The sequence below is a fragment of a genome, unplaced genomic scaffold (assembly GCF_019419815.1).
Source record: "Pyrus x bretschneideri cultivar Hongxiangsu unplaced genomic scaffold, Pyrus_bretschneideri_v1 Contig3, whole genome shotgun sequence".
Taxonomy (NCBI): Eukaryota; Viridiplantae; Streptophyta; class Magnoliopsida; order Rosales; family Rosaceae; genus Pyrus; species Pyrus x bretschneideri.
Genome location: NW_025999612.1, coordinates 8,057,351 through 8,118,298, shown reverse-complemented (window position 1 = coordinate 8,118,298; position 60,948 = coordinate 8,057,351). Strand labels below are relative to the sequence as shown.

General features: G+C 36.8%; 6 protein-coding genes, 1 long non-coding RNA gene and 1 pseudogene across 12 annotated transcripts; 4 read left to right on the top strand and 4 right to left on the bottom strand.

The window, feature by feature from the left end:
• Positions 1-2,435: 2,435 nt before the first annotated feature.
• Positions 2,436-4,783, top strand: LOC103936159 (MADS-box transcription factor 23-like). 2 transcript variants are annotated; one of them, XM_048590021.1, is made up of 7 exons: positions 2,436-2,641; positions 2,733-2,820; positions 3,608-3,669; positions 3,793-3,892; positions 4,029-4,070; positions 4,191-4,232; positions 4,377-4,783. In XM_048590021.1, the coding sequence occupies exons 1-7, from the start codon at positions 2,460-2,462 to the stop codon at positions 4,467-4,469; spliced, it is 609 nt and encodes a 202-aa protein (XP_048445978.1). In that variant the 5' UTR covers positions 2,436-2,459; the 3' UTR covers positions 4,470-4,783. The 2 variants fall into 2 exon arrangements, with proteins under 2 accessions (XP_048445978.1, XP_048445977.1); XM_048590020.1 differs by having other exon boundaries at positions 4,371-4,783.
• An 830-nt stretch (positions 4,784-5,613) lies between these two features.
• On the top strand, positions 5,614-9,383 carry LOC103964037 (gamma carbonic anhydrase-like 2, mitochondrial). Its single transcript, XM_048589821.1, has 2 exons — positions 5,614-6,062; positions 8,714-9,383. Exons 1-2 carry the CDS (start codon positions 5,690-5,692, stop codon positions 9,088-9,090), a joined length of 750 nt encoding a protein of 249 aa, XP_048445778.1. The 5' UTR covers positions 5,614-5,689; the 3' UTR covers positions 9,091-9,383.
• Positions 9,384-12,445: 3,062 nt separating this feature from the next.
• LOC103964036 (F-box/LRR-repeat protein At5g63520-like) lies at positions 12,446-16,898 on the bottom strand. 3 transcript variants are annotated; one of them, XM_048589723.1, is made up of 10 exons: positions 16,602-16,897; positions 16,397-16,504; positions 16,189-16,281; positions 15,947-16,090; positions 15,646-15,747; positions 15,494-15,533; positions 15,031-15,312; positions 14,279-14,460; positions 13,960-14,078; positions 12,446-13,138 (listed from the first exon to the last, which is right to left on the bottom strand). In XM_048589723.1, exons 1-10 carry the CDS (start codon positions 16,842-16,844, stop codon positions 12,703-12,705), a joined length of 1,749 nt encoding a protein of 582 aa, XP_048445680.1. In that variant the 5' UTR covers positions 16,845-16,897; the 3' UTR covers positions 12,446-12,702. The 3 variants fall into 3 exon arrangements, with proteins under 3 accessions (XP_048445680.1, XP_009375191.2, XP_048445681.1); XM_009376916.3 differs by having other exon boundaries at positions 15,157-15,312; XM_048589724.1 differs by having other exon boundaries at positions 12,890-13,149; positions 16,602-16,898.
• Positions 16,899-20,021: 3,123 nt separating this feature from the next.
• LOC103936162 (squamosa promoter-binding-like protein 13A) lies at positions 20,022-23,282 on the bottom strand. The gene is made up of 4 exons (XM_048589779.1): positions 22,995-23,282; positions 21,997-22,538; positions 21,238-21,371; positions 20,022-20,867 (listed from the first exon to the last, which is right to left on the bottom strand). Exons 2-4 carry the CDS (start codon positions 22,422-22,424, stop codon positions 20,182-20,184), a joined length of 1,248 nt encoding a protein of 415 aa, XP_048445736.1. The 5' UTR covers positions 22,425-22,538; positions 22,995-23,282; the 3' UTR covers positions 20,022-20,181.
• A 4,177-nt stretch (positions 23,283-27,459) lies between these two features.
• On the top strand, positions 27,460-28,602 carry LOC125479850. The gene is made up of 2 exons (XR_007260327.1): positions 27,460-27,927; positions 28,027-28,602. It is a non-coding gene; the product is annotated as an uncharacterized LOC125479850 (long non-coding RNA).
• Positions 28,603-32,042: 3,440 nt separating this feature from the next.
• On the top strand, positions 32,043-35,528 carry LOC103964034 (SUMO-activating enzyme subunit 1A). 3 transcript variants are annotated; one of them, XR_007260341.1, is made up of 12 exons: positions 32,043-32,158; positions 32,251-32,346; positions 32,465-32,516; positions 32,608-32,803; positions 33,015-33,094; positions 33,200-33,316; positions 33,555-33,605; positions 33,938-34,004; positions 34,547-34,650; positions 34,726-34,830; positions 34,921-35,116; positions 35,261-35,528. XR_007260341.1 is itself a non-coding variant. In XM_009376914.2 (11 exons), exons 2-11 carry the CDS (start codon positions 32,264-32,266, stop codon positions 35,026-35,028), a joined length of 963 nt encoding a protein of 320 aa, XP_009375189.2. In that variant the 5' UTR covers positions 32,043-32,158; positions 32,251-32,263; the 3' UTR covers positions 35,029-35,528. The 3 variants fall into 3 exon arrangements, 2 of the variants coding, with proteins under 2 accessions (XP_009375189.2, XP_048445988.1); XM_009376914.2 differs by having other exon boundaries at positions 34,921-35,528; XM_048590031.1 differs by having other exon boundaries at positions 32,082-32,114; positions 34,921-35,528.
• A 2,053-nt stretch (positions 35,529-37,581) lies between these two features.
• LOC103964033 (probable WRKY transcription factor 75) lies at positions 37,582-38,528 on the bottom strand. The gene is made up of 2 exons (XM_009376913.3): positions 38,248-38,528; positions 37,582-37,906 (listed from the first exon to the last, which is right to left on the bottom strand). The coding sequence occupies exons 1-2, from the start codon at positions 38,511-38,513 to the stop codon at positions 37,720-37,722; spliced, it is 453 nt and encodes a 150-aa protein (XP_009375188.1). The 5' UTR covers positions 38,514-38,528; the 3' UTR covers positions 37,582-37,719.
• Positions 38,529-39,513: 985 nt separating this feature from the next.
• On the bottom strand, positions 39,514-41,756 carry LOC103936177 (annotated as a pseudogene).
• Between the last annotated feature and the right edge of the window lie 19,192 nt (positions 41,757-60,948).

The window sequence follows — 60,948 nt, the reverse complement described above, 5'->3', positions numbered from 1 at the left end:
TGCTGGCGATGGGTCTGGTGTTGCGGTGGTGGTGCATATGTTGGCGATGTGTATGGTGTTGCGGGGTGATATATCTACGGTGGCGGGGTGGTTTCGGGAGAGAGATAATACAAAAGATGAGAAAAAGATAATGAAGAACAGAGAAGGGAAAGGAAGAAGGTGGGTGCGAACCTCAATAGAAAAAGGAGTTGAGTAGATTTAGGAAAAGTAGTGGTAAAATATTTTACCTTTTAAGTTAAAATAGCTAGTAGTGCTGGAAGATGTGAATAGCTAAATTAATATTAGAGAACTTTAACAAAAAGTTTTCGATATTGTTCATTTTAATGAAAAATTATATTTTTACACTAAAAAGTCAATCCTGGTATTATTCACTTTATCCTTTATTTTGTCCTTATCGTTAAAACTCAAAGTTTTTAAATCATTTTCATTAATTTCCTTAATATCTAAGCCATTGCTAACTATAATAGTAAAAATTTAGCTACTATTGTTAGAGATACTCTTAACATATTAGATGCTTATGAGCTTAATTTCTAGTACAAGTATAAATTTTAAAAGTATAAATATGTACTTATTTATCTTCACTGGAGGATTCCCACTTTTGTTTTTTGTAATGTCCTATCAAAAAAAAAGTTTTAAGGTTGTGGTGTCCTAGGTTTAAGTCCATCGCCATCATATTGAGGTGGACTACCATTGAGGCACAGCTCCAATCATGACTTAACATGTCTCCATTCATCTCCCCTAAGATAAGTCATAGTTTGACGCTTGTCACCACATTTTTCATGTAAACCCAACAAAAGGGAATTGGATCTCATTAGGATGATCCTCTTTGTGCCTCTTTGTGATAATCCTCACATCTTATTCGTTCTTCGTATATCGTATAGTCAAAAATTATTTTGAATTTTTTTATTTAAAATTAAGCACAAACAGCATTTAACGAAAATTGATCGCAAAATGATAAAATGTGAAAATCCCTAATATCTTGAGAAAGAGGATCCGGAACGATCCTCTTCCCAACAAAAGTTCTTTACCTCTCATTTTATTTACGTATTTTATTCAAAAGGTGTTGTTAGGTTTCACGAGCCTTTTGAGTTATAAGTTTTACGCATCAACAACTGATTGATATAATCTTGAATGCAATTTATATATACTAGCATATGAGCACACACAAAGTGTGTGTGTGTGTGAAATTTTTTTATTTTTGTTTTTGAAATAAAGGAGAGTGGAAGAGAGTGTGAGAGTGGGAAGTTTTTTTTTTTAATTAGAGATATGTTAGGATTACATGTAGGTGAAGCCTTCAAAAAAAAAAACAACAAAATTTGATTGTGTGAAATTACATTTCTGCCCATATTTCTTAGTCATGTTCTGTTTTAATTAGAAGGTTAAACTTGTAATTTCATAGGGTTTTGGTTGACAATGAGTGTTTTATTAAGTAGTAGAGATTAATGGAGAAATTCTTCTTATGCATTTAATTAATAATTACTAACTACATAGTTCATCACATTTTCTTTAGAGGGGTTTCATTGTTAAATCACACTAGCTAGTAATTAGCTTACACGATACGGTATTTAATCAAAATTAGTTATGTTTAGTAAGTAACACTTCATGTGGTCAGCTAATATTTATTAACAATATGGTCTACACAAAACTTATTCAAATGTGATTCATAATCTATTGATTTACAGTTGAAGGAGAAATCAAGTTCGAATTTCTCATTTATTTAATAAGAAACATATATACGAGGTTAATTATCATTCTATCTTTATAAGAGAAATGATGCTTAGATGTAACCTATAGCTAGAATGATATAATTTTACATACATATGCTCGTTAATTTATTTGAGGGTTCATAAACATGGGCACGTAGCTGGGGAATAGCACAACTCAAGGATCCGATGCCTTTTCGACGGAGATAGTTTCTTATCCAGTTAAGATTTATTTTCAGTGACGTCACCATCCAATAAATATTTGCCACTTGTTGAAAAAGTGCACTAACTGTCTAGTAACGATTAATACAAGCTGAATTTGTGACATAATAAAATCTCTCATTTTCCACAACATTTTTGAGTTACTGCAGTAGTTTTAGCACAGACACACACCCCGCAAGCCAAACCATAATATTAAAGAGGTTTGTGAGGAGAGGACTGAGGAAGTTAGGTTTGAGAAAGAGGCCGAAGCTTCACATAACTGAATGATTAGGGTTCTTAACAGTAACAGATTAGGGTTTGTCATTATATATATAGTACCAATAATAATGAAAGAGAGTAGGATGATTGCAAAAGGGGAATTTGGTAGTGACGTCGTGTCAAAAATTAAAAAAAAATTATTAACCAGCACCTTCATCTGCGCTAATCACAAATCAATCTCCTAATTAATTACAAATTAACATGAATATTCTTCTATATATAGTATGGAACGGTGAGTAAGTTGCAGTGGACCAATATAATAAGGTATTAGTAAAAATGGGGAGGGGGAAAGTGGAGCTGAAGAGAATAGATAACCCAACAAGCAGAGATGTGACCTTCTCCAAACGCAGAAATGGACTGCTGAAGAAGGCTTTTGAGCTCTCTATCCTCTGCGATGCTGAAGTTGCCGTCATCGTCTTCTCTCACTCTGGCAAGGCCTACGAATTTGCAAGCCACGAGTACGTTTAATTAACAAGTAATTAAACTAGCTAGGTAGGTTTAATGATGATCATATTGATTAATAATTTGTTATGTTAACTTGTGATGCAGCATAAATAGGACCATTGCCATGTATAGACGTGAAGTAGGGTTGCCTGAAGCAAACAACTCAACCTTCAGAAGGGCCAGAACCATGGAGGTATAATACATTTATATATTGCTCTTTTTGGTAAAAATTTTATGGCATGACCGTACATAACACCTAAACATGGCAATACTAATTCACATGTCATGAAGTTCTGAAGAACACGATTAATATTTGGGTATTTCATGTCCTATCAGTGTGACCACTAACAACATCATGTGAACTATGGAGTAATAGTAAATAAAAAAGAAGAAGATAATATATCAAGAAAAATAATCTAAATTCTTAACCGGTACGTTTAGACGAAGGACTCCAAAGTTTCATGAAAGTTAGGCTAATTTTGTTATAGGATATATTGCACTACAAAAAATTATGTAGAGGGACCTAAAAATGACTAGAAGCATCATGTGAGAGAACTTTCAAATGACACCTTTCACGTGGTGGTTTAACTGGTACTTGAAAGTTCTTTGTTTAGTTTCCTGCATGCATTACATTAATTTTTAACAATTCAGTCTGAAACTCTTTGGTACTTCCTCGTCCATGGTAAAATATTTTATTCTTTCAATTCAAATGGGTCCCTAATGTAGATCCTAATTCTGTTCAACCGAGATAACCACTTTGATCTTTTGTCTAAGCTAAACAAATAAATGAGAGTTATTCCCAATTGGTCCCTAGAGGGAAGAAAAACATCTCTAATTATCTAGTTATTAATCACTTCTAAAGGAGTAGTGAACCAAAAAAAACTTTTTCAGAGTTAAATTTGCTGTCATTATTCTATGACATCTCGTCTCTGCAACAAATGGTAAATAAATTACTTTGATCTGCGGTGTTTATTTTGCAGTATTGGAGGAATGAAACCGAAGGGTTAAGAAGATCAATACAGAACCTCGAAATGCGGCTCAAGTAGGCCTTCTAGCAACTACAACAATTTTATTCCGTTCATCGTATAGGAGGTTATGTATATATATGGTTGTTCTCAACATATTTTTAAATAATTAACATGGTATTACGAACATCTATCTGTAGGAACTTGGCTGGAGAAGAGCTATCAACGCTTGGTATGCAAGAATTAAAGCAGTTGGAAAGACAGTTAAAAACTGGGGTTGAACGCATCCGCTCTAAATCGGTATATGCTCATAGAAAAACAGTAATACATAACTAATCAGTCACAACTAGTACTATAATTTAGGTTTAGTTTGTAGTACCAAAGTGAACACCTACAGATTTATGCTTAACTGATATGTGATTAAACTAATTAACAGAGACAGATCATTTCGGAGAACGTCAACTTGCTGAAAAGAAAGGTAACAACCCTCGTAATTTCCTACTTAATTACGTTGTTTCGATTAATTCAAATGAATTGTTACTTTGGACGTGCGGAAATAGTAGTTCGTGTAATTAAGTTGTATAAAATGCTGCTGCAGCATAAAGAATTGCAAGAAGAAAACAAGTGTCTGCAAAAAAGAGTGAGTAAACATTGCCCTAATTTCCTCTACTAATTAGTTTCTAATTGCTTTGCAAATTGCAATCAAGCATATAGAAATGCATAGTTAATTGGACATTTTCGTTTGGTTAACACATGCTACTTTGTCTTGTGAATTGAGGTTAAGTTGAAGGAGTTTCATTTTGCTGATGTCACCTCGTCGACCTCGACAACTACTTCGGGAGCAAATGCATGCATGAGTGCATTCCAAGTTACATAGATTTGCTAAACTAAGTATTATGTTAATTATGTTGATCGCTACTTAAGCTTGCTGTTAATCAATTATAATCTTATTGTGTGAGTGAACTAATTTGAAATTCAGGGTTATGTTCTCGCAGCAACACCAGCTGCTGCCTAATTAATTTGAAAAAGCTGCTTATATATAATTAGTGGCTGCAGCTTTTGCTGTTGTGAGGGACTGCGATCATAGCTTTTGCTGTTGTGTGTTTCTAATTTCTTGTGTACGAACTATATGAAGTTCGTGGAAATTAATGTACATTATATGATGTTGTGGATCGATGTTATGCATAAGTTTCTATCTTGCCTACGTACGTACATAATTTTTATCTTCTTATTTCAAAGAAAAAAGACCTACAGAAAGAACTCATACAAATTAGACTGATTAAGATCAACTAAACTAAAACCCAAAGAGAAAAACAGAAAAAAGTTCTTATTAAATCACCCAAGAACTTCCACAATCCATGAATGGAGAAGTACTTCTGCACAAAACTCTTGAAAAAGTAATGATTCTCGACATATTGGCTACTGGCTCAAGCATGCCATAACATTAGAGAAGCACGAATTAAATGGGTAAAGTTGCAAACAAAATTCTGTAGAACATAAGAATATATGTATTCAACACGAACGCTTTTTATCAACTAACTCTTAATTTATCAAATTTTTCTTCCAAATGTTGAAAGATTCAAATTTGGATTGCCCTCCCGAAGACAAATGAACACTTTTTCGAGTATCAAAGTAATATATTCACTTTTAATGCTAGAGTTTAAGCTTGATTCATGAGAAAATTTTCAGTGTGACTGTCACACCGCCACGTGATATTATTAATTCACTTATATTATAATCCGTATATCTACTTATCAACATTATACCATGTATCCATGACATATTAGCGTTTTTTGTTCATTCATATGTTAATGCATGAGCGGGTATGGTAACACTACGTGACGGAAAATTTCTCATCGTCGTATGCAAGAGTATTCTAATTCCGCTTGGTTGGGGCTTACATTGATTGGATCATAATAATTGGGCTTTTGGCATAAAATTTCCCGGGCTTCCGCCCATAATACACACATCATAATCTACGGCCCACATCCAAATCAAACCCCCACCCGACTCGCCCACCTCGCTCTCTCCTCCATTTCCAGCTCCCACTCCCAAGCCACCTCTCTCTCTCTCTCTCTCTCTCTCTGCTCCTCTCCAATGGCAGCCATAGCTCGCGTCTCCAGGAGAGCCTTAACCTCCTTCTCCAGCTCAGCCCAGCCATCCGCCTTCCACCGCACCTTCTCTGCCGAAGCAGCAAAAGCCGCGGCAATAACACCCTCGCCGGATCGGGTCAAGTGGGACTACAGAGGCCAGAGAAGGATAATTCCACTCGGCCAGTGGCTCCCGAAGATCGCCGTCGACGCATACGTGGCACCCAACGTGGTCTTGGCGGGTCAGGTCACGGTCTGCGACGGAGCATCCGTTTGGCCAGGGTCGGTCCTCCGCGGCGATCTCAATAAGATCACCGTCGGATTCTGCTCCAATGTTCAGGAAAGATGTGTCCTCCACGCCGCTTGGTCTTCCCCCACAGGTAGGTTCTTCAATTTTCTAGCTTTTCGATTTTATATTCCATTTGATTTCTTAATTTTTGGTTATTTCTATTTTTTTGTTTTGTTTGAGATTCTGTTAATTGTTCGATTAAAAGTGAGTTGGTAGCTGAATTGTAGTTTCAGATTGCTGCAGTGACTATAATTGTTGTGCATTTGTTAAGCTGTTGAGGTTAATTGGCTGAGAATTCGAAGAAAAATTTGAAACTTGTAAGTAAATACTGGAATTTCGTAGTACATTTGGGCCTTTCACTAGGTGTAATGTAACTCGCGAGCTGTTAGTTTTTCGGGTTCGGTGGTTGAGAAGATGGATAAGAGGAAGATGGCAAGAGGTGTACACATTTAAAGGAGATGAATTTACACTAATTCAGTGAATTTTTAATGGCTTTTAGTTCAGTTTTCTTCTCTTCGTTTGAATTTCGAGAAAAGTGATTTAAAGAATGGAGAAACAGATACTAGGGGTAGATTTTTTGTAGGAGAGAAGGAAAAAAGGCATCTTGTGTTGGGTGGGAAATTGTATCTTGTTAATGTAAGATGGATCATGTTTTGTGGAAGGTGTAGGCAATTTTAAAATCATAAATTTTACTCCTTTAGGATAAGGTGGCTGCGATTTCATTTTAGAAGAAAAAAAAGGGTAATTCCCTTTCCCATAGTGTCATCACAAGAAAATATAGATATGTCAATAACGGGCAATATAGTGGTTAGACCGGTAGAGGTTTGAGTCAATGTCCTTGTAAAGACACTTCAAAAGGTTGTTACTCGTTATTTCCTCCTGTCCCACTCTTCAACTTGTGGGGATTTCAATAAAATTAGACGGGAAGGATAAGTGGATTGGAAACTCTCCTTTGTGCGAATTAGGGAAGTATTTCCTAATCTGCCAATGTGTACGCTGTCTCGTCTCTGCTGAGCGGTTGAAGTTTTACTTTTTGTAGAATTTGAATGATTTGGAAGTTAGGCAGCTTTCTTCTTTACTTTCATGGATATAAATTTCTCCTTACTATTTAGAAGGAATAAAATATTTTGGGGAGTTGATGCTGGCTGTCTATTTTCATGCAACCACTGTTGAGTAGTGACTCTTGAGATATCCTTTCCTAGTTTTAATTCTTATGCAATGATTCGGAAGGAGTACTTTTGATGGTACAAATTTGTGCTTGCATTATTGCTCATGGTAGGAATTGGGATATCATTCGGAGGAAAGGCCTTAATTTTTTATGTCACCCTGTTGGTACATTATATCCGAAAAGGTTGGCAAGAATATTGACCTTTTTTTCTTGATTGCAATATTGCTTTGAACGTATGCCACAAGTTGATAAGGGAAACAAAGTTGTTGTGGGTGGTACGGGCTTTATGCATTTCTTTGTTCTTTGAGATTCATTGTGCTTTTGTTGGTGGGAAGAAAGCGACTGTCTTGTAGAAATAGTGTGATGGCTGTCACCTGGGTGGTATGGGCATAAATAAATAGAAGGGGATTTTTAAAAACAAGGGAGGGCAGGAGGTAGTGTTCTTTTAGAGGCAGTGTGTAATTGCCTCTGTCATTTGGAGTTTCTTTTCAGATATGGGGCCTATTAGATCATCCTTAGTCCATTCTCCATTTTCTGAGTTCATGGGTAGAGAGATATGCTAGGCATGGCTGTCAATCATTCAATATACAATATAGAAGTTCTCTTCGTTGTGAGGAACAGCGGGTTCCAATAATTATTGATGGATAAGATCAGTGGCATTTTTGCAGAGTTTTTTTATTTCAAGTGATAAGTAAGAAAGTTATAGTGTCGATTAGTTGGCATTTGTATTTAATGTTTTTAAACAGGTGACCGTTTATGGGCATCTGGCCATTCCCGAACTTATATCCATGCAACATCTCTTGCTAGAAACTTATTGAACGTTAAAGACTTACTTGGGATGTAAATACTGAGTTGGAATTCTTTAAGTTCTAACTTTGAGCATATAACCCTAGAGCATTGTATTTCTAAATTCGTTTTACTCCAAGTTTCCACAGATCTCTACATTGTTCCTGGTCCTAACCAGAGACTAACCTTATGCAAGTGATCTGATCTATCATCTTCATTGTCTTTGTGTAAAGAGCAAATGTTAATATTATCAATTTGTTTTAAAAATACATCGGTTGTTTGTGCATCTCTGAAGGCAGTAAGTGATTCTTTTGTATTCCATTGTTATTAGTTGATGTTTCTTGACATGCATATCAGGTGTTTTTCGGATTTTTTTTTTTTTTTTTAATTTTTATTGTTATTAGGGGAAGGGGGAAGAGTTCGAAACTATTACAATAATTTAGGGGAGGGGGAGTTTCAAACCCAGGATGCATGGGTAGGAACTTAGCACCCTATCCACTAGGATATTGGACCACATGCAAGAAATCATTGTTAGGATATGTTTAAATATGCAAGGAATCTATTGCTATTTGATCTGCTGGGATTTTCTGAGGGGAGTTTTAACAAAAAGCCCACTGCACTGTTCACTTTAACGAAAAACCACATTTTTACACTAAAAAGTCAATCATGGTACTATTCACTTTACCCTATATTTTGTCCTTATCATTAAAACTCAAAGTTGTTTTCAAGCCATTTTCATTAGTTTTCCTTTTTCTGGTTTATAATACGCAACACTTTCATTATCTCAGGACTTCCAGCAGAGACATCCATTGAGAGGTTTGTGACTATTGGCGCATACAGTCTGTTGCGGTCTTGCACGATTGAGCCAGAATGCATTGTTGGGCAGCATTCGATCCTAATGGAAGGTTCCTTGGTGGAGACCCACGCTATCCTTGAAGCTGGATCTGTACTTCCCCCGGGGAGGAGAATTCCAACTGGTGAACTTTGGGCTGGAAACCCGGCAAGGTTTGTCCGAACCCTAACACATGAAGAGACCTTGGAGATCCCCAAACTCGCGGTCGCGATAAATGATTTAAGCAAAGAATATTTCCAAGAATTCCTCCCGTACTCCACAGTATATTTGGAGGTTGAAAAGTTCAAGAAGTCCTTGGGGATTTCCATTTGATCAGTTTCATCATCATGTTTCCTTGTATCGTTTAGTTGGAGGCTTTCGTTGCAAGGAAGGAAATAAGCAGCTCCGAGACAGCAGAGCTATCTTTTTTGGGTGTCTACCTTGTATTTCGATCGAATTGTTTGAAATATCAACCGACAATCGGATGTTTAATAGTAGTTTCCAGCCAAGACTTGTCCGAAAATTCTGATCACTTGTTTCCCCATTTGTTTAGCTCTTTGTTTAAGCTCAATGTGTGTGGTTGTAGCTGACTTGATGTCATATATAAAAGATTCACCATTGCTGTTCTTCTAAAGTCATATAAACATATCGGCATATTGCGATGGCATCCAAAAAATTTTTGAGTCGTTTTTAATTCAACAATTATCGTCCATGAGATTCTCGTTATTCGTTTGTATGGACTGGGATTATAGATTATTAGGTTTGGTGGAAAATATTCCATCCAGCTGACCACGTCCTCTCCCTTTCCCCTTTTGGTTGGTGTAGCAATCCAGAACACCAACTAAACCATTATCTACTTTTCATGGAGAAATCATTTGTTTCACTACTTAAAGCAATAATTTACTCGAACGTTCACTTCTGCGTCTGAGATTCAGTGTTCGACTCTTCCTCCAACAAACGATATCAAAAGACTTAAATTACTTGATCATATCCCACAATGCATCCGAGATACTGATATCCCACAATGCAGACAATGATTGACCCAAATACACTTGAATACTGAATCTTGGAGGGTTTAAATCTTTTTATTTCCCCTCTTCAAATTTTTTTGTGGCCTAAGTGTGAAACTTGAAAGATGGATAACTTTTATTTTTGGTTGACAACAGGGCGTAAGCCCGAAAGAAAAAGAAAAATTACACAAGAATATCACGAGGCCACGAAACTCCAGCTATATTTGCAACTAGTAACCGACGACACGAAGATGGAGCTTGCTAAAATGATATTGGACATTTTTCTGACTGCTTTGTTTGTTTGTTTTTTTGTCGGCTGCCGACTATTTATTAATTTCCATTTTTCTTTTTGGTCAAATGCCGGCTATAACTTGTTTTTATGTTTTTGATTTGATTAATGGAAAATGGCTATTTCCGATTCTTCTTAAATCACTATTATACCTGCAATGTATAGTATTGCAACATTCGATTAGTGTGGGGATACGCAATTTTATATTTTTGCAAGAAAAAGGGTGAGACTATATTGAATTCCGTTCATTTGTATTAAAAGAAAATAGAGAGATTTTTCAACTAAGTTAAGCGTTCAATTCTCTTTTATGATGACAAAAGTTAAAGTAGGATTCGATTTCAAGAGCAGTGTCAAAGGTTAAACAAAGAAAGCTCTTATAAAATCTCTCTCTCGCTCTCTATTATGAGTAGAAATGGGAGCAATAGTCGATTTAGATCATCGTGTAACGTTACGGACAAACAGCAATACTGCAACCACTTTCTTCTAGAGGGTGGCTCTAAGTAATCCTGAGGTCAAATCTAGTTTCGTTTTCAGTTGGGTTGTTAGTTGTAGATATATTCATTTTTTCTTCACAGACATGCACTAAATCATGAAGAAAATGGGACAAGAAATTAGGTCAAGTCATTGACTGTTTTGGCTTAGTGGGTTGGCGAATATGCAAACGTAGTTTTTGTGTCTTTTGTGAGATAATGAACACGCCATTGCCATGCATTATCAGACGGCCTCCGCAACATCTACTAAACATAATTAATTCCAACTTGGATTTTAAGCCTATATTTAAGTTGTGTGGATTTCGACTTGTATTTGATTTAGCGGACTGCTAGCAACCTTTTCATTCAAACGTTTAATTTATTAGCTTTCTCTACATCATACAATGTTGCTTGATGAACGAAAAGTTTAGGTTACATTTAAAAATCAATTCTGAAGAAAAAAGCAACCAAACTAGAAACCGTTTGATTAACGTTGTCAAAATTTTAGCATTCAAGTAAGAAATATGATTCGTCTATTTATTGGATATAGTTAATTTATTGGAATAATGATTTTGAAGAGATGACACAGAAAATAGATAGTTTGAATCATCAGTGCAACATGCAGATTGAGAAGGATAGCCGAAAAGATTAAACCAAATGAAAGTATTCCCTCTAAACTCTTCAAGCGTGACAATTTGCACCCCTACAAAAATGATTTGGTTAGGTGAAGAGTTTCAATTATCTTCCATTTATAAACCTATTTAACGTATGCATTTTAAAGTCGTAGTTATGAGAATCTAAGAACTTTTCAAAGCACCAACCACAAATGAGACCTTCACTAGAACACATCTATCTCGGACGGCAATGAATTTCATACAATATTGTTGGCTGTTTAATTTCATGGTTTGCCTGTTCAACCTCACTGTTTTTCATTGATAATACTATAATTTGAATTCGTTCATTAGGGTTCTAAACAGAACCGGCTTTGAGGATGTGCAAGTGATGACACTGCACAGGGCTCTTCGTTCGGGAGGCCCATCATTTACGATTTTATTTTACATGTATGTAAAGTATATATATCTAAAGGTGCACTCGAACAGTTATATTTCTATTTGTTTGCAACCCCTCTCTATAAATTCCACTCTTTCCCTCATCACATTTGCAAATTCAATGGCTTCTCCACATCCATCACCTCTCTTTTTCCCTCTGCATCATCGACTACCTCGCGGTGGATATGTCACGGCGGAGACCAAGGCGATCGATATGTGTCACGGCGAAAACCAAATAAAGAAGGAAGTTTTTGAGAGAGTGATATGATCCATGGTGGTGGAAGTGATGACTCGTGCCCTTGTGGTTTTGTGTTCTTGTTTTGCTGGAAAATGTGGGATGTTGGAATGGTTCAATCAAATAAAATCTCCCAGAGGATTGGGTCATTTAATTTGATTGAGCCGTGCCAATATCTCAGTTGCATTTTAACTTTATCGTAATTTTTTTTTATAAAAGTAAGTAAATATATACAAATAGAATAGAACCAGTTATAAACAAAACAAGATAGAATTAGAAGCCGTACTATGGAGTACTTGGAAGACCTACAAAGACTTGGAAAGAGATTTGAAGAAAAAATATGGAATATTTAGAGCTAATAGAAGACTTGGTGCAATACAGAGCATCTTTATTGCTTTTTATTGTTGTCGTACACATACGAGTTGATGCCCTTCTATTGTATGTTTAGAGTAGGGTTTATTGGATGTTTAGTGTCATTCAAGAAATATTTTTGATTAAAAGTTTATAACCGATTCTGCTTTTGCAGCTTTCCTTGTTTCTAATTAGTATATATACACACATACATAGTACAACATATACGTATACATAATCATAACTGAGAGAAATCATGTTTTATATCAGAAATACACCAAACATGATCAACGCACTTTCCCATTCATGCTTTTCTATATTTTCTTGAAAAATAATCTCGCACATAATAATATAAATGTCTGGATCATCAACTGTATATAAAGCCTTTTGTGTATTGCATGAAAGCGTGCTATGCCGAAAAGAAAACACCTAACTGCAAATTGAAGCGTGCTATATCGATCACCGACTGTATAGCCGAAACGTATATAAACAGTTAGTGTACTAAAACAAAGAGATTCAAGGGAAGAGCAGCAGGCAACATCTAATGCTCCAATGGTGCTGGTGCTGGAGTATATGACAGCACAAGATAAATGGTGCAGTAGACATGCAGAGTGCAACGAGCATCGCTATCTTTCTGAGATTCCCCGGTCAACCTCAAAGAGCCACGTGCAATTTCTCCCCCGCAAAATATTCCTGCCAACGGAACCGTGGAGAAGTTCTCCACAAAAGGAGAGCCATCAACATTGGCGCGTCCAAAGAATGGCTCACCACGGCCACAACAAGCAAACATAAAACCCCCAAATACTTCGCTCATGTGACAGTGATGTTTTTGAGTTTGATTGACCTTCAATTTTTTCAGGCTTGAAGAGATGCAGCTACATGAAGCTAATGCAGTTTCGGGGTCTGAACGGTAGAAGTTGAAGTAATCGCCAGTTTTTATGCCAACGCCACTGACATAAAGGTACTGATCATCTCCTCTGCAGAATAGCTTCATGTTAATAGTTAAATCAAAATCAGAAATGATTTATCAAATCATCAAACATACTTCAATCAACTATCCATGTGGAAATGTGCAGGAAATGCATTTTCATGCCAAGATGAAAAAGAGTTATAAAAGGATAGAAAGAAGTATATTTCCGATCAAACGATCAATTAGTTCAATTCATCCATTGAGATCTATTACTAGTTTCCTAGAAATCAATCACTTTACCGCAACCAGGAATTTATAGTCATTGCCCACAATAGAATTTCTAGGTTTAGGTTAGACGTAGAGGCTTTTATGAATTCCATTTCTGAATAGTTCAGATGGAGCATAATAAGAAAAAAGCATGTGTGTGTGTGTATATATAAGAACAATTCTGAAGCCCATTAAATGACAGTCATTATTGAAAATAGTTGTGGCATTATACATGTTATAGCCAGTGACCCGAGACCACACGATAACACAGATTGGTCTCAGCAAAGGCAGATGCAGATGATGGAATATATAATACATGAAGAAGAAGATCTTAGTACCGCCTCCGAATTAAGGTCTTTTACTTGACATTCTTAAATTGATTTTCCAGCTATGATCCTGTACTAACCACTATTTGATAGTGGAAAACAAACAGTAACAACAGTGAAGTGGCAGATGGAGCAAGGAGTTTGACAGGGATGAGCAGACGAACCATAAATCAAAGCGTAGGACACAGTGAAGGATGATCTTGTTTTAAAGAATTTCATATTTCTTCATTACAGGAACATATGCAGCAACAATTAGACAATACTAGCCAATTAAAAAAGTAGTCCTGAGTATTACCCTACAACTCCATGGTATTCCAAGGACGTGATCCACCTTGGCTTCTCTGACCCAATAGAGATTTTTCTACGTTTCGTAACCCCAATGTACAGATCCGAAGAATCAACGTGATTTGCTAACTGTCAAATATTCATTTGAAAAACAAACACAGGCACTTGTAAGAAGCATGATAGTTCTAAAATAATCAGATTTCTTAAACAGAACTCACTTCTAATATATTTAATTCACTAGACTAACGTAAAACAACGCTTCAAGTCAACTGGCACTTTCAGCAGACTTTTGAAATGCACCACATGGAAAATTTAACTGTAAGTTTTACCTCATCGTTGATATCATCGAGAATTTGTTGACCGTCCAGAATTTCTGGGTGTCCTTCTCTTCTAGCAGTAAGCCAAGTAGAACGCTCACAGTCATTCACTTTGACAGAAACAGCCTTGTGCCGGGAACCGACTGTGGACACTCCATTTGATAATGCAATTTGGAATTGAATGTCTCCAATACCTTTTCATTTATACAAAACCGAATAAGTGCCTAACAAAACACATTGGGTAGTTTGACATGATAACTTTACAGAACAAGAAAGCCACCATAGATATGTTGTTAGAGTAAGAAGGAAGCAAATAAGTTTCAAGGAAAAAACGGAAGCAAATGTGTATGAAACCTTACGAGTGCATAATGAGGCATACGATATATCTGAAAGTGCACTTATAAAATAAGAACTATTTGGAAAAAGCTATGCATGAAAGAAAGATGAAAAATCTTCACTTGTGAAAATTAAAGATCAGCATGCATCTCTCAAATACGAGAACCCTTAAAGTTATTCAATTTTGATAAAACATGGTTCCAAAATTTGGAGATATACTGTAATTGAAAGTTTGAAACCGAAAGAAATTTTATAAAGCATGAAAGCATTAAACATGTTTACCTAGGAAAAAAGCATTAAACACGAAAAGGACTAGTTCACAAATGAATACATCTTGATGTGTTTCAAATCTTCTAGGGAGATTGCAAAATAGACTGCATCTGAAGTGGCTCTGATATTGGAAGGCCCTATCGAGAAGTGATATGTACCTTTTATTTCTTTCTTTACTTTGTATCTGACACTTCTGAAGGCATGCAAGTAGCTAATTGAATAGAAACCTATGCTGGAAACAAGGGAAAAACGATGCTGTATAAATGAATAAACCAAATACTTACCATGTGGCTTGTCTTTATCCTTGGCAAATACAAGAGTAACAGCATCGGTAAAGTATTTTGCACTCCCACAGACATTTCTAGACTCGTTCTCACTTCTATATAAAAAGCGACCTCTCTCATCACCCACAATGACAGTTTCCGCAGGCATAGCATAATCTGCAACAAATTGAGACATTGAGATATAATCAACAAAAATTGAGTCCCAGCATGAGCATGCAACATTAAAGTTTATCACAACACAAAATCTGAAAGCAGCAGCTTATCTCCCTAATGTTTCGAGCGGTAAATAAATGATTCCTTGTTTTTATTTATTATGTCCTCAGGACTCACTACTCACCCAATGCATCAACAATCGGTTTCATGTCACGAAGGCCATCCTGTACCATTAATCATTCACATGTTAGCAATGCGGCAAAGGGAAGCTACATCTGATTGAAAGAAAGAATGAGTGAAATAAATAGGCAATAAAGTATGAGGACAACCACTCACTCCAAACATCATAATTCCAACCGGGGACGTGCAATCTGAAACTGAGGCTGTGTAATCCTTAATATCCATGATGAATTTATCAAGCAAGACTTCTCGAGGATCCTGATATCATTAGAAACTATTTATGTGTCAAGAAAATCCATTATTCAAACTACAGAAAGAGCTTGAAAGATTCTACAAATTCCCAAAAATGACAGTAAAAATCCAAAGACCGTATGTCTTAAGTTTCCCTCGTTTGAAATTCACCGCTGTGGAATTCTCAAAGAAATCAGATTTGTAGTTATACTGTAAAATTTGGCACCTTTATTGTTCGTAACAGCGGGATGGCATCAACTTTCAATCCTGGCACAAAGCCAACAGTCAAAAGGATGCCGTAGTTCGCATCCTTTGCTGGTATAGAGCAATCTTCATCACTTCCATCACCACAAACCTCTCCCCACTTAACCTAAACAATCACATTTCATCTGAAATCAGTAAAGACTTAAACTTGCTGCAAACTAATGAACAAAAACCCAGCAAACCCGAAAAACACAACCACGAAACCTCCTTGAATTCATGGGTAAGAGCATCTCTTCCAAATATTCCACTTGAAGTAGAAATGATGAATGGAACACTGGACCCCAATTTTTTCGATATCTGCAATTTCAAACATAGAACAAAATAAAAATCCATAATTTGCTTCTCTTAATTCAAATGCATCTAATTATATACTAATTAAGATTAAGGGGTTCATAAGAGCAAGAACACATACAAGCTTGGAAATGTCATACAATCCAAACCCACTTCCAATATTAGCTACAACAAAATGAGGCCGTATCGGCTCAGCTAGAACCTTTTCGATAACCTCCTTCACCGCAACCTATCAATTCCAACACCAAAATTGAGAAAATGTGGGACAAAATTTGAGCTTGTGATTTTCTCGGAAACCAAACAGGGGTCTAGACCCTAAACCAAACCTTAGGCGAGGGGTGGAGAGAGAGGGCGGAGGCGAGCTTCGGGCGAGTGAGGATTCGGCTGCAGATTTGGTTCCAGGATTTGCTAACGCACGCCGCTGATGCGAAGGATAAGGCGGGTAGGCGCGAGAGGATTTTGTGGAGAAGGTCGTCGTTTATCGGCGAAAACAACCCTGTCGCCGCCGTTTGGGGCCGTTTTGTGTCGGTTTTTATCGCCGCAGCCGCCGACGACGATGCCCCGTCCATCGGAGAGCTGCTTGTTTCGTAAAGATGCCGACTTTCAGAGTCTCAAGTCTCAAGTAATTGTAAAAGTCTGAAGCTTTGGTGTGTGCATGTTTTGGTTTGGTTGGAAAAATCGAACACGTCTGAAGCTTTGGTTGGAAAAATCGAACGTAAAGGTAATTTTCTCATTTTTTTTTTAATTTTTTTATTATTTTAATACGATTGATATTTTACATTAATAGAAAAGAGAGAATTTGATTCCAAGATGGCTTGGTCGAATAAAAAAATTCAATTTTACGTATAACTAATATTACATGTCAAATAAAGCTGATAAATTTTCCTACAAAAATTGTTAGATACTTCAAAACTTATCTACATAAGACTAACTATTTAAAAACCGACGTGTTACGAACTGTTAACCATAAAATTAAGCAAAAAAATACACATCAATTAACTGTACCACTTTTTATTAAATTTGTAAGAAACATACATAAACATAACACTACTAATTATCAACACTACAAGCACTTCTTATTTGACTACAGAAGCCATAGTGAAATGCTTGCCCTAGACCTAGTACATAAAAACACTCACAACATATGACAACACAAACACACCAACTTCTGCCCAACACCCCAACAAAAACAACAAACTTTATTCTTTTTCAATGGGAGAAGACGGACCAAACATCTACTCCTCCAAGTAACATGGAGCTTGGGGAGGAACCTATGTAATGGCCAAGTACACAGAGCTACAAGCATGGACACAACAACGAGGATGACCGAGTTCTTGATCTTCTTCTTCACCAAGCAAACCACCACACGCGATCTCCCCATTGCCAAACATTCTGGCTACCGGAACTCCCGGGAAGTTGTCAGCAAACGGCTTACAATCAACATTAGGTCTATTGGACATCGATGTGCCGCATTTCGTGCTGGAGAAGATAAACCATCCGACCACCTCTGGCTGGATTTCGGAATCATTGTGGACCAAAGTTTGAAGGTTATCACATGTATAATCAATGGTGTTCGATGCAGTTGCAGCATCTGAATGGTAGAAGAAGACGTCGTCGGGTTGGATTCCCACACCATCAACAAGAATGAAGTCCCAATATCAACTGTTGCAAATTTCAAACATCAACATAGATATAAATACATATATATATATGTGTGTGTGTGTGTGTGTGCTTTCTGTGTTCCATGCAGAATTACCCTGAGCCCAGTTCACCTACACAAACGTTACAATGTTCAACAACATGATCTTAATTGGTGCCCAAATGTTATTAACCAAACTTTAAAATTTTCATAAACTTAAGAACATGCCTCGTTCAGATTATGAGTTTCGACATCAGTGCCGATTAGTCCCATAGCTCTGTTGGTAATGATTGGAACTCCAGAACCTATTTTCTCAGTGATCTGCTCGTTAATACCATAACAATTAATAAAAAATAAAAAAAACTTAAATTTACAAGTTGGTGAGTTGGGTCGAGAGAGCATTTGGCCACAGTTCTTGTTCCAATTTGTGTTGACGCCGGCTGCTGATGAGAACTCAACCCCCGGTAGCCTCCCCAGAATGTCCTGCAAAATTTCATCGTCGACCCGAGAAAACACTCCTTGTTCACGATCAATGTTCAGTTTTGCAACCGCCATCGAATTTCCCTTACCACCTCTGCTTTGTCTATGAGAACAGAACATGAGTTTGTTTTGAGTAGCTCTGTTCTAAGGTGATAGTGGTAGAGGGAGGTCCTCTTTTATAGGCGTTTTATTTTGAGTTCAGCACCAAAAGGTGGTGCTTTTTGCTTGAACACCATAGACTTTTCTATCTACTCTGGAAAAGAGAGCAATCCAATAAAACCGTACATTGATGTACGGTTCAGATTGTGCGCTCCAATGCAGTGTTTACCTGTGATTCTACTATAACCATATCTATATTCAATTGTCGCATATTTTGTCTTAAAATTGTTTGTCGGTTTTTACCTAAATGTCAGAAACACAATTAATCCGTATCTGGTCGTATTGAATTCTTTAAAAAGTCGTCTCTCTTTTTCATCACGGACGTCTGATAACGTAATAATCGAATATAGACTCACTGAGTTGTTTTTAACTCGTATGTTGGTTTTGACAGAAATGTTAAAACCCAGTTAAATAGTAATTGTTCTTATAGACTTGTGTTTAAATCCTTTGTTCCACACAAATAATTTAATTTTAAGCTCATATTATGCTTAAGATTTGAACATAAACGTAATTACATGATTTTAAGTGTTAATAGCACGATCATTGCGAATTTCAAAAACGAAACTCTAAAAACATGTGATTATTGGAGCTTACATAGGTGTATTATGAATGATTTATGTGCTTTAGGCATTTAAGAATTGGATTTGGCATGTTTTTATCAACTTCTGCAATTTAGGGTTTTGGAATCGTTTTCTTTTCTTTTCTTTTTTGATATACCCACACATATAGATCAACATATAAAATGCATATAGCGTAGAACAATAATCATAGTATTCATAGCATAAAATAACTTGAAACCGAAGAGATTAGGGTTTAGTATTTCTTGGATGTTGATGAAGATGGTGAAAAGCTTTCGCGAGGTTTCTTTCAGGGATCTCTCCTTCTTGCAAAGAGAGACATTTCGTGCTAATAATGTGTTGTAATACTAATTTTGAGAAGGGTGAGAGACGAGGACGACTAAGAGAAAGAAGGGCCAAGGTGTTTGAGAATTGTATGTTCACCCCCTGATTTTTTACCTTTATTTATACTAATCATGATGGACATTATTGCCTTAAAAGTAATACAAACTCTATAAAGATTTGATCTCCAAAACCTATTGGGACTCTACTCTAAGTTTACACAATCATATTACTAAATAAACACATTAATGACAACAATTCTTCACTCAAGACATCTATAAATTTTCACAATTATTTTTAACATCTTATTCACCTCTCTTTATTTCTAACCATTAGATTGAATAAATCAAAGAAAACAACAGACATGATTAGTATAAAAAGGAAAAAATGATGCGTGTTTATCATTTCTCTAGAAATATAAGAAAAAAATATACTTAAAATTAGTCTATTGATTTTTTTTAAAATGCCAATAACGCCGCCCTTTAAAAAAAACCACCATTTCAATTTTGCACAAAAGTAATTGCAAGGTTAAGAAATTGTGAATGCAAAAGCATTTTTGTCCATCACGATTAATAAGGAGCCCATATAATTAATCATAGTTGAAGAGTACATAAATAAATGGTATACTTATGTTTACATGAACAAAAGAAAAGGCATCCAAAATCATACAAAGAGGTTCTAAATTCCACTCTGCAACCACTGATCTAGAAATCCTGCAAATAATTTTTGCTACTGCCAATGAAAAGGAAGTGTTTGAGGGGATTGATGGTGTTGATTCCCATTGCCCTGAGAACCATCAGAGATTAACCGAAACATTCCGGGGCAATGAACATTTGCATCACCACTTCCATTGGAGACCAAAACTGAATCCATGGGCTCCATGGCACTGTTGTTTCCGCGTAGACCGTTGGGGCCTAGTCGTTGTTGCATCAGAGAGATTGAGTTAGGCTGCTGCACTGTGTGTCTCAAACCTATTTCCGATGTCTGCTGCGTCTGCGGTGATGACAGAAGAGAGAGAGCACAGTCCGAATCATGGATTTGAGTTGTTAACCTGTCACAAAACATCTTGCTCTTTGTTGTCCCACCACCACCACTAGCAGTTTCGGAGAATGAAATGTTGTTGAGAAGGGGTTGGCAGACAGAAGTGCCATGATGATGAGATGTTTGGTGGTTGTGGTGGAGTGGAGAGCTGTTGCTGCTGCTCTGGAAGAGCGAGAACTGCTTTCCTCCCTTGTAACCGCTGCTGCTAGTGCTACCTGAGGACCCAAGGAACATGTTTTGCTTATCGATCAATGGCAGCTGGAGGTTATGAACCCCGGAATCTGGCTCAGTTTTGACAATGCCGGCCCAGGCAGGGTTTATGACATTGGTGGAGGGGTATACAAGTGAACTAGAGAATGGCAACAATTGGGTACCTGCAACAAGTGGAAAAACAAATTTTAGTGCAATAAATCCACTTTGGTTTTTTCTCAGCTTACCCTCTCAGCATCCGTTCGTGCGAAAGTTTAATTTAAACACTCATACAAGGTTGTGATTTATGATCAGTTTAGTGACAGCAGAGAAATTAAGCAGCACCTGACAGGAAGATTAATAGTTCCAAAGAATCTTAAAAAAAATTGATTTGAAGAGAAGGATCTGCTAGTGGCCACTAGATCATCAACTGTGGCAGGACCACCGCACATAGTTGATGAAGCACTCAACCAAGTGGATGTTCAAATAAAATGCCTGCTTTCACAGCTTTAATTTTGATAAAGTACTCCTCCACAAACAAAGGTTGCAGCTAACCTTGGTAATTGGACAGAAAACTTCCCGGGTGCGACAAGGGTTCTGGTTGAGGCTTCCTTCGCCGCCGGTTGTGTCCATCAAGACGTTTCCTGCAACTTCTCTTTCCCTCATCAAATTCCTCCGGAGCATGGAACCTTCAGAGAAAAAAAAAAACAAAAACAAAAACAAAAAGCTCACGTAAGGGACTTGATCTTGCCAGGATCATGGTTCGAAACAGAGGGAATAACTCATGTGAATGAAGCTAACGAATACGCACATATCAGTTGAAACATTTGCCAGTTTATCATTGAAGTTCCATAAAAAATAATACACACAATACAAGAGTCTAGCTAAAATTAGGAGTTAACAAAAAGGATGTGCAATTTGTTCCATATCGAAGCAAGTAAGCAGCTGGAAAGAAAATTTCAGCTCAGTATAGTGGCAATTCTGTATGAGGATCCTTCGAACCAACACTGTATATCCGAAATAATCAACTAGCTTACACTTTATCTCATAAGTAACAGGGATCTGCGCACTAGATCCTTCAAACGAATTCAACGAAGCATTGCAGAAACATAAAATGGCCTTAAATATGCACTCTTTATGTGATGTCTCTACAATTATAGCACTAAACAAAACTACATGATGATCCATTAAGGCAGCAGAAAGCAAGATGGATGAACAAACTCCAATTGACAATAATTTCGGACGATCATTTTACAAATGAAATCGAAATGCAAATTCAAAATATGCAAATGACACATTCATCAAATCTCACACCTGCTACACTGCTGGCAAAATCGTTGCTTGTTACCGTTAATAGTGACCTGAGGAGTCTTTGAATGTAGCTCACAGACCTTATGCCGCCGATGGTAATCCCTACAAGTACTAAGGTCCGAATTGCATCCATCAACGAGGCATGAAACCATCTGAGATCCACTGTAAGCCGCTCTTGACCTCTTTAATGATCCAGAAGGAGATGATGAGGTAGTTTTCGGACCACCCGGCTCCTTCAGCATACCCACGAGCTCATTATTCCCAGGGCCACCCAACTGACCAAGCTTCAAATCAACCGAAAAGTTGCTGCCTTTGAAGGTCCTATGATCTCCAAAGCTGCTAGACCCATCAACTGTAGTGTCTAAGTTAGAAAAGGTTCCTTGTTCTAGTTCAGGCAAATCCCAAGAAGCTGCTTTCAAGTTCCAGTCCATAAAAGCACTTATTTCAAAAGCTGATTGTTCCTTTTTGCTTTCCCCACCCTCCCCCCACCCCTCCCTCAACCCCCCTCAATTAAGCTTCTCTCTTGCTGTTTGCAACTGTAACACCTTCAATAAGAATGTAAATTCAAAAATTCACACAACAAACAACATCAACAGATTAAAAATACCAAAATTAACCACATCAGAAATCAAATTACGCAAAGATTTAGTTCTGGATTATCTTATGGACTCTCAAATTCAAAAGGGTATTAATGTATTACATCATATAAAACAGCAATATGCAGAATTAAGAAGAATTGACTACTTAACAAAGAAAACACAAAGTAGGAAAGCAAGAACTGCAGCTCTGGACATTGCAATTTTTTAGAACCCCAAACTAGAAAGTGAGAGAATTTTGTTCCTTCCAATAAATTAATGATATGGAAGCAGTGTTTTTCCAAGAATTCGGGAAGCTAAGAAGATGGAAAACTTTACTATTTTAGACCATTATTAAACAAATAAATAAAAACAAACGAACAAAGAGAGAGTGAGAGAGGAGGAGGAGAGAGAGAGTAAACTTACAGATAAGGGGTGCAGAAGAAGTATGGTTTTCCAGCCATTTATTCACTGACATGGATTCCATTAATAACCAATAAAGTGGGTAGTAAAGGAAATAAAATATAAAGCTAAAGCTTGAAAATTGATTAGTTGGGGGTGTGTAGGTTAGGAAGTGAAGAATCACTTATTGTACCTGTCAGCAAAATACCATTGGAGGTATCTGCTGCACAACACACTGAAGAGAAAGTAGAGAGAGAGAGAGGAAGAGGGAAAGAGAGAGAGAGAGTGAGAGAGGCACTAGAAAGAAGGGGCCAATCTCACTTGAGCTTTATTAAAATATTTCTTTTTGTCCATTTTAGGGTTTGTATGAAATTGGTGAGGGAGGAGAGAAGGGAAAATAGCGACAGTTTGTTTGTAGCTTTCAGACTTTCACAAACCAAAGAAAAAGAAGTACAAGGATGGATGCTCAGGACAACCCATGTGGCATTGTGTTTCACATTTCATGGCATGTCCTTCCTTTTGGGTTCCTTTTACTTCAAAGTTCAAATCCCTCTTGTGCACCCCACGCCCTCTCATGGCAAGTGGGAAACTCACATCCCCCATTCAACTTTTTCATTCAAGATTTAATTATAGCGGATACATCGTTGTCTTAATATTCTTAAGGTAATAACATTAGTCGTACGCTTTTACTTTCTCACACAACTATACGATATTATCTTCAAATACCATTCCAGTTACGTACCTGATCCAAGTAAGTGTCTCTCAAGATGAAGCCTAAAGCACTAAAATTCCAATGCTTTGCTTTCATTTGAATTGAAACTTTTAAAGACTTTTGCTGGGCTGTCTGTCGCTAGGATTGTTAGAAATGGGTCCCTTAATAGCTTGGATTAATAATTGTATACCTTAATTACCAAAACATAAATAAAATAAAGAAAAACTAATGACAAGGGTTTCAAAATTTTGAGTTTTAACAATACGGAAAAAGAAAGAAAGAAAGATAAATGAATAGTACCATGATTGACTTTTTAGTGTAAAAATGTAGTTTTTCGTTAAAGTGAATAATACCGGGAGCTTTTCGTTAAAGTGCCAATAAAATAATTGAACACTTTGTTAACTACATTAGTACCGACCTGTCTTGGGACATTAAGGGAAGGGGCTTTCCATGTTATGTTAGGTGGTGAAGAAGAAGAATAAGAGGAGAGATTTTTCAATGAGTTTGGAAAGCGGGATGGAACACCACATATCCTTATATAATTGGTCTACCCGTGTTTCGAGCACACTAAAAAATCAGACAAATAAGAGGAGAAAGATTTAGGAGTAAGACATTGAGAGCAAAACATGCAAAATGTGGGACAAGTTTTGGGTATGAAGCACATTTCCAATGGAATTTGATTAACTACATTAGTACTTTACATCAATTTCAGGTCGGGAAGTCAATTAGCCAAAGGTATAATATTCAAATTCTCTTTGTCTATTTGTGTGTGCCATACCAATGATATCGATTCATACGAATAGTTGGGTTTCTTGCATTCAAATTGACAAAATTGACAATGAAGAATTTCACCAATGTAATGGATTCCATGGACATGAATAATTTTGAGCTTTTTGAGACTTTGGTATCTAATTGATAAATTAAAATCAACTAATTTCAGTGCAATCATAATGTATTTTCTCACTCAACCTGATCACTTAGGTTAATTTTCATTATTGCGGACCGCTAAAGCAAACGCATTTTTGAACCGCATACTGGAATACCTCTTTAATAGATGTGTTGTCATTGTTCACTAATATGAGTTGGATAGTTAACGCTCTCATAAAAAAACAAGTCTCAATACATTTGAGTATTATCCGGCCACACGTTGTGATTCCCAAAATTTTCATACAAGAAAAAGACGTTACAATGTGATGTAAATAACATACTTTCCTCGTTATGTCCTATTACTCTTTGTCTTTGAAATTTCAAACATAGTAATAGTTATGGTCCCTGTAAATTTGACAACCAAATAGCTAGAAATATTTGGTCCTTGGACTTTTGAGGAGTGCCGCTACTTGCTAGCCGAGCGCGTGAGACTTAAATATAAATGTAATCATTGTGCATCTTTGCAGGCCCATTGAAGGAAAGAGAGAAGGGAAGGTAGGCGCTGTCAGAGTCGGACTCAAAAAACTTCACCTCCAACTTTGATTTTCATGGCCCAAAACATAACTCGTGTCCTAAATTTCTCAATTTTTTTAGGTACAGCAGTCCTGAAATTGTTATGATTTCTTATTTTAGTAATTGAGATTTAAAATCGATAGAACTAGTTTCTTAGTTTGTTCACCATTAATCATTTTGGTCATTCCGTAAAAAATATTCGTTAAATAAGGGTAAAATGATAAAAATACTCAATTTTTGTCAAATTATTTTGGCGCATTGTTTATTAAATTGAGGTATTTTGTCATTTTGATCTTTATTTAACAGAGACTTTCACAGAAGAACCAAAATGATTGATAGTGGGTAAACTTAGAAACCACTTATATCGATTTCAAATTTCAATGAGGAGTTATGTCAATCTGATTTACTATTTTTGTTAATTTCATGAAAAATAGAAGTATGACTAGGTATAGTTTGATAATAGTCTAATTTTATGAAATAATTTGAGAAATATGGCTAATTGAGAAATATGATTATAGACTAATTTTATAAAATTTCAATTATTTTGAAATTATGAATGTTTTACCTTTTTTGTCTGACTATATATATATATATATTTTTTAAATATAATATATATATATATTTTTTTTTAAAATATAATATATATATAACATTTTTAATTAATAAAATTCTAAATATAAAACAAGAAAAAATTTAGATGTAAAAGAGTAAATTGCTACACGCGTGAAGTAATTGTTTAAGTGTGAAGATGAAAATACATGATTTGTGGAATATTCATCATCATACAATTTTTCCCTCGGAAAGCAACATTGGTATAATAATTGGAGGTATATCATACTTGTACAACAATGTATCTACTCTAAACATTTCACTTACAAATAAAAATAAATATCGTCATTTATCATATTTGAATTCTAAACCTTTCACTTATAAGTAAAAACAAATATCTTTAACTGTAGTACTAAGTGATTTTTTTCTTTTATTTATTAATTTAAAGAAAGGCCAATAAGGAGTTAATAACTTTTTTTCGGTACAAAAAAGTTTCGAACAAGGAGAGGCTTTGAGAGTTAGAGTATACCATAAGTCTTTTTTAAAACTTATAATAAAAGTTTTAATACAATTTTTATGATTTTTACAAATTATTTATAGAAAAATTACCGGCATCAAGACTCGAATAAAAAAAGGTGTGATGTATAAATTATTGAAGGGTGAAAAAGTCATGCTCTAGCAGCGAGACAAGTCCTTTAAATCTGCAAATAACAAAAAAGTCAGTGTGGGCAGCTGTATTGGGACTGTCCGTGGGACCAAACTCTTTGTCAGCAGGGGAAGAAAGGTTTCTTCATAGAGATTAGAGAGTAGGCTGAAAATTACTTGTCATGTGTCGCCTTACCTACTTTTTTTTAAAGGAAAGCAACTGGTATGAAACGTGTTCAATGTTAGCGTACTATATTATTGAATTCACGTAACGATTTTAATGTAATTCATCGCTTGAGAGAGAGAGATTCCTTTAGTATGCAATCGTAACCAATAAAACGTCAAATTGCATTAATTTTGTTAATTTAAAATGACACGATAATGTATCAAAGAACGTAACGTAATTCCATTTCCTTCTCCACCTCGAAGAAAAAAATCCTAATGTGTAGTTTTCAGTTGTCGGCACCATGGCACTGCCATGCTACCATGAATTTGTCATATTGATTTTGTCACCAACCTCAAAGTACATCATCTACACGAACATGATTGATACATTTATATGAAAATCTTGACAAACCTCAACAAGATTCTTTTCGGATTTTTTATGAGGATTCTAGGAATTCGTAAATTGTGTTTGTTCATCGTACATCTTGTGGTTTGTTTTTATTAGGTACTGTTTGTATTTAATTTTAAATAAAAATATTTAAAATGATTTCTAATTGCATAAGAACAAACAGGATTCACAAATTTATGAAATCCTCATAAAAAAAATATGGCGAGATTCCGGATTCTGACAGACTCATCTGATTTGTGATTTGGATGTAGAGTTTCAAAACATAGGATTCGTGAGTCACGTAAAATTTCGTGTGTCAAGTTTCGTCGCAAATTCTAGAGCTGGTACAAGATGTCATTTCACTAATTAGCAAATGCTAAATTTTTTAACATAAAAAATGTATATTAGCTAGCTTGACATCGACATGCTCATATTATGCGTCATATGTGGACAACTCAATTTTGGACTTTCTTGCTTACTCTTTGGTTTTAGGTAGGGGTGGGCAAACGGGTCCTGGACCTACAGGTTTAGGTGGATCCTTGCGGTTCAAGACGGGTATGGGACGAGTCCAGAAATTATAAATACAAAACGGGCGGGGCCGGTTCCTAGTAAATAACGGGGTGGGTCGATTCTAAAAGTTAGAGAAAACGGGCCCCCAGCCTGGACCGTTCATTCCTACTGACTATTGTTTATTACCCTTCTCAAACCTAATTTCACTCAAGCCTCGCCCTCACCCTCTCTCTCTCTCTCTCTCTCTCTCTCTCTCTCCCGAGTCCACTCTGTGTCTTCTCCCTCGTCTCTCGATCTCTCTCGATCTTTTCCCGATCTCCTCTCTCTCGATTTCCTCCCGATCTCCTACCTTTCGATCTCTTCCCTTTCTCTTTCTCTCTCTCCCACAGTCTCTCTCTCTCTCTCCTATCTCACCCGCCCTAAACCCAACTCAACCTCTTTCTTCCTCTTGTCTTCTTTAACCTTCACAAAGCATAACCAGGCATATACCCAGGAATCGGCTTAAGATCCGCGACATCAAGCTCTGCTTCCCGCGCCGTCTTCCATAGGTACAGTAAAATTATACACACACACATATACACACGTAAATGTGTATCTAAATATTTTAATTTAAAATGTTAGCTTTGAATTTATGAAATGATTGTTAGGTTTTATGCGGCGGATGTGAGGGCGGAGAGCTTCGAGGTGCTCGACAAGTGTAAGAGGAAGGTTGTGGTGACGGCGAATCCAACGGTGATGGTGGAGCGAGTTTGGGTTTGGGTCAGGTCGAGCTTGGCTGAGACGATGAGCGAGTTGAAGATCGGGAGGATGAGCGAGTCTGGGAGACGATCAAAACCAGAATAAAGAAAGAAAAAAAGTAAAGAGGACCTGTGGACCCGTCCCGAACCGACCCGTTTGAAATGGGCCGGGTTAGGTCCGGTTCCAATGATCAGATTTGTAATACCCGGCCCTGCCTGTTTCCTTTTTAAGCGGATTTGGTTCGGTCCCTCTAAATTTGGGCTCGGCCCAACCCATGCTCACCCCTAGTTTTAGGGCCAAAATCTTTGAAATATGAGGAATATGTTATGAAAGACATAGAGATAGGAATAAACCACCAGTATACTGTATAATTTTTTTTTTTCATTTTAAAGATCCAACTCTAAATTTGTGTCATGACACCGCCTTTTAAAATTCTTTATTTTAGGAAATTGTTATATGTATTCTGGAGATTTAATTGGGCACTACTCACGAGTGTATTTTTCTTTTTAAGTTTGAAGTGCACAATAAGAATTTTGGAGTGCTAATAACACTGAAAGGTTTATAGATTCGAACACAAAACATCTCAGTGCAAAGTGCATGCTTTTAACCAGTTGAGCTACAACCAACTTAGAAACAAGTTAAAATATTTGATATGCAAATTTATGAAAATATCGATGTATATATTGATATCGGTTGCCTTTGACTGAAATTATAAAAATATGCAATGAGATGGGTATATCAACTTATTCAGATTTAGTCGATATTCATTGAGTTTCCTAAATTTTTGCCCGACGTGAGGTGAAGTTTATATTTCGCCCATTTTCATATCGACAAAAATATCAACAATTTCGTGGATATTTTAAACATGGCTTGCAAAAGGTTTTTAGTTTTAGAAGGATAAAAAACGAAAAAGTGGTTTTAGTTCTAACAATGCCTTCAAAATAGTTGTTGTTCATACATTCTTAATTGGAATCGTTTTTCTCCACTTAGGTTTCATACCATCCTAAACCTAGTTAATATTCTTTTGCAATTATAAGGATTGGTGATTGTTGAATTGACCGAGTCACGTTCATACGCATGGCTCTATACCATGCATGAAATTTGTAATTCAAGTAATAAAGAGCGGTTATTACTGTATTCGAAGTTTTACCATCTTTTAACTAATATCATTTGTATAAGAAAAGAAAAATAACTAGTTGTGGTCTATGAAGCTACGGTTGACTGCATCATTTTCGATATTTGTAAGCTTGCAATAGGGCGGCTCACTCGGTCGCTTTGTATGTCAACCGGAAGAGGGGTTATCGTAGATGGAGATTATTGTTTCTTGATTTTCTATTTAATATTCTAGCTGACGATGTAAACATTGTTATTCGACTTGATTAATAAACCCTTCTATCATTCGATAATAAAAAAAAAGCACGGATACGACGAATACACATTTCGAACCAATCACGTAACATGGTATTCGGAACAAAGCTCAAGTCTTTAATATGGGAAGGTACACAAACTATATAGGTTTCTTGGACTCAAAGTTCCATGTATAACACCTGAATTAATATAAACATTGGCTGATCATATTTTTGTATCCATACATGCATCATGCATGGTCTATGTACACTTCGCATGATATATCTGTTTGGGCTCAAAATAATATTGTTGGGCCGAGCAGCAGGATGTGCTCGGCCCAAGGCTATGCCAAATACTATGGGCCGAATGATAAATCCCGGGCCAATTGGCAGGGTCGGTCAAGTCCTATCCTAAGTTGTCCGGATAAAGAGAAAAGGTCGAGGAAGTCCTGGTGCGACCATGATTCCCGACCGGCAAAAAATAAAGCCTCGAAAAGAGGGAAAGTTCAGAATCCCAACGGGAGTAGGTTTGTTCGAGTCAGAGTTGAAACGGGACAAGGACTCCCAATCCAGATCAGGATGCAAATCGGTCTCAAGGAATGGGGTGCTATAAATACAAGAAATCATGCAACAGAAAAGGACCTTGAATCCAGCATACAATTGCCCTGCGCAAAAACCTCTCAAATACCTTGAGATTTTTTCCTTTTCTTTTTCTGCCAACATACCTTCAGTTTGGATAAGCAGCACTGTGGAGGCACCCGGCAAGCACCTTCAGTTTGGATAAACAGCACTGCTGCCGCAGAATCAGTCGACCGAGAAGCACCTTCAGTTTGGATAAACAGCACTGCGTCGAAGCCGACCGATTACCTATCTAAGTCTCGACCGATGAGGGTTTTCGGACCCTTGTTGGTAGAGGTCACCTTGCTAGCCTTCTCGGCATAGTTAGGTGTTACGAATTGTGTTACTTGGCAGTACTGGACGCCGAGTGATTTTATGATTGGATACTCGCAAGTAAGTTTTAGGGTTCGGCATTCCGACGGCCAAACTACATTTACCATCAAGACATACATCACATTCGAGTACCTGTGTCCATATAGTTTGGTCTCGATTCGACGTGCTTATACTCTCACGAATATAATCACAGTGACCGAATCAAGCTCCGACGATTTGTGAACTCCGCAGAATTAGTAGCCTTGTCTTCAGGCTATAGAACCCAGAGGCCGAGAGGGTTCCTTCCTCGGTCGCAATCGCAAGATAAAGAAGTCTCCGACGCGCTCAACGCGACATCAACCAACTTTACTCCTCGGCCAAGCTCGGCCGACGAGTTGGCACGCCCCGCATTCAACCGAAGGACGTAGTTAGCTTATTAGTTACTCGGCCTGCGCGTCACGTAGGTTTTGTAACTTTTAGAGTCAACAATATCTTAATAACCCTTAGAAATTCTGATCAATAAATATATGACATCATAGTTCTCCAATTTTTTCACTGGATTTTGTGCTTGGAGCCTTGGACGACCGAGGAGGTAGCTATATATTAGGGCACTCGCCATGACAAGAAACCCAAAGCAAGTTTTTAACCAATATGCAGGTAATTAGAATTCCGTAATTTTACCCATCAAGGTGAAATTTTTTTGAGTTATCATCATTCACTGTGATCACGACCAGCAGTTTGGAACTATTCACAGCTTTAGGCGAACAATTTACTGCAGGAGTGGGACTAAAATCACTGTCATGCATTTTGGAGGAAGCAAGTGAGTGCTGTATGTTCACAAATTCACAGCAGGTTTCGATTTGAATTTTCCCGAACAGTAGTTTTGCTGCAGGAGCTGGACTAAAGGAGCTATTGTGCACTGTGGACTGTGGAGGAAGCAAAGACGAATCATATTGTTTCAAGGGAGTTGTTCCTGATTCCCATGTTTAACAGGCATGTAATCCACAACTTATCTTGTAACGCTATGTGACAGAGACTAATGTGTTTTGTTATGAATCCACTTAAATTATATCGTATGTGCAATGATCAATTTGAATGTGTGCATCGAATGTGCAGGAGAGAAAATTTCTTTAAGCATATACTTTGTATTATTGGGTTTAACTTTCATGCTATGTAGCGTTAAATGTTATGATTATTAGAAGGTCTGAATTTACTGGACCATAATAAAAGCAATAATTTAGACCAACTAGATTATTCCATTCTAGTAGCATTTAATGCTACGCAACATGAAAGAATTTCTTGTATGATTGTTAGTTTCCAATGAAAAAAATAAATGGGACAATAAATGGATGTGACAAAACATTATTGGTTTTTGTTTTATGCGAAATAAACTTTAGTAGGGTTGCCTAACACAGAAAATTGATTGCATGGTTCAGAAATTGTACTTGCATGGAGTCGGATAATACGAAAATAGTTTTTTGTGACAATTCCTAATTATCCAGCTGGTCAAGCTTACCCTTGTTCTTCTTGTATCTGTTTCCAGTGTCAAGTTGGGCTACCAAAATCTTACGGGTGACTTCATACAAACCCAAAAATGAGGCCCAATCTTTGACGAATGAAAAGGCCCAATCCAAGTTGGGTCAAAATAAAGCGAAAAAAGTCTGAATATATGCCTTGAAAATCAAAATTCCCGAAATTCAATTCGGAAGCCCCTCGTCACTGTCCGTCTGTTTTCTCAGCAATTCAAATTCTCAGTTTTTCTAGGGTTTCTCTCTCTCTCTCTCTCTCTCTCTCTCTCTCTCTCAAGTTTTCGAGTTAGAAATGTGGATTTTATTTTGTTGATTTTCAAAATTTCAGGTTGCGTTTGGGAATGGACGGCGAGGAGTTGACTGAGCAGGAGACTGCACTTTACGATCGCCAAATTAGGGTTTGGGGCGCTGGTGCCCAAAGAAGGTAAGCATTTTTTTTTATATATATATTTCATGAATAATTGTTATGAATTTATTAAATTTTTTTTTTCAGAATTTTGAGCTACTGTTTGCCTTGAACTTTTTCCCCCCTATTTTTTTAGGCTTAGCAAAGCTCATGTATTGGTCTGTGGAATTACTGGAACTATTGCCGAGGTAAATTTAACACCTTTATATATATATATATATCATATATATTTGTCTTTGGGTGGTGATGTTTGTTACCTTGTTATTCTCTTGTGGGTAGTTTTGCAAGAACATTGTCCTAGCCGGAGTTGGTAGTTTGACACTGGTGGATGATCGGGTAGTGAACGAAGATGCACTTTCTGCCAACTTTTTGATACCTTCTGATGAAAATGTGTATGCTGGAAAAACTCTGACTGAGCTTTGCCGTGATTCTCTGAAAGATTTCAATCCAATGGTTCGTGTTTCTGTAGAAAAAGGTCCGCCCTCTAATGCCACTGTTTCCCTATATTATTGGTTCGCCGTTATTGCAATCCAGTGGTTAATAGTGTAGCTCAACATCTTGTTTGAGTTGCATGACTTTGAAATTTTATCCCACTTAAGACAGACTAGTTAAATAATGCTTTGTAATAAGTCGTCCGAGTTAAGCGAGAAGAGAAATTAAGAATATACTTCATCTTGATCTCACAGGTGACTTGTCAAACTTTGGGTCAGAGTTCTATGGTAAATTTGATGTCGTCGTTGTCAGCTGTTGTTCCTTCACAACTAAAGTACTACACATACCCATCCTCTATGATGTTTAAATTTAACTTCTTGAAACATCCGTTGCTAATGAATTCATATTCTTATTTTCCATCTCAATTCTTCTTTTACAGAAATTGATCAATGAAAAATGCCGAAAGTCCTCGAAGCGTGTAGCGTTTTATACAGTTGATTGTAGAGACTCCTGTGGTGAAATATTTGTTGATCTGCAACACCATAAATATTCGAAGGTGATCATCGTATTTGATTTCTCAGACTTTTCGAATGTCATTATGTTAGTTTGCTTAGTTTCCTTGTTCATTTTATGTCTAATGAGTTGATAGAATCATTGCTAGAACTTCAAGAAAGTTTCTAAGGGCTATGAAATTTTAGATTACATGTACATGGAGAAATATAGCATTGCCAGCCTATATTCTCTACCTGTAATGACAGAAGCATGAGTAAATTTTTTCTTGTTTTTCTTGACAGAAAAAAAATGAGGAAACAATCGAATGCGAACTACATTATCCAAGCTTTGAGGTATGACTCGTTGGTCAATGTTCTTTCTTATGATGTTATTTTAAATTTCATATCGTGCTCATGCTTACCTCCCATCTGGGCGATAATTAAGTATAGGACCTTCTTAGAGGATTGATCAAATTAAGACCACAAGATTAATATTTTCCGGTGGTATTAACCCTTGTTCATACAACATGCATTTAGGATTGCCATCTGTCTAATATAGCTTATTATATTGACCAACGTCCCATAAGGTAATGATAATTTGTTTTTATGCAAATTGTGCTATAGTGTGTATCGTAATTATTTTTAGCGTATTAATCATGACGTATAATATGGAACTTACATTACAGGAATCAATTTCTGTACCTTGGAAATCATTTCCCAGGAGATTCTCAAAGCTATACTTTGCTATACGAGGTGTGTTTAATTATTGTTATTTAATTTTTTTTACTTGTTATGAAAGAAGTTGTGTAAAAGAAATATAGCAATACAATAAAAGAGGTAGGTAAGAAAAATCTTGGTTTTACTAAAGGGAAGAGGGATGGTGCCTTGGAGACTACTTCCATGAAGTTGTCAAAGCTATAATTTGCTATATGAGAAGTGAAATTATTACATTTAAAAAGAATTATGATTACCAAAATGGTGAAGATAAAGAGGATTAACTTTGAACTTGAAGAGAGATCAATGCTTTATTGAAGGGATGAGTGATGCAGATATCATTTTAATACCACCGGAATGCCTCATTCATAGGGTGCATTGTATTTGCTGCTTTCTTATTAGTCTCACTCCTATGCTGCGGTTCTACTTCTAATACACCTTGTGCGAATTGGTTAACGTTAAATGATTTTGAATTTTCCCATTAAGAAGATTTTTCCCTTAATCCATTATAAATCTCGTGTGAATAGGTTACCATCCGTTTATAAATAGACTGACCAAGACTATCCTCACCTTTCTTGCAGTAATTGAAAGGTTTGAAGAAGCCGAGCAACGTAAACCTGGAGAGTTATCGATTGCAGATCTTCCTGCTGTTCGGAAGCTGAAAAAAGAACTCTGTGAAGCACAGGTATGGGTACTTACGAATTGTTATTGTTTGTGTGTTGTGCATTTTCTTATGCTTGCTTTCGTGACAAATTTGCAGTCACTGAATGAGTCTCATATTCCAAATGCGCTCCTGGAAAGATTGGTGACAGATACAAGAGAGTTTCCTCCAGTTTGTCCCATCATTGGAGGGATTCTTGGGCAGGTGCTCCGCCTATCCATTTTCTTTCCCATAAAAAATTAGAGTGGAAATGTTGGTTACCTTATATTGACATCTAGTTATTTAACTTATCAGGAGGTAATTAAGACAATATCAGAGAGAGGAGACCCTGTCAAGAATTTCTTCTTCTTCGATGCTATGGATGGAAAGGGCATAATCGAGGACGTATCAGGGAACCCGTGAATGCAAGCAGCCTTGCAGAGGAAAAGCTTTGACATTTCAAAGAACATGGGAAGTACGAGACTACCTAATTGCAATCATGCAGCAACAGGTTGTTAGTGATAGAATTTTAAGAGAGTTGACCCCTTTTCATGGATACTGATCTTGCGTATAACGTAGTTTCATACATATTCTACGTTGACAGATTCGGATGTATGTTTTCACTTCTTTGTTTATTTGATTACCCAAATTTCAGACCCTACAAAGTCGAGTCGATGGAGCGTAGCTTTTTCGTGCTGTATCTTTTGAAGGGAAAATTGAAAATTCAAGAGTGGAGCTATATAGAATGAGGGTAGGGACCTGGAGTTAGTCATCAGGAATCAGGTCATATGGGTGGTGGGGATATGGAAGGAGCAATCAATTGTGTCTGGTAAAGTAAAAGAAGGAAAAGGGAATGCAAAAGTTAATATCATTATAGCTGCTTATTGATTCAATGAACAAAATAATAAAAATCTGCTTTTTGGGCTTTTTTTTTTATAGTTTTTTTCATTTTCTTTTAAGATCATTAGGATCATGATTGTTATAAAGTGAAATTAGGATCATGGTTAAATTTGATTGAAATTCACATGTTTTTGCATGAGTGAATGATTGAGATTTAACTAAAAATGTGCGGGGAAAGAAACTCTCAATTTTGAATAGCAATTTTCTTGGGAATTTGATCACGAAAATTGTTTGGTTAAGAATATAGTACTATTAGTCTGTACCTTGCAGTTGTTATTGTCGTTCTAAAAATACTATTTTTGCACTAGCCTGATTTACTTCCAAACTAAAATCTTTTGTTTCTATATTTTTGAGAAATGTTTCCTCTTTTTCACGAAAGGAGATTTTTTTTTTTTCGTTTTTTGATAACTGAGAGGGAATCGAACTTGGGATGCCCTCTGCTACTTGAGTAAGAGCTAACAGCCTAACAGTGTTTTTTTTTTCTTTTAAAATATTTTTAATAAATGATATTATCTACACTAAAGGCATGGGTGAGATAAGACTCATAATGGGTTGCGGTTTAAAATCACTTTTGATAAGAATCGAACATAAACCTTTTTACTTATAATTGAAAAAGAATACTACTAGACCGTATTATTAAATGAAATTTGCAAGGTTGGAGTAAAAAGGATTCCTTCTTTCTCGGTTAGAAAGTAAAAGTAATTAAAAGCAAAAAAGAAAACAGAAAGAATCGCATCCTAAGACCAGAAAAGGGAAGCAGTAAAACCTGATTAGTGATTTAACGGTCCAGATTAACAGCAGTGTACTGTAAGATCAAAACTCAAAAATGATAATTAGAACGTGGGCAGTTCTCATCCAAGTTGAACCATTTTTGACCGATTTTTAAATTCAAAATTAACCCACCAAATTCTCTCTAATCCAGATTATCCCTTCACACTAATCAATCAAAGGGATTCAAAAACAAAACGATTTATAATTTTCAGCGGACCCCACCATGAAGGAAGACCCCACCATGAAAACTCACCAATCAGAAGAAAAAGAAGAGAGATTAGTGGCCAAACTGCAGAAGCAGTTCATGAGTCTGCAGCAGGACTGGGACTCTTACAAAAACTCAAACCCTAAAACCAAGAGGAGACACTCAACAAATTACTCATCAAAATTTTCAATGGTGAAAAATCTTGACCAACTGCTTGATTCTTCCCCAAGGCATCTCATGTGTTCACTTCAACATCATAGGGTTTCTCCTTCTGAGGGAGGAGAGTGGAAGGTGAGGAGTAATGATTGGGCGGTGGAGGAGATAAGGAGAGAGAGAAGGGCTGCCATTGAGAGCGGCAGGTTGAAGGGGAGGAGGCTTTTCGAGGCGGAGGATGGCGAAAGGGAGATGGGTTTTGGAGGAAAAGAGGAGGGGACATGGTGTGGTGGTTGGAATAATGGTTTGGCTCAAGAGAGTGAGGTGAGATCAGTGTCTTTTGATGGTAGTTCTGATGGTGAGGATGGTGAGGATGAGTCTGGTAAGAGCAAAGAGATTGGCGTTTGTTTTCAGCGGTGCTCAAGAGCAAAACCTTCGGGTTCTTCATCTTCTTTGGCTGATGAGAATTTGAAGATGGAGGAAGGAATGAAAAAGGTTGATAGCAAAGAAGGTGGTAATAATGGAGGAAGGTGCATTGTTATGGCGATGCGTGTGGTTGCTGTTGCTTCAATTGTATTTGGAATTTGCTTTATCAGAGGCTTTGCTGGATATGGAAATGAAAACGAGGTGATACTAGTTCCAACATGATGTTGTGTCTCTCAATCATCTTGGTTTTTCTGACGAGCGATATTCTAAACTACTATGATCTATGGGGAGGGGGATTCAAATATAGCTGCAAGGGATGCACACAATGCTCTAGCCAACTGGTCTAACCATCATTTGCTCTCTCAATCATCTTAGTTTGTTTTCGCTATTTTGTTTGATCCTCTTCTCCATGGATGTCGATGAGCTTTTCGTTTTTTTTTTTCCAATCACTATTATGAAGTGAATTTTCATTCCTTTTTTTAGCAGTCTTGTAGTGAAAATAATATTTAGAATCCAGAAAATGGTAATTTTCTAAAGTAGAGTGAGCAGATTTGTCTTATAAAGTAAATTTGAGCATAAAAACAAGGGTCCTTAAAAACAATCTTCATTGGAAGACCCTACAAACTATATGTTACATGGTGGAAATATCTCCAGAAGCTTTAATTATTAGGCACAGTAGATGCTTGTATATGCCTAATTATCTGCTCAAGATTTTCGGCAGAATACTCATCAATCCGATGCGTATGGATTCCATCGTATGTCGTTACCACAATCCCTTCGTCCTTCGACAGGCGTTGGACTTGTTTCTTCACCATGCAGCCTTGATGCGTACACTTATAGTAACTTCTGCATAAATAGTCAAACACAAATCCAGTTTACAGGCAGAACAAGACGAAGAACGCATGGTAAAGATTTAAGGAATTTTCAAGCATTAGGTAAACCATTTAACTAGAGTACTTTCGTAACCCAAAAATAGTACGAACTAGACGTTTTTTTTATACCGTTTTAGGTATAAAATCTACAAAGATAATATCCAGTATATTCCGTACTAGAGCAAATATAAAGAACCAAGATATCAAAAAACCTGATAAATTCAGGTTATAATACCAAATTCCCTAGAAAATTCAATAGCGAAAATTCAAAATTAAAAAAATATTTTATAATAGTCAGGAGATAGTGCTACTAACCTAGGAAACTTATTGTTCTTAACAACTTTTTGCCCGTATTTTCGCCACCGGTAGCCGTCGTCAAGTATATCAACCTGGCTCCTTGTTTGAAATGCATATTTCTGCTTCTTGTTCACCTTATCACCTTCTTTTCTTCCTGACTTCATCATGCCTGCATTTCTATCACCGAGACAAAGTGGAAAACTTGACCGACTCGATGAAAAAATAGGAGATGCTGATGAGGATGCTGATGAACCAAGGAAGAATATTTGGCTGTTGTGATCCATCTGAGAGGAAAATTTATGACTAGAAGTATAGTGTATACGTATTTATTCTGACAAATTAAAACGTGAAACATGTAGAACACTGTGGGCGGCTCAGTGGCCAGAGCCAACGTACATCGTCACTAAACTAAGAAGGAAAGTTATGTCGGCACGTATTCTTTTATGTCATACTCAAATGGTGTTTTTATCACAGGGGTAATTTTTCTTTCTGATCATACCAACAGTAAGGAATTTGAATATGATATGTTATGTAACTTATGGTCATAAAATTCCTCACCCTCAAACCCTAGTCATTATCTTGGATAGGGGCCAAGTAAAAGTTTAATTTTACTTGGTTGTCACATGAGATTGGAAAGCTAAAAATCCATGTTGCATGAGAATTTTGGGCAATTCTTAAGAGAATGGAATTGTTCTTAACTCAGCAGTAAAGTAAAGAAATATTATTTCCGTGGTGAAAATGACGAGTAAGAGAAACTTTAGACCAATCTAAACAACCATCACCAGCCCACCCGTCAAAAAGATTGCTACATTAGATGCTAACAAGGAAAGAGATATTCGTTCTCCTCTTAGATGAGAATTTAATTTTTAGTATGTCGGAATCACGGTCTGATATATCAAGTGTAATAATCTAATTGGTTGGAAACTTGAAAAAAAAAAATTTCAAACAATTGTATTATGACACTTCGTGTACCGATACGCGTTTCCGAGACACTGCAAAAAAAAAAAATCCCTTAGAGAATTGAGGTACAAATGACGGATTGAGTAGATCGAGGAGAAGAAAACTATAGTGTGAAGTCATAGTCTTAAATAATTATGAAAATTTCTAACAACACACGAAGGTATGTTCTTTCAGCTCAAACAACTTTGTAAGAACAATTTTAGCACAATAAAACGAGAAATGTGAAAATCACTACCTTACTAATACAGTAAAAGTTCATAACAACTCAATAGTAAATTTAGCAATTTGGATGATTTTTCTTATAAAACCATTTGTTGGGCCAAATTAGTTGGCTGTTTGTGGTGGTGGGTTGAGCTCATTCCAGGCTTCAATCCAAGTAACCCTGGCATCCCCAAGCTTCTCAAAGTAGGGATCAAGAGGGCCAACCTTTTCTTTGACCTTGTTGGCAAGCTCAATGTAGCAATCTTGGACAGTTTTGCACCCTTTTGGGAGCACAATCTGTTGGAAAAATGGAATCATATCTTCCTGCCAGTAAATCCCCTTGTACTCTTTCTTCAAGTTCACAAATGGATTGCTCGCCTTGCTATGCCATATCTATGGCGGTCCTGTCTTAACCCCTAGACCCAAATGGTCACATATCACCTAAAAAAGAAACATATGCCTTTGTCCAAGGTCTTATGCAAATGGATGTATGTCACATAATGACGTCAAAATGGCTAATGAAAATCATGCTAAGATCAGTCGTCCATTCACGCCTAGATGACTGTGAGTTTTTGAAGCATAAAGAGACTTATATGCATCAATGGCTCACATTCAACTACACTTGTGTGGCCTCTAAAAGCCTAGAGTTCCTCCACCACACTAATGCATGTTTATTTATTAATTATTAACGAGGAGTATAATTAAGAAGAAGAAAGTCATTCCAATTCCTAACTCCAACGTTTATTAACACATAAGAATTAGCAAGAAATATGTGAGTCCTACCTTAAATTTAGTTTTCATAATCTCCAAAAAAGAAAAGAAAAAAAAAGGATCAAGTGTGTGAGTAGTTGATGCAGTTCACATTTTTTTACTTCCTCTGTTTATGAGTTAATTATTTGTTAAATAAACATGTCAAGATTCACCATTTAGTATTATAATTTAATGGTATTTCTCTTCATTTGCAAGTGAGATGTCTTGAGTTTAAAAATTTAAAATATATTTTTTACATTAATTTATTCTTCAACCCTGTTAATGTCAATATATCGTTTGTATAAAAAAAAAAACACGTCAAAACTCAAAAGACTAAAATAAGATGGGATTGATTTACCTTGGCACACCAGCCAGCCCACATGTTATATATCTACAAAGGGGTTGGCCATTACCCATGAGCCCAAAGTACATGGCTGGGCCTACCACCTCCCTATTGAAGGCCAGGTTCATCCCACACATTGGGAAAAGGGTGCCTTTGGGGATCGTCATCACAGCATACACATACCTACATAAGCTAAAAAAACTCAATCCTCAATTATTTTAAACCAAATCCAAAATCTAAACAGTAATGTTATTTAGACACAAAATCGATCAAAAGCATTGTTGATACATTTTTTTTCTTTAAATAAGCCCTATTATTGTATGTTGGATTAATTCGTATTTAAAAATGCATCAATAATGTTTTTTTTTTTTTTTTTTTTTGTCAAATGATATATTTTGTTAGATTAGCTACCAACGGAGTTTGAATCTACGCCATCATGCAAGGGCTCAACACCCTTCCACCAATGTGGTAAAAGGTCACTTGCCATCAACAATGTAGTTAATTTTATGCGTCTAAAATCTAAATTAAATCTAAAAGATTGAAAAATTTCAATGCATGAAAATGGATGGGTTATGGTAATCTGGTGTTGCGCTCAAGAGGCTTGACTGGCTGAGTTGGGGCATCATAGTCAGGGATATTGGGCCAAAGGCCGTGAGAAATAGCAGTGGGCACACCTTCTCTTAAGCTAAATGGATACCCGTGAACAAAGTCCGCCCCATTTGCAAACGGGTCGTAGAGAGCGTTGAAGAAAAATGGAGTTGAAGGTGTCAGCAGGTTCTTAATGTGCTATGCCAAAGCATTTATCTGCTTCCCACTAGGCTCCTTCGCCACCTTTAATTTTTCTCAACAACAAAAAAGTTAATACAATATAACGTTAAATGAATACAAACACGTCATTTGATAAATCACGGAGAGGAACATTGTTAAGGAGCGCAAGACTTCCAAAGCAATTGTCATCGATGGTGAAGATGTACTTTTCTTGGAAACCAAGAAGCCGAAGCAGCGACAAGTGGAGTCCTTGAAAGAAATGCAGGTAGCCTTGGGACCTAGGACCTTGTTGACATCATTGCGGTTGTAGAGCTCATAGTCGAAGCCATCAGGGACGGCGATGGTGTTGGAGGGGTCGCCATCTTGGACGATGATGAGGTGGTAGGGCTGGAAGAAAGGCCTCCACAGCTCCAAGAAATCAAGGTTTCTGATGGTTGGGATCACAATGTCTAGGTCATCTTTCAGATCACGCAGCTGCTCCATATCAGAGAATATTTAGGGAAAAAAGAAAGAGGTTTGATGGACTGTAATTTTAATGGAGGGGATGGAGAATTTATAGTAGGGAGGAGCGTAGGGTTTGGTTGAAAAGGTGAATGAAAAGAGTGGAGGTTACATTCAACTCTTCAACCAGGCTAGTATGGTGGGAGATTTTTATATTTGTGCCTTTTAGGACATATATTTTCTCGTGACAATAGAAGTATATGAGTTACAACTGATGGGCAACCGTTAATGTTCGAGCTAACACGTGGCAATTCACTACTAGAAAAAAAACACGAAATAAACTTGGCTATAGAGAAAAACTTGCATGTCATTTTTGTTACTGTTTCGATATCCTATTACAATATCATGTGGAGTTACCAATCGATGAAATATCAACATATCGTTCAACTATGTAATCAAACATGTTAATCACACGTGAATGATTTTATGGTCAAACTGACTTATTATATGAAGAGAAAAACAAAGAAAAATGAATATACACCTAGTTGCGTGCAAGTTCTTTAGTTTCAAAAACCATGCAGACATAATGGGTCTACAGTCTATAAACCCATGCTTGACTACTCTACCTCTTTCTCACATGGTCTACATACTTCGCTCGCTAATAAAGAAAAGACTCCTCTATACAATGGATTCTAAGATCATTATTTGAATTAATGGACAACTAAATAAGTTACGTTTTGCGTTAGAGAAGGAAAGCGCACCCCTAATTTCAACTGATGAAGTTACTTGAGCTACTACACATATTATGGTACTATGAATTCAGTGCAAAAAAAAGTTATAAAATCAATAAGTAAACACACATACAAATCCATTTACTTTGAACGGTGCTCACAGAATACAATCAAGTACATCAAAAAAAAACCTAAACATGTTAATTCTAATAAAGCGGAATTTAAAATAGAACGACGACATTAATATGCAATAGTCAATTTTAAAATGATATTAATCGATCTTCATCTTCACAAAATGATAAGAGGTTAATTTCAAAAATAGTTTGTAATGAAAAGCCTAAGTAAAAAGAGAAGACATAAAAAAACCGAATGTCACTTGTTGAAGGGAGCTTACAAATTCACAACCCCATTGCAACAACGTACATAGGGTTCTAAGTTTTCCAACTTTTCCAACAACCCAATAGTGTTTACAGAAAATAACTGGATTTTCTTAACTCATGGTAGGTTATCATATTAAGCTTTCTTAGCGAATCTCCAAACGACAAGACAAAGGCAAACCTAATTTTCTTGCTACCTCAGCATTTCATTCCTTAAGGGACGAAATAACATTTAAGTTAAATTTTGTCCAATTAGATTGATTTTATGAGCAAAAGACATAATATATATATATATATATATATATGTTGAAAAGTGTTGTTTTATAGGAGATTCTCATATGTTAAAAGGATTGTAGACAATAGATCACAATGGAAGGTATTCATGCAAGGGTACCGAGATCCTCTTTGGATCTCAAGGTCCGGAGTCAACAGATCTAGAGATCTGGGTCATTCAAGGAAGAGAGAGATCCAAATGCTTGTTTGTGTGGAGTGGAAATAGAATGAACTAATGAAGGGCGTCTAATTTAAATTGAGTGGTCTAAATCTTTGAATCCAATAGTTCCGGACAGAGAAATCCGGTGAAGATCTAAGTTCCATGCATGAAGCATGGGTATGGGCAATGAATCGCATCCGAATTTTGTTTAAATTTTTAGTGAACAATCAAGTACTTTGAGGAGATGGTGCATCATCATGACTGTCTGTTATGGGTACGTAAAAGCTTGTTTCTTGTAGAATCTCCAATACCTTACCTGTTTAACTCACAATATCGATTCATGTATGCATGTAACCATATATATTTGCAATGGCCTCCACCACATGCATTACAGTAATATTTGTTAGGCTTTCCTCGAACACATTGCCATTCAGCATCTTTAAAAAGCTGTGTTATTAACTTATTACCGGTACGAATTTAGTCTCTGAATCTCGATGCATTGGGGTTTTGAACATTGAACATTTACATAACATTATACAATATGTATCAATTATACGCAAATGTCATGTAATGAGGGGATCCTACTGACCGTCTTAGTTGGACTTTCTTGTTCAAACTTCTTGATTCTTTTTCTCATCTTATGGTCGACTAATAGTACATGATGATTAGAATTGTCACTTTCTAGTTCAGCCTTTAAATATCAACTAAATCAGAAATGGTCAAATTTTTAATATATATAAGTAAATAACATAATTTGTCTATTTATTGAATAATGTTTTAGATTTAGTTAATTCTTGACATATTTGATTTTAAAAGGTGACCTATAAAATAGACAATTTACATCATCATTTAATATTGCAAGATAAAGAGGATTGAAATAGAGAAAAAAATAACAAGAATCTCACTAGTATTCTTTAGCTAAAGAATTGAATTTACATATATAGATGTGGAGAAAAACTTGTGTGGGGCTTGGCTTGCCATTGGATTTTGCTGAGTGGCACTACAATCCAATCAAAACTCACCGCATGACAATTCTACAATATAAAACTTTTATTACTTTTTTATAATTAAAGCTCTCATAATTATTTTTTTCTATTAATTAATACACACCATGAGATTAATCTAATGTTTTTTTTTTCCTACTCGTGTCTTCCTTTCCTTTCTTCATAAGAATATGATAAAAAAAAATTAAGCTATTAAAATTTTCTTCTCAGGTCCTTTCAATTGCTGGGAAAAAGGAAAATGGAGATGGGAGTTTGTTCCTTTTTCCTTTGTTGTGTAATATTTTTCAAAATCTATTTTTCCTTTTTTACTTTTCACCTTCCTCAATGTATATATAAAAATATAGTTTTCTTCAGGTATGTGATTCTAACTCACCTTGTATCAACAGTCGGTTTTGGTCACTGGGTTTCCAACGTTTGCAATCTTAATCACTTTAGTAAGTTTTGTGTTCAAAATATCAAAATGTTCATTATTATTTATAATATTGTTAAAAATATATAATTAAATTTTAAATGAACGAACAACTCTTGTAAAAATACAGCTTTTGTAAAATATGAAATATGTGTTGGATTTTTTTTTTTCATTTCATGATAGTGGGAGAAGATGACTTAATTGTTGTTTGAGAGTTTTAATAAAAAGCCTACGGTACTGTTCACTTTAACGAAAAACCACATTTTTACACTAAAAAGTCAAACATGGTACTATTCACTTTATCCTTTATTTTGTCCTTATCGTTAAAACTCAAAGTTTTCAAGATCTTTTCATTAGTTTTCCTTTGTTTTTTTTCCCATATTCATGTGAAGAAAGGAAAGACAGAGTGGGGAAGAAGACAGTAGAGAAAATTTGGGAAGAAAAAAGAGAGAAAGGAGAAGAGGAAAAAAAAAATCATTAAATTATTCATGTCATGGTGTATATTAATTAGTAAGAAAAAAATTTATAAGAGCTTTAAATTTAAAAATAAAAGATTATATTTAGACTTACCATGTGGTGAATTTTGATTGGATTTAATATCACTCAGTAAAATCCAATAACACGTCAAACTCTACACAAAGTTTTTCTTATAAATGTAACAAATAACGTGATAGTTACTAAGAAAATATTCTAAAGAAAAAAAAACCCGGTAATAAGATGAGGTTTTTGGGCCAAAGGAGTTGAGACTCTTGAGAGCTATTTCCTTAACGTTGGAGCCCAATCTTATCCATTATTTTCTTGAAAAAGTACATCAAGTCAACTGAAGCAAAACAACCTAAAACTGGCCTATAATGTGGTTCACATGCATTAAAAATCTTACATATGTGTTGGGGCACTTGATGGTAGCATTTTCTTGTAACGCTATAAATGAGTGAATCGCGTGAGGTATTGTCATTTTTTAAGAGCCACTTATATGCAAGGTTACATAAAGTCATTGTTGGTAGATAAAATCACATAACTTGTTGCTAAGGTAAAAATCACATCTAGCCATCGTTATCCTTTATAACACACCCACAACAGTCGCAGGCGAGACAACAAAACTACCCTACGCCTCGAATAGACTCAACAATCAGCTCATCAATCCACAACTACCAGCAACATCATCGCTCCACCACCATATCTGACATGACTAAGGCAGCGAAACAGACAGATTTGGCCATAGAAGGCAATATAAGCGTTAGATCATGTTGTAGAGGGTGACGCGAATATCAAGTTTCATCACCAAGGTAATCAGCCATTAGATCGAGGCACACAACAGCGGGGCCCCCATGTTTGAATGCCTAAGATGGCGGAAATGAAAGATCTGGTCACCCGCAAACGCCAAGTCTCGTTGCCTAGGGCGATGAAATCTTCAAATTTGATCGCCCAAAGGTGATCAACCATCCGATCTCAGGACGTAAAGCAGTGCAACCACACAAACAAGTCGATTGAAGTTGTCGCCATTGTGGTTTAGAGCGAATCGAGGAGGATTCGACCCACCAATAACTAAGAACCACCCAAAATAATAAATCTAGCTCCAAATCAAAGGACAAGGTCTTAGAGGAGGGCATATTCCACTTTGGGCAAAGGTTCCAATAAAGCCATAAAAAGTGGTTGAAGATGGAGGAGAGGATGTGCTGGGTATCACCTTTGAAGGGAGAAGACAAAGATTAGCCATAAAAAAAGGTCGGGGAGGGGAGATGGTTGTGGGAAGTGTGAGGAGAGGGAAGGGAAGTAGAGGTGTTGGGAATGTGAGAGAGAGGCTAAGTGGAGGAGAGGAAAGAAGAGGCAGCCACTAACCTAAATCAGAGTAAGGGCGGCGCACGCTTGAAATTTCAATTAGGGTTTGGTTTTGGGGGGAGAGAGTCGGGGAGAGAGAAGGGGTCGAGGAGGGTCGGTTTCTAATACTTATTTGGTTGGGCATATATTATTTGTCTTCTGCATGTCCAAAAGTTAAGAATGATTATGATCAAGGTTGTTTATAAGATTTCAGGCCCACGAAATTTTTTAAAAGGGTCCCGTTTTCATGAAAAAAAAATAAATACGACAATGTATTAATGCTAGAAAGAAATAACTTAAATCAAAACAAACTTTAGGACTGCCACTTAGTACTACGTATAGTGGTATTTCTCTGCATTTGTAAGTAAGAGGTATTAGGTTCAATTCTTGTACAAAGGTGAATTTGAACCACATTATTGCTAACCCATTGTGAGGCTTAGCCCAACCCCTCCCCTTTAGTAAGATAATACCGTTTATTGAAAAAAAAAAAAAAAAAACAAACAAACAAACTTTAGGATACTGTTGACCCTAAAAATTACAAAGCCTACGTGGCGCGCATGCCGAGTAACTAATAATCTAACTACGTCATTCGGTTGAATGTGGGGCATGCTAACTCGTCGGCCGAGCTCGGCTGAGGAGTAAAATTTGTTGATGTTGCGTTGAGTGCGCTGCTGACTTCTTGATCTTGCGATTGCATTTGAGGAAGGAACAAATCTTGGCCTTTGGATTCTCGAGTCCTGAAGATAAGGCTGCTAGTTCTACAAAGTTCAATATAAAATTCGGCTTTCAGGGTGCCGAATATAGTAATCTGGTAACACCTCACTTCGCCGAGAAGACTAATGAGATGACCTCTGCCAAGGATTCGAAAATCCTTCTCGACTGAGACTTGGATAGATAACCAGTCAGCCTCGACGCAGTCCTGTTTATCCAAATTGAAGGTGCTTCGGGAACTCTTGATTCTACGGCAACAGTGCTGTTTATCCAAACTGAAGATGTGTCAGTGGAAAAAAGAAAATAAAAAATCTCAAGATGTTTGAGAGGTTTTGCGTAGGGTAGTTGTGTGTTGAATTGGAGGTGGTTCGAATGTCCTCTGCTGCTTTGTATTTATAGGGACGTACCTTGATGAACACGCTGTGAATTTGTTGCCGTGACTTAGGAGTATCCAATTGGAATAAATATTATTCCTATGAATATTATTCCAAAGGAGCAACACACTTTGATAACTGTCGTCCACCTATGATAACCATGCAATCAGATCAATTTACAAGCACATGGAACTCTTCCATAGCATTTTAGATAACCGTGCAATGTTTAGACCCATATTCATGTCCAAGTGCATGCATTTGGAATTACCATTCCAGATAATCTTCATTAAACTTCCACGTGGAGACCATAAAAAGCTCATTTTTTTCATGCCGTCTCATCCATGCAAATCAAATGTCACGATGTGATCCTGATCACCATCATCCACCTACTGCATCATTTCACCTTTATCCAATGCAAGCATTGATTTTAAATGAAATTAATTCATTCGTAATTTGTATTGCCGCATGAGTCGTACAAACATCCCAAACCCGTTTGAACTGTACCTCCAAGTTGGGAATATGATTTGCCTCATCACTTATCTTTAAACAACCAGCTGGATATAGCTAGTATTAGGCTTAGATAATCTAATATATATATTAAGAGATAATATTATGATTAAAACCACAATATTATCCCTCAATAATAATTGAAAATCATCTCAACCACTTTATCATCCAATGGTCTAAAACTCTACTTATCCAACGGCCACGATTGCTCAGGCTGATGATGTAAAATCAGATCCAAATAGATACACTGATTATAAGTTTACAAAATGTCTTTAAACAATAAGTAAAAAGAGCTACAAACATAACCTTCACTAAATAATCAAAAGCAGTTTAATCTTAAACGACCAAACAAGGAAAAAAAAGCTTCAAAAGCTCTAACTATAAAGTTCCACTTGAATATATAACATTATTATATAATAAATTAAAAAAAAAATTGTTATCGGCACTCCAAATATCTCATTGTGCACTTCAAAGTTTTATACATTTGTCTTACTTCTCCACCCATATTATATCACCACCCACCACAAAAAGTGCAAAAAACATAATCCTCTTTTCCCGCCCACTGTTATTCCAAAAATATTCTTATTTTTAAAATTTAAAACAAAACTGAATGAAGAAAAAAGCATAAATTCAACAGTCACATAGCGTCATAGCATTGCAACTCATTAGCCAAAAGCAACCAAACTCACCAATGCACTTCCTCTCCTCGCCCCCGCCCAAATTTTTTTTCTCCCCCTTCTCTTCTTCTCTCTCTCTCTCTCTCTCCCCTTGCTAGATACAAATATAAAGACCATCGATGTCAAGAACTATGAGATTTCAAACTTTTGGAGATTATTGTAAAAAATTGAAGCCCCTCACCATATCCGTTGCAAGAGAGAGTAGCGGGTGAAAGAGAGAGAAACGGGGAAGGAAGATTAGAGGTTTTGGGCTCTTCCATTTTTTTTCTATTTTCTTTTTCATTTTGTTCTTATGGTTTTTTGTTAGGGCTTAGAAGTCATTTTATAAAAGGAAAAATATGTTATTAAAATTTCATTAAAAAATGGGTAAGGAAATATATAATACATGTGGGTGATTTTAGCAGAACATATAAATATTAGATGGTAAAATTTTTTTGGAGCCCCTTTAAATTTAGGGTCCATACAATTGCATGTTTCACTTCCCAAAAAACCGCCATTGATTATGACATGTCATTCGAACGTGGCATTCAAATGAAAGAACAACTTATATATACATTGGAGAAACTATCTATTGAAAACACAAAAAAACTAAGCTACTAGCTAGCTAGCAAGGTGTTGTATAATTTGATCGTGATATTTTAAAGAAGTAGTGCTTATAATAATGTTAGACAAACTCACATGGCAAAAGGCGATCCCGTTTCAACGGACAATGGTAACATGGTTTTGTGTTAAAAGACGCAGTAGGTCCTCTCTCTGCCTAATCATATTCATGCATGTCCAAATGTACAAGGAAATTAGGGCCAGCCATGCAGTATGTAGGTCTATCTGTGGATATCCGACTGGGGTCTCTATCTCTATATATGTACCTAGGCATTATATTTGTACCCCTCATCCAAAAAGACATGGAATTATGGCCAGCCATTTGTGAATTGTGACACAAGTCATACCCCATGTTCGTCTAACCATCCAATGACATTGTTGAAAAATGGAAAGTAATGCATATAGAAGGAGAACCAAGGAAGCAAAAGCTGAACTGAGTTATTGCTGGCCAGATCAATCTGTTCAGAGTTGTTAATAAGAGATGTGATGGAGAAAAACTTGTGTGGGGCTTAACATGCCACTGGATGATGTTGAGTGGCACTACACGCCACTCATAAATTGCCATGTGTTAAAACTTAAATATGATTTCTTATTTTTAGTTTTATATGAAAATAAAATTAAAAACTTAAATCATTATTTCTTAAAAAACTAAAATGGTAAAAACAAAATTCACAATCCCAGTTAAATCTACCTCCATCTGCGAACCCGCCTCTTTTCTCTCGTTGGCACCGATGATCTACGACGCCGTCAATTCTTCCTTGCTCTTCAGGCTCTCCCTTTATTAAGTCTCTCATCTCCCATCTCTCAACTCTCTCTAATAATTACTTATAACTCGTTCAATTTTACATCTATAGTCTATTAATATTTGAAAATTGGAAACGACAAACTACTGGTGAACGAAGTTGGCTTTGAGAATTGGGTTCTTCTCCAGAATTTATATGCTCTTCCTTAATAATAATTTGATAATACATTGAAATAATGAGAGTTTTTTTTTTTTATTGAATTGAAATAATGAGGTTAGTCAGAAACTTAATCCAGCTTTGATGGATTAATAAACCTTTGAACCAGTAATTACCTAAAATCTGCACAATTTCCCAGCAGCCATGCAAGGCCGTGAGAGAGAGATAAGCTTGTGATTATTTTTTATGCAAATCATGAGAAAGCTAATGTTTGTTTGCAATGAGTCAGATACATAAACACATTCGATTATTCAAAATTTGAATACATTTGTTTCGATTCCATCACTTATGGAAGAGTTGAAACTGCTTCAGTTTTCCAGGGAGGTGCTGCGAAAAGAGGTGGTCTTGAATTGTGGCTGAATTTCCACCGCCCCTTGCAATTCCACCATCGCCCATTCCCGACAATCCTCTCCGTAGCTGCACTTCACCCGGATCTGCATTCCTCTCTTACCGTGTGATTGTGGCGTCCTTGAAGTTCAGGTCTTCTAACAATTTACTTTTCCATATATATATTTTATTAATTAAATTTTGAATTATGATATAAAATAAAAATAAGAAATTATACTAATGCAACAATATTTATCACATGGCAAGTTATGAATGGTATGGGATTACCACTCAGCATTGTCTAGTGGCATGTCAAGCCCCACACAAGTTTTTCTCGATGTGATGGGGTACGTCGTCTTCATAAAGATTATGAGTTGTTTGATGCATGTAAAGGTCATATTTTATTTACAATAAGGTTTTGTGTAGATGATTGATTCTAGTACGTAAACTCTTTTGATGTAGATGAGATGGTAAAGTGGATCAAAGATCAACTTGAAAGACGCAAAGTTAAAAGTAAAATCCAAGTTTTGCAAATTTAAGATATTGTAATATTTTCGGTATATTGTTATTTTCTTAATTTGTTTCTCATTTTTGTACTCTTAGAAAGTCCAGGGCTAGAGACATTGTATAAACAAACCATTAGCACTCTTACGTTTTACTATTTGCGTGACGAACAAAAGTTGGTCGCGCAAAGTGCATTTCCGTCGCACAAACTTCAACGCGACAGAAACTTCATCGTGCATAATCTACTTTGTGCAATGAAAATCATCATTGGTTGCAAAAACATGGCGCGACAGTTTACCTTTCATCGCACAAAATGTTTAGGAACAAATGTTTTCGTCGCACAAAATACCAGGATACATACGTGGGACGACTGTTGTTCGTCTCTCTAAACTTTGCGCGATGAAACCCGATCTGTCACTTGAGTTTTGCGAGACGAAGGATTTCGTCGCGCAAAAATAAAAATATATATTTTTCAAATTTAATTTTACGTTTTTTTTTTTAATTTGTAATAAAAATAAATTGCTTTTTTTTTTTTTGGTAATAAAATTAAATTGCAATTAAAAAAATGTAATGAAGAGAAAAATAATATATTTAAAACGTAATATAAATGAATGTACTAACTATGTACAAGAAAAATGTTTAAAAAGTAAGGAAGTAAAAAACTAAGAAAATAATGCGGCATAACTACGTGGTCGTCTTGCAAAGGTGGCTAGAAGGTCTCGAGGTTGTCGACAGGGGCAGAAGTCGAAGGGGCAGAGGTGTGGCCATGGTCGAGTTGGATGGGCTCAGAGGTCGACGGGGAACGTAAATCTGGGAAACAAATGCCAAATTGACTGAGGACCTGTAAAAGCCTATACGAGGCGAGTTCAGTCCTAAGGTTGGCCACCTCTGCTGTCAAAGTTGTCACCTAACTGTTTGACTGCGATGATGAATGGGGCTTTAGGTTCCCGCTGCTGGGCATTCCTCATCCCCCTACAATATGTCCCTGGCCTCTGCCCGTGAGTCTGATCCATGGTCTCCTTAAGGATCTGAAACCCCGCATCCTCTGGGGGGATCCACAGACTCGAGCGAAGTATTGGGAGGAAGCTGGGAGGCTGACTTCTGAAGAACCAACTGCCTCTTCTCCATCATCATACCCTGTGTAATATAACATAAAATATTAATTAAAACATTCATATAATAACCATGAAACTTGAATGCGTAAGATAATAATTAAAATTAAAGAATACTTACATGAAGGGACTCGGCCAACTCATCCCAAGGTCGAACATAAACGTCGCTCAAGACATCGATCTCCAGGAATTTTGAACCCCCCCTAAATAGAACAAGAGAAGAAAAATGAGTACAAAAAAAAAAAAAATTAATATTCATGACATATTAAAAATTGAATATAAAAAACTTTATTATTACCCGCCGCCGTGCCTCCATCCTATATGAGAAGGGCCTCGAACCGGAATGGTGGAGAATAGTCTTCTTTTCCTTATTGCTCTTGCTGGCTTTCGCCTTCTTCTGTTATACAACAAATAAGAGTATTAGTTCAAATTGAAATGAAATATAAAAAAAAAATCAATAAACATTAGTAAGAAACATATAATAATTTTAAACCTAATATAAAAAAAATACCACATAGCCGGCCTCCTGAAAATGACCGCAGAGCCATGCCTAATTATCCTCCCAACCCTCAAAATCCTTCGGGCAACCCTCCTCAAGAGAGACCTGCGGATCATCAAATGTCTGAAAATATTGGTGCAAGGTCGCTTTTCCATTGCTTATACCGTTCAGCAAAGAGCTTGTTGACATACACCAATGACTCGTCTTTGATGTCCTCTAAATTGTGGTTCATCAGCAATGTAACAAATTAATTACATACATTAAGTAATATAAATATATAAAATTTGAAGGAAAAACAATTAAAAGGTAGGATACTTACCGACAACTATGAGCGCACCTGTGTTCTCACCTCGTCTGACAAGCACCTTCCAAGACTTCCATCTCATAGGGCAATAGGTCCGAACGACGTGACCAATGTTGTGGGCCAATGCGCTATGCTTACTCCGCCGTTGGTGTAGCCTGATGCCGCTCGTCATATCTGATACTAATACGGCCGTTGGTCACCTGGTGATCTTCGCCGTCTTCAACTGGCATCAAGGTCCTCGGGTGTTTTTCTTGGCTGCAAAGAAATATAAAATTAACGTTAACCCAAAACTATTAACAAATCCTTCTAAAATTTCGGCATAACCTCCCTATAATTAAAACATTTCCCAAAAACCTGAAAATAACATAAACAATATATGTATCCAATAGAATGATCACAATTGTTTAATAAAAGGTTCAGAACGATGAGAAACATAAACAATATGTGTGTGTGTGTGTGTGTATATATATAAAATAACTGTTTGATTCTTAAATTACATAACTTAACAAACTGAACCGAAAATAACAAAACTAAGTTAACCAAATTGTTATCAAATTTCATATTTGCTATTCCTTATAAGGTTTGTACTTTTGCCAACATTGTATGCACTATTACAAAATGTAAATACAATCCAACTCCGTGATTTGCATAATTAAACAACAATTACTTTCAGTTAAAGGAAGCACATGCATTTGAAAAACACAATGATACGTCCGCTTCACACATTTTCTATCTACTTACCTAAATAACTAAAGATCGAACTTAGAGCAGCTGGAGGTCAAATTTTTGAACAAATTTAAACTAGTAAAAGTCATAATTAAGTAGAAAAATTGAACAAAACCCAAAGCAGTGCTATTTGTATTAAAAAGAAACTCTAGATTTGAACAAAATATTTATTTGTTTGTATATGACAAACTGTTGACCCTAAAAACTACCAAGCCTACGTGGCACGCAGGCCGAGTAATCAATAAGCTAACTACGTCATTCGGTTGTGTGCGGGGCGTGCCAACTCGTCGGTCGAGGTCGGCCGGGGAGTAAAATGTGTTGATGTTGCGTTGAGCATGCTGCTGACTTCTTGATCTTGCGGCTGCGGCCGAAGAAGGAACACGTCTCGGCCTTCGGGTTCTAGAGCCTGAAGACGAGGCTGCTAGTCTTGTGAAGTTCACAGATTGTCGGTGCCGGGTTCAGTCAAGATGATTATATTCTAAGAGTATAAACACGTCAAACTGGCACCAAACTATACATACACAAGTACTCAAAAGAGATGTATGTCTTAATGGTAAATGTGGTTCAACCGTCAGAATACCGAACTCTAAACCTTACTTGTAAATATCTAATCATAAAACAACTCGGCGTTCAATGCGTCGAGCCCAATAATCTGTAACACCTCACTTCGCCGAGAAGGCTAATGAGATGACTTCTGCCAATAAGGATTCGAAAATCCTTCTCGACTGAGACTTGGATAGATAACCAGTTGGCCTTGACGCAGTGCTGTTTATCCAAATTGAAGGTGCTCTGCGGTTGGCTGATTCTACGGCAACAGTGTTGTTTATCTAAACTGAAGATATCACCGGTTGCCTTCACAGTGCCGTTTATCCTAAACTGAAGATGTGTTGGCGGAAAAAGAAAATAAAAATCTCAAGGTTGTTGAGAGGTTTCGCGTAGAGCGAGAGTTTGCGTAGGGTAGTTTTTGTGTTGAATTGGAGAGAGCTCAAATGTGGTACGGTGTCTTTTATTTATAGCAACGAGCCTGCTTTTGGCCAAACTAGAGAGATACTCGAATTAGGATTCCTCAACCCAATCTAATTAAACTTAGATCAATCCTAATCTCTATAGGATTCTAAATCAAACCTTCAAACAAACCAGGTTTATCTCCTAATCCCAAATACTTTAGCTTTGAGACTCTTTATTAGACCAGGATTCGACTACTTCACCTTTATCTGAAATAATCCTCCTTGTAGCAGGATTCGGCCAACCTCAACAGGGCCGGCCCATGACAAGACTTTCAATAAACACCATTGGGCCAAGAATATTTCTGGGCTCGGCCCAAAATAACATTTTGGGCCCAAACACAAACAAATAAATATTTTCACTATGAACAAGCATTAGATTTGAACAAAGATTAGTAGAAAAATTGGAATGGCAGGTTCTACTTTACGCCCACGTTTTGGTCCAAAGCAGCTGGAGTTCAAGGAAATCTTTACCTTGATGTGACCTCGACACATCAGTAGTGGATATCGATGGTGTGTTGGGCGTGCGGGAGCGGCGGTGACCATGCTTGGCACTAACAGGTAGCGCCACTGATGAGGCTAATGACACTAGTGCCTAGGAGACACCGGGACCAACTGACAAGTCATTTTGTGCAGGAGCAGTGGTAGCTGATGGATGAGCTAGGTGAGGCGAACGGGGTGCAGTCATCACCGCCTTACAACTGCTAATAAGGTTTGACATCTGCACAATTAGAAGAAAAAAAATTCAGTAAGTATACATGAATCCCATCACATGCCAAATTATGTGGCATATCACTCACACCAACCCTACACATAACGAAATCAAGCATTTGAACCATATATACACCGTTAAACATAAAACAAACAATTAAACCATAAAAACATCTACACCTATATGCATTTCATTAAAGGTCGAAATGTGTGCGCTTGTATTGTTATGTACTGCTATTTATTTTTCCCTTCAGAGTGGATGGAAATTAGACAAATCCCATGTCCATAGTTAATCGTTTGCTTTGTAGACATCTTTTCTTTTTAATTGTCTGATTATTTGCTTCTACTAAAAACTTTAGTACAGCTACTTTCATTCAACTACTGTGGGCTAAGTTTAGTATTTCTTATTGGAATGGTAGGCTAAGTGTTTCTAGTCAGCTTGTCAAAATAGCACATACGTTTTTTAACATTCATTTTAGACCACCCATTATATCTGACTTGTTTAAGCTTGATATAGATGTGCACAACATGCCTTCAGAACCTCAATTTCATACAACAAGCACCCGACCTTAGACAAACAATAAGTGTATATAATGGATAGTGGCACATGGGAAATCCTGAGAACTGAGAAGCTTAGAAACATATTGTTCTCCAAATCAAAGGGGAGGAAATTTGTTGGAAAGGGGTCCTTTAAGGAATTACAAAACAAGAAGATTCCAGGTGGAAGTTGTATAAGACAATAACTCTAAAATCATTACGTACACATTTGCCTTAAGATTTACAACGTTTAGAATACAAGTTTTCAAGCATATCGGCTTTGCAATTCTTCTGCCTCATTCTCTACCAACAAATGGGTTTTCAAGCATATCGGCTTTGCAATTCTTCTGCCTCATTCTCTACCAACAAATGGCTGATATGAAACTATCAACTCCCATTAACCCTTTTTTTTTTTTTCTTCTTATTTCTAGAAAATTGAAAGAATTGAAATGATTATATCAAAAACCATGCGAGCAGGTCAATCCTCCTTGGTCAAATTCATATGGTATTTTAGAGCAGTTGCACTTGTCATCAACCAAGCCTATGAACAAAATGATGTATATGCATATACATGCCAAAGCAGCAACTTGAAAATCAATGCGGCAAACAAAGTTGTACTTGTACAGAGTTATAAAAAGGCACCGACCATTAATGAAAAATTGTAAACCCTAAAATCTGAAAAATTGGAAACCCTAATTCTCTAACCTAATGGTCTATAAACTGGAACCCCTAATTCCCCAAACGAAAATCGAAATAAATTAATAAAATTTGAAATATTTACCTTGTTAGCAGCGAGGGGGAGAGAGGGGGACAAGGTGAGAGGCCGAGAGGTAGGGTGAGGGTGTGTTGGAAGAGGAAGAGAGACTGCGAGGGGGCGAGAGGGGGACAAGGTGACAGAGAGGGAGGATGTGTCGGAGGGAGTTTACCAAAGACGAAGAGGTGAGGGTAAACGTGTCAGCAATTTCAGTTTAATCCCGACTTTCTTGCGCGACGAATACAAGATATTCGTTGCGCAATAAATTCATTTTTTCAAGAAATTATTTTCATGAGCGCCCAATTTTCAGCTCATTGCGCGACAAATAGTAATAAATTGTCGCGCAAATGCCATTAACGCAACGAATAATATTTTCTACGTCGTACAATGAGCTGAAAATTTAATTTACCCTTATTCAAATAAAACCAAATTATTTATGACATAAGATAATTAAATTACAAAAAATTCATTTACTATGTTTTACATGGCAAGTCGTAAATAAATTGCATTATTCATCATCTGAACTATAATAACTTTTGTTATCGTCGCTATCATCAATTTCGGTATCCCAATCCTCATCCTCCATTACTACGTCAACGTCATCGTTTAGGCCGACTGCAACATCGTATCGTGGAAAATCACCGAGGTCAATTGTAATCGACTGAATCGATATTTCAATTGAAGACACTCCTTGTATCTGAAACGGTTCTTGGATATGTTTTGTATCTCGAAGTGTTTCCGTTTCATTTTCCATTGAAGATTCTAAACGTTGGTCAGCGACATTGTTGACATTGTAGTCAGTTAGGTCTCTTTGTGGTATAGCAAACATGTTCCTCTGATCCATCTTCTGAACAACTTTCCAACATTTCCCGGCTTTAGGGTCATCTAGATACATAATCTGTTTTGCCATGTTTGCCAAAATGTAAGGGTTGTCATCATACCAAATTCTATTAATGTTCACATATAGTAAGCCATGGTCGATGTTAACACTTCCCTGCCTATTTGGGTTTGTATCAAACCATCGACATTTAAACATGATCACTCGGTATCGGTCTTTGTAAAGCAATTGCACAACAGTTGTTAGTTTGCCATAGAAATCAATGTCTGTACTTTCGCCTCCACCTGGGATATGGACACCGGTGTTTTGCATACACAACTTGTCATCTCATGCAGTCCTTAAAAACTTGACGCCGTTAACATGGCAACCCGAGAACAATTCAGCACGAATTGGGCCAAACGCTAAGTTATATAACTTTTCACTGTAAGTGGGGGAATTCGATGCTTTCAATTTATTCACCTAATATTATACAAAAACATTCACATGTTAGTTTGAGAAAATTAAATACTACAATATATATGTCAATACAAAACACTTATAACTTACATATTCGAGAAACCACTGTGAAAACAATTCTCGGTGTTTCTTGGCATACAAATGTGATGGTTGTTCTTGCTTCATCATCTCTTCATGCTCTAAGTATGCCATTATCTTATCACAATTGTTCAATACGAACCAATGTGCTAGCCTCCATGTCATTTCTGGAAAACTGACTCTCCTCATACAGGATCTCTAAAGGGTCGTGCACTTTGGGCAAAAACACAAATTTTCTCCTTTCTCACACCCCCGTCATTATTGCGCAGAGGACGATTTAAAGCCGCCTCCACATCTTTTAAATACATTCCACAGAAAGTAAGTGACTCATATTAAACTCAAGCCTCTATAATTGATCATTCGGGCTTCAACCTGTTGCGTACACTTTTTTTCAGCTCCCCGAAAAGCCTGCCAAAATAAAAGGATACGATACAAATTAGCAAGTGTGGGCTAATGATGCATAAACAAATGATGAGGATCATATATCTTTCTATTGGATACATCCAGTGATAGTTCACAAGACCAAGCAATGCCTCTTCGGGTAAGTGAACCATCATGTGGATTATACTTGTGAAAAAAGTTGGAGGGAATATCATCTCAAACTTGCATAGGACTTGAAAAATGTCATGATGCAACTGATTAATGTTCGTCTTTCGCAACGTTCTTGCCGTCAGTTGGGAAAAAAATCTGGACAACAACATGATTGGCTTCACTACATCTTCCGGTAATAAGTGTCGAATACCCACAAGAAGTAGGCGTTGCATAAACACATGGCAGTCATGGCTCTTTAGTCTAGAAAATTTACCCCCATCAACATTCACGCAACACGCGATATTAGAAGCATACACATCGGGAAACTTTACAGACGATACAAACTTTAAAAACTCTTTTTGTCATTCGGTTTCACGGAAAAAAAACAAGATCCCTTTTGACTTTATCACTGTCCCTATTCATCCATAAACCCCTCCGTATGCTCATTCTTTCCAAATCAAGACGAGCTTTGATCGTGTCCTTTGTCTTGCCCTCGATATCTAGAATTGTGCCCACCAATATGACAAAGACATTTTTCTCAACATGTATAATGTGAAGGTTGTGTCTCAATTTTAGTTTTGACCAATATAGGAGATCAAAAAACATAAGCTTGTGCGTCCAGTTCATATGTGTAGAAGGTCTGGTCCAACTCACTGTTTTCCCAAACGGAGCAAAATCTAAACAGTTAAGCTATTCCAAAATCTGATCACCAGACCATTCTCTAAGTTTGAGGTGATGCTATATGTTCCAGTTGAATTCTTTATCCTTTTCCCGCCAGTTATGGTCCCATGGCAACCATCTCCGATGACCAAGGTAACAAACTTTTCCAGCGTGCCAACCAGATGTTACATCATCCTTGCATACAGGGCATGCCATATAACCCTTAATGCTCTACCAGAAACCATTGCATATGCAGGAAAGTCATTCACAGTCCACATAACTGCTGCCTGCAAAGTGAACATCTTTCTAGTGAACTTATCGTATGTGCGCACACCGTTTGTCCATAAATCCTTTAGCTCATCAACCAACGACCTTAAGTAAACATCGATTGACCTACTAGGATTCTCAGTTATCAAAACAGTTATCATCATGTTTTTTTTTTTTTTTTTTTTTCATACATTTCCAAGGCGGCAAATTATATAGGAATACGAAAATCGGCCAAGTGCTATAGTGTTGGTTGAGAACCCTGAACGGATTGAATCCATTAGTGGCAAGTCCCAATCTAACATTTCGGGGATCAGCAGCAAACTCGAGCAATGTTTGATCGAACTCTTTCCATGCCTCCCTATCTGCAAGATGCCGCATCACATTGTCGTCTATCCGTTTTTCCTTATACCATCTCATGTTTGTGGCAGTATGCGTTGACATATACAATTGCTGCAACCTAGGTTTTAGGGGCAAATAACGCATGACTTTTTGTGGGATCTTAGTTGTTCTATTTTGAGATGTCATTTGGAACCTCGACTCATTGCATATAGGGCATTTATCCAATGTTTTATTCTCTTTGTAAAATAAAATACAATTGTTTTTGCAAGTGTGAATTTTTTCATAACCCAATCCAAGACCATTTAACACTTTTGCGCATGTCTATGGTCTTTCGGCCAAAAATTTTCCTTTGGAAGGATTCTCTTGAAAACCCCTAAAAATTAATCGAAACACTGGTTCAACATATGATACTTTATTTTTTTGTGCATTAGTTCACTAATGGCCGTGAGAACAGAAAAGCTCTCGCACCCTGGGTATAACTCTTGGTTGGCATTTTTTAATAGTTTTTCATATTGTTCGAACTCTGCATTGTCAATTGGTGTAGGCACGTCATCTTCCCCTTCCTGATTAGTGTTTGTCGATGCAAATGGAAAAGCATCATTTATAAGATCCATGACTTGTTCATTAGGATCCACAATAGGTTCAACATTGTAAACTCTTGTGGCGTTTGAAGATGAAGCATTGCCCATGATGGTTCCAAGTATTATATGTCTCAATCATTCCATTCCTTACTAAATGAAATTGAACATTTTCAATTGTCTCCCTTAACGTGTTGTTACACCTCCTACAAGGACATCGGATTCTAGTTGCACCCGGGTTGTGTGTACATGCAAAGTCAGTAAAATCCTCAATTCCATCCAAGTATTTGTCCTGCAAATCTATTTGGGTTCTGTATCCACATCCTGTCCATAATTCCTAGAACCACAATAACAATACAACAATTACAACAACTTCATATAAAATGATAATGTCACCTTATGCCTCCGGTAAGGGTCCTATCCCATTCGGG

Bases quoted from the DNA above. Each gene is read 5' to 3' on its own strand.
- LOC103936159 (XM_048590020.1), top strand. From the start codon at position 2,460: ATGGGGAGGGGGAAAGTGGAGCTGAAGAGAATAGATAACCCAACAAGC. The intron at 3,670-3,792 runs GTAGGCCTTCTA...ATCTATCTGTAG, and splicing joins AACCTCGAAATGCGGCTCAA to GAACTTGGCTGGAGAAGAGC. The intron at 4,233-4,370 runs GTGAGTAAACAT...TTGTGAATTGAG, and splicing joins ACAAGTGTCTGCAAAAAAGA to GTTAAGTTGAAGGAGTTTCA.
- LOC103964037 (XM_048589821.1), top strand. From the start codon at position 5,690: ATGGCAGCCATAGCTCGCGTCTCCAGGAGAGCCTTAACCTCCTTCTCC. The intron at 6,063-8,713 runs GTAGGTTCTTCA...TCATTATCTCAG, and splicing joins CGCTTGGTCTTCCCCCACAG to GACTTCCAGCAGAGACATCC.
- LOC103964036 (XM_048589723.1), bottom strand. From the start codon at position 16,844: ATGGACGGGGCATCGTCGTCGGCGGCTGCGGCGATAAAAACCGACACA. The intron at 15,534-15,645 runs GTGAGTGGTTGT...TTAATGGTACAG, and splicing joins TTGGAATTATGATGTTTGGA to GATGGCCTTCGTGACATGAA. The intron at 15,313-15,493 runs GTGAGTAGTGAG...AATTTGTTGCAG, and splicing joins ACCGATTGTTGATGCATTGG to ATTATGCTATGCCTGCGGAA.
- LOC103936162 (XM_048589779.1), bottom strand. From the start codon at position 22,424: ATGGACTGGAACTTGAAAGCAGCTTCTTGGGATTTGCCTGAACTAGAA. The intron at 21,372-21,996 runs GTGTGAGATTTG...TTTTCTCTGAAG, and splicing joins TTTTGCCAGCAGTGTAGCAG to GTTCCATGCTCCGGAGGAAT. The intron at 20,868-21,237 runs GTTAGCTGCAAC...CACTTGTTGCAG, and splicing joins TTTTCTGTCCAATTACCAAG to GTACCCAATTGTTGCCATTC.
- LOC103964034 (XM_009376914.2), top strand. From the start codon at position 32,264: ATGGACGGCGAGGAGTTGACTGAGCAGGAGACTGCACTTTACGATCGC. The intron at 34,005-34,546 runs GTGTGTTTAATT...CCTTTCTTGCAG, and splicing joins GCTATACTTTGCTATACGAG to TAATTGAAAGGTTTGAAGAA. The intron at 34,831-34,920 runs GTGCTCCGCCTA...TTAACTTATCAG, and splicing joins TTGGAGGGATTCTTGGGCAG to GAGGTAATTAAGACAATATC.
- LOC103964033 (XM_009376913.3), bottom strand. From the start codon at position 38,513: ATGGATCACAACAGCCAAATATTCTTCCTTGGTTCATCAGCATCCTCA. The intron at 37,907-38,247 runs GTTAGTAGCACT...CTATTTATGCAG, and splicing joins AAGAACAATAAGTTTCCTAG to AAGTTACTATAAGTGTACGC.